A 60,948-nucleotide genomic window follows, 5' to 3' on the forward strand; every position below is an offset into this window, starting at 1 on the left:
AGGCCAGAAGTCCATGGGGTTTCCTAAGGCACCCAAACAAAACAAAAAGACAGGAAACAGAATGGGGGAGATTTTCCTTTTCATGGTAAATACAACAAGTGAGATGCTTCCAAAATGGTAAATACAATACATGAGATCCTTACAAAATACAAGGCACCGCCAGGTGGTGGTGGCATACCAGCAGTTGGAATGCAGACAGGCACATCTCTGAGTTCGAGGCCAGTCTGGCATACAGAGATTTCCAGGATAGGTTCCAAAGCTACACAGAGAAATCCTGTCTTGAAAAACCAATCAACCAACCAACCAACCAACCAAACAAACAAACAAACAAACAAACAAACAAACAAAAAGCCAAAAACCCACAAGGCACATACTTCAAAACTTAACACGCTACTGGTTATATAGAGACACTGGGGACTTATTTGTATAAACTAAGTTAGTAAATCAATAAGAGAAGCAAGATAAGGACAGGATCCAGAAAGGCAACATTTAAAAGCAAGCAGTGGCTAGCAAGATGGCTCAGTGGGTAGAGATGCTTTGGTGCAGGTCTGACAACCCAAGTTCAGTTTCCCTTATCCTTTAAGACAAGGGGAGAGGAAGACTCTGAGCACTCCTCTGATCTCCATACAGTAAAGTGACACACGCGCGCGTGCATGCGCGCGCGCACACACACACACACTCCTAAACTGTTTAAATTATTCCTTTTAAACTAGATGCAGTTTGGTGATATGGTACAGGGGGTATATGTGCTTGCAACCAGGTCTGATATTGCAGTTCTATATCCCTAAGACACACATGGTGCAAGGAAAGAACTGACTCTCACAAGTGTGCACTGTGAGGCGCATGTGTTTTATGTACACATACACAAAAAATAGATAAACTAAATCAGAATGGTGAAATGTTAACACTTTAAGTAAGTTTTATGACAAGCAGAAAACTGAAGAACACATACAGAGAAACAGGCAAGCACAGCCCCTTGTTGTACCTTTAAGTATATAGGTACTACACAGGAATGTGCCAGTGTACACAGAAGCCACCTTAAAAGGTCTCTAGCTTGACAAGAAGTGAGATATTTTGAACATCAGAATGAACAGAATGAGAGAATTCATTCCAGAGCCATTCTGACAAGGGTGCAGATAGATTACAAATATTTTAAAATGGAACAGAAAGTTCGGTACAGAAGAATGCTGTCTAGTTAACTCGGAAGAAACAACAAAAGTGGCCATCTAAAGTGAGTGTAAGATGAGCCGGGCAGTGGTGGCTCACGTCTTTAATCCCAGCACTCAGGAGGCAGAGACAGGCCGATCCTTGTGAGTTTGAGGCCAGTCTAGTCTACAGAGAGTAGAAATGTAACGTATGATTCCTGGCTACAACCATCTTTTTAAATTCTGAGATAATTTGGAAAATATGAGACTACATACTCAATAACACAGTCCATGTGTCAATGTTAAATTTCCTACTCAATTACTAACATTGTGTAGGAAAATGCACTGCCTTTGAGTAGATAAGGGCTAAGTGACAATCCCTATCACCAACTTTCAAATATTTCAGGAAAAAAGTACATATATGGTATATATTTGTAATACAATATGAGGACAAAAGGAATGTGATAAAATTATTAATTAACAACTGAGCTGTTGGAGCTCATTGAACAGTTCAGGTAATTTGTTATATTATTGCAACCTTTTTGGAAGGCATAAAACAAGTGTATTGTTAATGTGGAAAGAGGGTGGTAAGATTAGTAGAATCTCTTATTCTGAAATTCATGGTGAAACAAACAGGAGAGAAAATGAATAAGTCATGACTTTTTTAAAAAAAACTTTCTGTGCTTTCAACTTTCTCTATTTTGCAATGTGAGCTAGAGCCTGGTAGGAGGCATACAGAGACCAATAGAAAGGGACCAGCATGACCTTAGGAGAAGCCAACAGAAGGAAAAAGTAAGGCCATAAAGCTACAAGTGAGACCCCTATATAGGTTATGATCTCAGAAAACATTTCCTTTGGCTTCTTCAGCCAAACTATATAATCACAGCTATTTTCTCTCAGAATGAGGGCACAGGGTGTCAGCTGATTTCTGTTCTGAAAAGCCCAATCATTTCTCCAGCTTTCTTTCTTGCTATTAATTATATTCCAAAGTATATGTTTGGACAATCTTATCATCACTGGAACTTGGTGATAAAAGCTACTTGATATGGATACATGTCAAGACATTAATCTAAACTTTCCAAATCCAAAATCATCATTGCTGTGATAAACTATACTGATCAAAAACAACTCTGAGGTTTATTTGGCTTATAGCACCCTGTTACAGTCCATCACTCTCAGGAAGTCACAGAGACAGGGGCTTAGGGAGGTGGTCACATCACATCCATAGTCAAGAGAAACAAATACATCAATGCTGCCTACTTACTTTGAGCAGCTTTCTCACTCTCACCGTCAGGGTCCACATGCCTACAGAATGGGATCGCCCACAGGGTGTGAGCCTTTTTACATCAACTATCAATTAAGATATTCTTCCGTGAGCCAACTTGGTCAGATAATTGCTCATTAAGACTCACAGATTATTTGTACCAATTTTAATCCATTGTGTTTTTGATGTTAACTTAAGAAAACTTTTTCCATTCATGAGGCCCCAAGTCCCAATACGCAGGCATGCATGCATATTTGCATACATGTATGAACATGTGCAAGCCACACACACCTGTTTCCTTTAAGGTTCTTACAGTTTTGTCCTTCCTTGGGACAAATCAAAGTGACAATAAGCACAGGCCTGCAAAACTCACTTCACTTTCAGCACCATGTTGAAAACTTGCCTGAAATTTGACTGTCACTAAGCAAATTTGCCTCTATGGTGATGTGGCCACTCCACTACTCCGCTGTGGCAACAACATATGTTCAAATTACGCTGTCCTACTTTTAGAATATGCTAGAATGTCTGTTCCTTATACATCCATGTCAAGTTTGTACACATGTCAGAATCATAAAAGAAAAAAAGAAAATCAAACTTGAACTGATTTTTAAATCAGTTTGATGAATGTTCTTTTTAGTGCATTATCTATCAAAACAAGAACTCTGGTACTTTCTGTCTTGCTGTCTATGAAGTATTATAATACACAATACTCTCTTTAAAGGTTTGGTACAAGTTTTTAAAAATTTACCCCCTTGTAGACAGAGAAAGCCCCTCAAACAAGCCCAGGTCCTCTAATCCCTTTAATGGAATGTTTCAAATGTAATTAAGACTAATAATAATTAGGGACTGAAGAGTTGACTCAGTTAAGAGCACTTGTTGCTCTTTCAGAGGACCCAGGTGGATTCTCAGCATCCACATGGTATCACAGCCATCTCTAGTCCCAGTCCCAAGGTGTCTTAGTCACTCTTCTACTGCTGTGACAAAATATCATGACCAAAGGCAACTTATAAAAGAGTTTAATTGGGTTTATGGTTTCAGAAGGTGAGGGTTCATGATGGTGAGCAAAATCATGGCAGCAGCAATAGCTGAGAGCTCATATCTGAATTTACAAACAGGAGGCACACTGGGAATGGCATGAGTCTTTTGAAAACTCAGTGACAGTGACATGCCTCCTCCAAGTCCTCCTCCTAATCTTTCCCAAACACATGAGCCTGTGTGATGTGGAAGTGTCATCTATCTGTTGCTTTCATTGGTTAATTAATAAAGAAACTGCTTAGCCTTTCATAGGCCAGCCCTTAGATGGGTGGAGTAGACAGAACAGAATTCTGGAAGAGAGAAAGCCAATTCAGGCAGTCACCATGACTCTCCTCTCTGAGACAGACGCAGGTTAAGATCTTCCTGGTAAGCTACCACCTCGTGGTGCTACACAGATTATTAGAAATGGGTTAATTAAGATGTGAGAATTAGCCAATAAGAGCCAAATGGGCCAAGCAGTATTTAAAAGAATACAATTTGTGTGTTATTATTTCCGGGGCTAAGCTAGCCGTGTGGGAGCTGAGCGGGAACACAGCATGCTGCTCCACACAACACCTGTCGGGGGTCATTCTCATCCAAATAATCAAAGGGAGTCTGATGCCCTTTTCTCACCTTGATGGGCCCGGGAGACAAGCATGGGGTGCATATATGTACATGTACACACATATATACATACATATGTACACATTTATATACATACCATTATATATTTATAATATACATTATATTTATATAACATACATATAAATATATAAATTATATAAATAATGCAAGTATTAAAAAAAACTTTTAAAAGAGATTACTAATAACCGTACAATAACCATAAACTGGAGATATAGTTGACAAGGTATTTACTTAGCATCCAGACTCAACCCCCACCTCTGTATAGGGCAGGCATGGCAACACAAGCCTCTCCATCACTAAGGAAGTGAAGGTAGAATATGCAGCTACATAGTGAGTTCCAGAACACCCTTGAGGCACTGTCTCAAAAACAGCAGCAGCAAAAAAACAAAACAAACAAAACAAAACAACCCAAAAAAACAAAACCCACCACATCAAAAACTACAAGCAGTTTATTGTGGATTGAGCAGAGTGTTTTCTTTCATATATAGACCCCAGATTGTATACACATGCATTACATCTGGTATGGAAGTAGACAGGACTATTTGGGAATAGGAACAGGGCTAGTATTAGGAGACAGGAGAGTATATGGGGATAGAATAAAGTTGAAGCATATGATACGCTTGAAAAGTGTCATTTGAAACTCATCAACTTGTATAATGGATATATGCTAACTAATAATTTCTAAAATGTTAAAACTTCACAGGATGAATTTAGAGCTATACTAATTTGATTCACTTGAGTGTTGCATTGTCGGATTGCAGGTTACCACATTCCCGATTCGATTCACACTGACTACATTCCAGAAGTACTTATCACAAGGTCTGATTGCAAGGGCAGCATGAGGCTCCTTTAGGCAATTTAGTTCAGTCTCACTCTCTAGTTGACTGTTTTAGCATATAAATCACTCTTTGGGTTAACGTTCCCCCTACCAAATCTGCTGACCTGACTATAATCAAGGGAACAAGCTCCAGCAAGCTGTCCTCAGATCTCCACAAGCAGGCACATGTGTGTGCATGTATGGCTGTGCACGCTCACATGTGGTTTGTCAGCAAATTCATGAGGAAACAATGATGGAAGTAACTCTTAGTACAAGTTGCAAATTCCAACACCTTGTTGAGCCTTTAAGAATGAACAGATACCAGGCTAGTTCACTTGGACATAAATTTGCTTTGTTTCAGCCTTTCAATTTTTTTGTGAGTGGTTATGGACATAAGAAACAGGTTCTTCATGATTTTCAAACTAAAAAAACTAAGTTACTCTTAATAACTGCTTTGAAAAATAAACTTGAAAGATATAACATATCCTTTCCAAGACACTATTTTATCTTTATATCACATTTTCCTTCCTATATACACTGACCCTTATATGTAATTTCTGCATTTACTCCAGGAATTCTGGAAGAGGAGCCAGTATCCTTAAACACTAAGTCATCTCTTCAGCCCCATGAGTTTGTCTTGCACATCAGTTACTACTCAATTGTGTTTGAAACATGTTAGAAAGTTCTGCTAGTTTTCTCCAAATTTCCTAAGGTTTTACACATTGCAGATTTTTTTCTCTATTTCCTTGATAGCAATGTTACCTCAGTCCTTGCCACTTACTTACTTAAGTCCTGGTTACTTACTGCCTCTTCTCCATGGCTAAGGTTAGGCTATCTTCCTGTTGTCACGTGGATTTTGAGAACATGCATCACCAAGCCTACAAACTTGGTGCCAGTAAAATCGAAAATATCAAATACAGCACACTAAGGTACCAACTCGGTACCTTAACTGTAAGACATGGCTTCGTCTTCTACCTGAGAATCTCCAAGTGGCTGAAGCAGTCTATATTTTTCCTATCTCACAATCAAAATCAGCTAACATGAACAAGTTTTGTTTGAAGCCCTTGAGAATTGGATGCATTCTTTAATTCATAGATTTATTTTTCCAAACAAGACATTGCTCCAAAACCTACACTGGACATGAATGCTCTCCCTACCTCGGCTTTGATATTGCTAGGATTACAGATGCATAGCACCTCATCTATCTGGGGGATAATTAAGTCAAGGATCGTGCTGGAGACTGGCTTGTCTTTATTTGCTGCATCTCTTAACTTCAGTGTGAATGTCCACTTAATCCTTCCCTGAGATGGTATTATTTAAAAATAATGTTTAAGCAGGACTAATCAATACCTTTCCTTTTGTTTCTAATCATCATTTTAATTCCTAATTAAAACTTGCTTTAAAGTTCACTATAGGTCAAGAAGCCATGGATGGGACCTGACAGATGGCTCAGTGGTTAGCAGTGAAACCTGCTCCTACAAAGGATCCAAGTTTGATTCCCTAAACTCACCTTGGGAAACTCAAAACATAAACATAGCCATATACACATTCATACTTTGGAAAAAATAAAGTCTCAGGCACAAAACTGTCTCTATATTATTTTTATTGCATGATTAATCACTTTGACAATGGATTTGTTCTGTGAACCTTTTCATTTATCCAAAACATTTTTATTAAATATAATGAATTATGTTACATATTTTTTGATGAATTTCAACTTAAATTTACACTAATGGGGATTGAACCAAGGGCCTGGAACACACTAGGCAGGTAAGTGCATGACCACCAAGCTTGTCCCCGACCCTAACTTGCCCTCTGCCACTGCAACAGGGTATTTCCAGCACAAGCAATGCTTTGTGTCTCCAAGTTACTTCTGAGTACATTCTGATTGATCTTAAATTTTCTTTTGGTGATATTTATTTGTGAAGAGACTTTTACATTTTAATTTGAAAACCATGTAAAGCTTACCATCTTAACTATTCGTGTGCACTTTATTACTGTTAAGAATAGAGACATTGTTATAACATTTCTAATATTCACTTAATAGCAATTTATAATTCTCTTCTCTCAGCTTTAACAGATGTCCATCTCTAGCTACATGCTCCACATCAATGGAATCATGCAGTATTTATTCTCTTTTGTAGATGAGTATTTCTCATAGCATGCATCTATGTTTTATCTTGTAGCTAACTGAATAGAGCACTATCTTATGGGTTTATTTACATTTATATGCTTGATGAAAATGCTGAACAGATTTATAAATATTTATAAACCACTTTACAACATCTTTAGGAAGTTATCTATACAAGTCCTTTGACCATTTTGAAAATTAAATTATACTCTAGAGTTGTAGGTGTTCTTCATATATACAAAACAATTCCTTATCATGTTTTATACATGTGATATACAAGAAACTACTGATTAGTGGAATGTCACAAAACTCTTCACTTACGGCCGGCCTTCTTCAAAATTAGCACCATCTTGATGCTGTGCCCCTTAAATACTGTTCCTCATGTTGTGGTGAACCCAACCATAAAAACATTTTATGTAATAAAATGTAACTGTAAGTACATAGCTGTAATTTTGTAATGCTATAAATCATAAATTATCTGATATGCAGAATACCTAGTACTCAACTCCTGTGAAAGGGCTGCTCCCCCCCCCCCCGCCAAGTGCTGCAATACGCAGTCTAAGAACTGCTTCCCTAAGTGTTCTATAGTTATGGGTGTTATATTTAAGCATTTCATCCGATTTCAACTTTTTAAAAAATGTATTGTTTTTACATTTAGATTCATAGTTTTTTCAATACCATTTGAGGAGATTTTGTCTCCATTGACTGTCCTTGGTACACAAAAAAGTTATTTGAGGTCCAGCAAGATGGTTCAGTGGAGGAAAGACACTTGTTTATGCCTGACGTCTATTCAACCTTTGAAACCCAGGCGGTTACGCGAGAAAATGGACTCCTGCACGTTTTCCTCATGTCATAAGCTGTCACAGAAGTATTCACACAACACCTAACATCAACCTCTGGCTACCATGCATGCACGTGCACACACACACGCATGCATGTACACATACATGTACACATTCACACACAGGATTCTTTAAAATCATTTGGTACATCCATGGAGGTCTCTTTCAAAGCTCTCCCCAGAATTTTGTAGCACATTTGGAGTGTCCTTCTTTCTCTGCCATTAATAGTTGGGTTTTTAAGTGTGAGTGCCTGCAAGTATGTCTAAGCACTGAGTGCATGCTTAGGGCTCAGAGCCCAGAAAACGGTCATGGATACACAGGGAGTTGTGAGCTGCCAAGCACAGGTGCTGGGGATGAACTCAGGCCCTCTGCAAGACCAGGCTGCACCCCCAACTGTTGAGCCATCTCACTAATCTCCCCTCCCTTTTAGACCATTCTCACTAGCAGCCTCACTTTCTTCTTGCTCAGTCTGAGTGCTGGTGTTACAAGCTTGCGCCACATTCAGTTATTTCAACTTTATTCTTTTTTGAGAATGTTTTACAGAAGGCAGTAAGTTTTTGGTCAAATATTTCAATGTCTGAAAGAAAAAAGTGCTGTTAAGATTTTGACAGGGACTGGAGATTCTAGATTAATTTGAATAGATTAATTTGATGCTAACAGGGTTACATCATCCATCAACATGAATGTTGGATTTGTTGACGCTCTGGCTGAGACAAGGTCTTGCCAGGTGTATGCTGCTGAGGTTGGCCTCAAACAATCCTGATGTAAACTGGGACTACAGGCACATGCCACTCCACCCCCTCTGCTATCATTTAACATGTATAATTCACATGTACAATTCAATCAGTTTTACACTTAGCTCTTAGATTCCCAAAGATGGCCAGCACTCATCAGCATTCACTCCACATTTCTTACATGCCCCCACAGCCTGCATCCAAGGAAACTGTAAAGTACACTCTACCCATGGATATCCTGTATAAAGAGGCTCAAAACCTATGGCCCATAATCTTTCGTGCTGTGCCCCTTACAACGATTACCAAATGTTCTACTCTAGGTATACATCACATCTACCAGCTGCAGAGATTAGTACTACTGTCTTGGTAATTATAGTTTTATTAAGAACAAAGCTAAACACTTTACTATATTTTCCTTCTTTCATTCTTTGGCTGTGCTAAGAACACAATACAGAGTTGCTAGAATTCAAGGTAAGCATTCTCCCAGTGAGTAGCATCCACAGTCTAACTTTGTTCTCTGTAAAGTTTGTTTTGACTATCCCAAATTATTTAAAATTTCACATGAATTTCAGATCACTTTGTTAACTGTTGCATGAACACGCAACACATACTAACACACACAAAGCCATCTGGATGCTGATGGAGATTGTGCTGATCTGATGATGTACACTTCTCCTGTTCATCTCGCTTGTCTCCTCAACGTCTCACATGTAAATGACTGGTTGTACTTTCATAAACTCATGACAACCTGCTTACATCAGCTACTTAAATATTTGTACTAAACAAACCACCCCAGTAGCCTTTTTTATTTTTCTTTCTTTCTTTCTTTCTTTCTTTCTTTCTTTCTTTCTTTCTTTCTTTCTCTCTTTTTCCTTTCCTTCCTTACTTATTTTCTTTATTTCTTTCTGGGTTGTAGTTTGCAAGTTTTTTTTGGGGGGGGGGGAGCTGGAGAGATGGCTCAGAGGTTAAGAGCATTAACTGCTCTTCCTGAGGTCCTGAGTTCAATTCCTAGCAACCGCATGGTGGTTCACAACCATCTATAAAGAGATCTGGTACCCTCTTGCACCTGCTTTTCATGTTGCTTCCGATTCCCAATCTCCCATGTTCAGTTTTCATGTTTTCTTCTGAATCTAATTTACTGCTAATCCCATCAATTGATTTTTATGCTTATTATTTGTATTTTTTTAATTTCAAAGAGATCTGCCTGCCTCTGCTTCCCAAATGCTAGGATTGTGTGCCATCATACTCTGCTCTTGAGTAAGTATAGAAAAACACAGGCAATCCACATTTGCTTAGTAATTCCACCAGCAGTTACTTTAGGGATGGTCCTCCTGCGCTCATTCTCACACGTGGCAATTATTAACTTTGTGCTATTCTTTCCTTATAAAACAACTTTAAGTAAATACCTTGTGTTCCAGAAATAAAGCTGATTCAATGTGATCTAAATTTGCTTACAGTGGGCACCTGTGAAATTGACAGGTTCTCATTAACTTTTTAAAGCGTATTTAATAATTAATATTTATGTGTTTGTGTGTGTACATGTGTACACACATGCATGAGGAAGCTCTCCACCTATTTTTTCTAACTTTTATTTACTTTTATTCTATGTATATGAGTTTTTTGACTGAATATATAAATGCTCACCATGTGTGCAGAAGACAGTTTTGGGAACTGAACCGAAGTTCTTTGGAAGATCAGCTAGTACATCTAACTGCTGAACCATTTCTTACCCCCAATCACTTCAGTCATTCAAACAATATACTTGGGCTACAGGAATGTGACTCTAGTGTAATTTTTTTCCTTCCCTATTCTGCTTAAAACAATCAAAAAAATGTTCTATTCCCTAATGGAAAAGAAGAAAAGGCAAATTAAGTTCTTTCACTGAGAATGTATTTAATGTTTGTTTTTGTTTTTGAATTTAGGGAAGAGCATAAATACAGTCCCCCACAGCCAAACTTAAAAAATTTCAGGGGTCAGCACATCACAAATACAATGGATAAGTCTTGCTCTAGTAACCCTACATTCTTGACCATGGCCTTTTCCCTGCCAGAGAAGTGTAGAATATTTCATTAAAAGATACCACTGGGAGGTGAAAGAACTCTCATTAGAATCCCCAACTCTGGTTTCCTGTTTTGAGCAGCTTCAGCAAAGTTGACTTCCTCAACCCTTGCCCATCATCACCAATAAAACTCAGCCACAATCTTCAGGAAAACAAGCTCCTGCATTTCACTCACATGCCTTATAGACCTTTGGAGATTTTAAGATGTGTCATCGTCTATTATGTGGCTACTTCACTGGTCTTTATCAATAAAGATATATGCACCTGCCCCTATCACACCCGTTCAACACAGCTTCTGGAACCACAATACTTCTTCATTAACACATCCGGGCATACTCTGCATACCTACAGAATCAACCGTCCAGTTTCTGACACACCTGATTCTTCTCTCTTATCCATCAAGGCTCAGATGTAATTCATATTTCCTGTGCTACCAGTTTAACTAAGATTATCATTCTCCATCTCTTAGACGGAAAACCTGTTAATAGCCTCCTGCCATTTTTGTCCCCATATAACCTATTTTCTGTGCTATGGACAACAGCGATCTCTTAAAAAAATAAAAACAGGATTATGTCGTAGTGTATCTGTAAACCTGCACTTGAGCTTTTGATAATTCCACACTATTTAACGTGGTCCACAAATTCTAATCCAGTCTGACTCTGCCTTCACGACCTTACTTACCATTGTACACAGCTGTGGGCAAACTGGTTTCTCAGTCTTCACAGCTGCCCCTCTTCAGATCACTGACACTTCAGTGACTCCTCTTCCTGAAATAATTTTTCCTGCTTTTTGCTCATTTCATTCTTACATATCTGATTTCACTCTAACTTGACTCTTTCCAGAGGCCCATTCTATCTAATCCAACACCAACCTGTTTATTCTTTTAGAAACAAGGACAGTGATTTCGTCATGGAAATAGCCTCAAACACGCTAATCATTTATCACTGAGCTATATCCGCGCTCAGGCTACCCTTGAACTTATACTGCTCCTACTGGTTTCTTTGTGACTGATTATACAGGCCTGCGTCCCAGCCCAGTAATTACTAGAATATATTTATGCTTCTGTTACAAAAATGATTTCACACAGACATCACTTCTAAAAACAAGCATCAGAAACAAAATTAAGAGGGTGGGAAAGATGGATGGCTCAACAAGTAAGGGTGCTCCCTGCCAGGCCTGAGGATCTGAGTTCCATTTCCAGGACCTACGCAGAAGGAGAAAATTAACTTCTTCAAGTTGTCCTCAGACCTCCACACTTGCAATGAGACATGAGTGAATTTGCCCACCTTTGCAAGCATGTGTATACACACACAAATGAATTTCTATGAATAAAACCCTACTATCTAAACCTCATAAAAACATACATACAAGATGGGCAGTGGTGGTGCATGCCTCTAATTCTATCACTCCGAGGCAGAGGCAGGTGGATCTCTGTGAGTTCGAGGCCAGCCAGGTCTATAGAGCTAGTTCCAGGACAGCCAGAGCTGTTGCAGAAAAACCCTGACTCAAAAAAAACAAAACAAAAAAAAAAAACAAAAAAAACCCACAAACAAAAAACAAAAACAATCCCCCCCCCCAAAAAAAAACGAATGAAAACAAAAAACTTCCTTTCCCACAGTAGCAAGACTGGCAGAAAACTGTATAGGCTTTAAAACATTTGACATGACCTACCTGAGGCGGTTTCTCTGAAAAGGCAGTGGCCATAAGCAGTAATGGTGATTCCAAGGAGATCATGTCTCTTATTCACAAGCCCAGGATAGGCAGTCCCTCTGTTCAAGCTGGCAGCCCTTCTTTCTACAGCTGCCTGATTTCCCTCCTATTTGAGGTCACCTTCCCTCATTGTTTCAACACTCACTCTCATGTTTACCTTTGGAAGCCTCTCTGAAAAGTTTAACAGCAGAAAAAGACCTGCTCATACTCCTACAAGTTAAAGAGATCTGGAGCCCAGACAGCTATTCTGGCTCTCTCTTCTACCTTAGCTTAACATTTAGGCAAGAGAATGGAATGAACATATCAAGTAGGCCTGTCTATAGCAACTTTTTTATTCCTTCATGAGAAATTACATTTTTTAGTCAGAAAATTCTATTTTTTGATGCTGACAGTATTCATATATCACTTAAAATTACTCCTCCGGTTGTGACTATTTCCAAGAATTTTCAAATTTGTATATAATTTTATACAACAAATCTTATGAAATAAGTAAGTTTAAGAAAACGTGTAATACCATGCAATCAAAGCAAACTATCAGCAGAAAGATGCTCACCAGAAATCGTTACCTTTATGGCTGTGCGTGCATTTTCACTTTCCGTCCATAGGTCCTGTTCATAGTAATACAAGCCATCGTTAATCACTTCAGCAAGTTCTGATGTAATGTTTGCTTGTGATGTATGGGTGCCTGTTCGATCGCCTCCATGGTGTTTTCTCATATAATGCGGTGTCTGAGTCACAATCAAAATCTTGTTTAAATCTTGGTCATCAATTTCAAAATCTGAGTCATCATCAGACCAAACATTGACTGTCATTTTCCTTCTTTCTGTATGTTCCATCTCTTCATCAAACAAAAAGTCACATTCTTCTTGTTCTGGGTCTGGAAAGGTTAGTTGATTTGATGTCTCTTCAAGTACAGATATTGATTCCTAAAGAAACAAGGTAGCTTGATATACATATATATATCAGATATGCGTGTATATCAGATATATATATATGCACACATAATACATATATGCACGTACATATATACTTTGAAAAAAACTTTTTTCTTTTAGGACAAATGTATACAAGTAGGCAAATTCTAATAGAAAGCTAAGCAGCATTGTTTTGGATTAACTGGAGAAAACACGAGGTTGAGTAAAAGGATTGATGCAGACTCCCTGGAATGGTCCCTAGATCATCTACAACATAGCACTGGCTCACTAAGCCATGAGGAAGCAAGTCCTAGATATGGAAATTACTTCCACTGTATTTAGAAATACAAGGAAACAAAGCCCTTTAGGGTTAGAACTAGTACGCTCTCCATGTCTTAGCCCTTGCGTCTCACCATGCACGTACATATCTGACAAGGTATGTATGCCTACTACCCACACATGTCAACTGCTCTGCTGTTCCTATCTCCTATGGAGCCCTTTTCATATTATATCTGCTTTAATGCTAAAATGTACACTCATGTAAAGTAGCTTTGGGTCTAGACATCCTTCTGGCAGTGTCTAACATCTAGCCTAGTCTAAATCTCAGCAGCCAAACACTTCTTTGCTCCACATGCCACTTTGATCCAATTTCATCTTCCAGCTCAAGTTGATTTTTTTATGTGTATGAGTGCTTTTTCTGCCTTTATATGTGTACACTACATGTGTGCAGTGCCTGCAGAGGTCAGAAAAGGGTGTCGTGTCCCCAGGAACTGGAGTGGAGTTACAGCTGACTGTGAGACACTATGTGGTGTTGGAAATCAAACTTGGGTATTTTTAACTGTTGAGCCATGGCTCCAGCTCTTTCACTTTACTTTTGAGACAGAGTCTCTCATTTAACCTAGGCTGAGGTTCTGGGTAAACTGAACCTTTGTTTCCATCTCCCCAGAACTAGGGTTACAGGTACAGAACATTATACCTTAACTTTTTGTTGTTATTTATATATATATACACACACATTTGTTTAATATGTATGTTTTGCCTACAGTGTCCGAGGAGGCTAACAGAGGGCATCAGGTCCCCTGGAATTGAAGGAAAACCACCTACAAAGCTGTCAGTCTTGTCCTTTATTTGATAATTTGAAGCTTTATAACATCTGTTCTCAGCTAGCCAAAGCAGGGGCAGAAGGACAAAATATAATCTCATCAGCAAATGTGAAAAACTTTTCCTCTCTGAGAAAAATATTTCTTATTTTTGCAATGGCTGAGATCCAGAGTCACCATGCCTCTTCTCTGCCAAGGTGCAGGACAGAAGTCCAAATATGTGGAAACTTTCATTTAATCAAGAGTATGGGTTGACATTCAACAAAATTGCCAAGGGTGAGCAGGCTGTATTCACAGTCATGAGGAAATATCTTACAATTCACTAATACCACAAGTCAGGGGAGAACTGACTTCTGAAGCTCTTGTCTGACACTCTACATGTACAGACACAATAAAAATTGTTTTATGTATTCATGAGTATCGTGACTATAATCTCATATACTACTGGAAAAGTGGGTGTTGAAATGCAGACATTTTAGCATCCCGCACAAGTACCAAGGAAGGTTGTGAGACAACAGAGATGACCTGGCTTTTCCAAAGGCGCTCTAGCCATCTGGAAACACATGCTTTGGACGGTGGTGATTTTCTGACATTTAAATACTCTGTGTCTAATTGTTTTGGAGGCTGGGATGTAGCTCAGTGGAAGAGCACTTGTCTAGCTAGCATACTTGAGGCTCTGAGTTGTATTTTTAGTATTAGAATAAAAAAGAAAAAGAAAACAAAGCTACCTTTTTTTATTAAAGTTTCTTAAACTTAGCAAAACTGACACTGGACTTGGGGTCCTTAGGGAACTGTGGGTCAGCGGCAGCATGCCTGGCATCTACTAGACAAAGCAGTACCCTCCCAGTTACAACAAAAAAAGTGTTTGCTGACATGGGCAGGTGTACAGTGAAGAGTCTGTGGAATCCCAGCTTCCTCTCTGTACCTCTGGTCTCCAGGAGAAAGAACCTTGTTTATAAGCCTTTGACATCCCGACATTCTCCTCTTCCATAGTTCAGCCCTTATAGAGCTTACCTTCAATGAGCACCCAAGAAACACTTATTCTAAATTTTGGCAAGCTTCTTATTTTGCAGCATCTGTACATGCACAAGTTGTAAGAAAAGAGATCTCACCCATCCCTTGCCCACTAATCCATAAAACCATTGCAACTATCACAAGACAAATTATACCCACATAAGCAAACAATTTTACTTGTTTAATTAGTTGTTTTAAGTCACAACGTTTTATAGTAAGTTATGACAGTCACCAGTCAAAACTGCAAGGTAGTTTCATCTGGCCCTTTTGCAAATTTTTCCTCTTTTTACATTGATTCATCCTAATATGCTGAAGCCTGCAATGTGCTTTAAGAGCCTTCAAAATCTGAACGTTTTTCAACTTCACAAAAACTTAAGTATTATTCAAATTACAACTAGTCACATAAAAAAACTAACCTTAAGTAAGTCAAAGTATTCTCAAATTATGTTAAAAATGAAAGAAAAATCTTTACAAAGAGAAAATATAATTTACTTTTCCCAAAAGTAAACCACATTTCTCTTGAAGGACACAACTTCAATTTTTATAAAACCTTTGGGGGAAAAAATCCATGTATGATAAACAGAAAACTCTTTATACTCAAGGCACACATTTCATTGGGTTTGTAACCTTACCTTTAATGTGACTGGGGATGGAGGATGTCTCTCTTTCACGTCTACCCATGGTTCTGAGTCCAGGTCAGGCAGGCTGGCAGACAAACCTCTAGACATCACTTGGAGAGTACTCGTTTCAGTATTGTTCTTTGGGTTCAGTGGACTTCCAATTCTTGGAGAGTTTCTGACAGACTCTAAAATTTTAAATCAGTTCTGCAATTAAAATACTGGTTCCTCTTTCCTATTAACTCAATTTCATTTTGCCTTAATTTGGATTTTCCTGCACAAAAACATAATAACCAATTTCAAAACCTTCCCATGGTTTTCAAATATAAAAGGCTTGCAAGATCTACTCCAAATATTCAAAAGGAAAATCATCAAATGAAAGAATGTTACCAACACTTATACAGAACATCACATTTGTTATAGCTTCAAGAGCACCAGTGAGTCGCCAATTAAAAGCCTGCACATTCAACTACAGAATGTCAGCTGCTAGTAAGCCACAGGTAATCTAAATACACACATTTCCTGACAGTCGCCAGTACTCCTATGCCCACATTGCCTCCATTAAAGACAGTGTGTCCACTTACTTCATGCCTCATGTTAAACACTGCCACACACATGCCACCACAGTAATGCACACAAATCCACAATAACATTTCAAAGAGTCAGAATTTAAAAGACCTTTTTTGGGGGTTGAAAAATGGTTCAATTGGTAAGAGTTGCTCTTTTCAGGTCTCAGTATCTACATGACACCTCATAACAAACTGTAACTCCAGTTTTAGGGTTTAGGGTGCCTGACTCCCTCTTCTGACCTCCACAAGCACCAGATATACACATGGCATACATGCATACATGCAAGCAAATAAAAACAGTAAAATCTTTACCTTTCTTTGTCAGTTATTTTTAATCAAAATAAACTCTATTGAATCTAAATTGTTTCCTCTAAAATGTTTTTCAAAAGTTTAAAAACTACTTAAGTGCCTTTTTTTTCAAGACAGAGTTTTCACTTGGAGCCTGACTTAGAACTTAGACTCTATAGACCAGGCTGGGCTCAAAGTCAGAGATCCACCTGTCTCTGCCTCCCAAGTGCTGGGATTAAAGGCACGCACTACCACAGCTATTTAAGTTACAATTTCATTCCTAGGTCAGAAGAAAACCTGGAATATCTTAATAGAGGGAGCCATTATGGGATTAAGGAGAAGCCTGGTGCTACAAAAATTTCCAGGAATCCAAAGGATGATATGCCTCCACCCCGATTAAGACTCCTAGCAATAGTGGAGAGGGTGGCTAAACTGCCCTTCCCCTGTAATCAGCTAGGCAAATACCCTGTCATAGAACCTACATCCAGTAACTGATGGAAGCAGATACTGGGATCCACAACCAAGCACTGGACTGAGCTCCTGGCTTCAGATGAATAGGGAGGAGGCGTCATATGAGTAAAGATCATGATGGGGAAAATCAGAGAAGGCTGGCCTCAACAGGTAGTTCACGGACTCTGAACTGACTGCTGGGGAAACGGCATGGAACAGAATTAGGTCTTCTGAATGTGACAGTTATGTGCCTTGATCTGTTGGGGGAGAGGTGCCTGAACTGGCTTCTTGGAGCCCATTAACTATGGTGGGACACCTTGCTCAGTCTTGATATGGGGAGGAGGTGCTTAGTCCTAACTCAACTTGGTATTCCAGACTTTGCTGACTCCCCAAGGGAGGCCTTACTCCCTCTGAGGAGTGGATAGGGGCCGGGGAAGATGAAGGGCCAAGAGAAGGGCAGGAAGGGGAACTGGGGCTAGTTTGTAAAATTAAAATAATTTTAAATAAAAAGATTAAAAAAAACTTTAAGGGTGAATGTTACATGAAAGCTGAAACAGATGAACAGTGAGCCTTTTACTTACTAAAGTAAAGGCACAAAGCAGGAATACGTGTGATGAGGGTTGCAACATTTATTTCCATAAGCATGCTAGAGTTGGATTTGGTATCCTCCCCCTATGACACACAGATGCAATAATCACCAGATCGCTGTTATTTTTAAAGAAGCAATTTGATTTAGAATAGAAAAGTCTCCAGAATCTCCCAACCAATACAGTAGGCATGGGCATGCAAGCACAGATAAAGGGAGGCCTTTGCATTTGATACCCAAAACCACAAAAAAGTTTGTTCAATATAATACACTCTAGTTATAAGGAGCCAAGAACTGGAAATGGAGCTAATAGGCTAAATGAGCCAAGATTTATGTTAGCCATGTTAATAATGTCACTATATTAAATAAAAATATCTATGACAATATTACTGAAATTAAATTAAACTGCAAAGTTGGTGTTTTTGTTCTGTTTCATTCTTAGACAGTCTCACTGTGTAGCCCTGCTGGCCTAGGACTTTTACTAAGTAGACCTGGAACTCACAGTCATCGGTCTCCCTCTGCTTGTCTTAGGACTATAAAGGTGTATGTTAACAACCTGACAAATAATTTCAAGGCTACTAAAAACTTTGAACTTATATGTAGGATTCATATATCCTTCCTGGGACATTGTTGCTTTATAACATTCTCCATAAACAGCTCATTTATCACCAATTCACTGATAAAACCAGTACAAATGAAACAAAGAGGTTATACTCTTTCACACTGTTATTCTAATACTCAGAAATATCTACACAATGACTGCAGTTTTAAAAGAACACAAAGAACCACTATCTTGTTAACTATGGGGATGATTTAGTTCCTCACTGAACTGCATATATAGCTAAGGTGTAAATGTCAGAACAGTACTGGAGCCATACATAGTAGGAAAATCAAAAGTGTGGCCTTTAATGTTTATTTTTATTTGGGTATGGGTACCACCTGTGTGTGGGTACCTGACAAGACCAGAAGACGGTGCTGGATGCCCTGGAGCTGGAGTAATAAGAAGCTGTGAGCTGTACTACATGAGTCTTCTGGCCGCCTACTCCAGCCCCAGTAGTTTTAATACACAAGGTTTGTCTTCTTACACTCACCTCAGGGTTTATTATACAATCACATCTTCAGGTCTCCTAAGCTTGAATTATGAGTGTACCATGGAGTGTTCTAGCATAGTAAACACTATGTATTGAGAAATGCAATGATAGTAAAATATTTGCCAAAGGAAAAGTTAGTATTAGAATGAAAGCTTCAAGGTGTTCACTTTGTGCTTAAATTTACACTGAAGCCCTGTCGTGTTTTCTGGAACCTTAATTTTTTATAATTAAAGTATTTCAGAGTACCTATTTTTAAAAAGCTAAAAATCAAAAATTTGAGTAAGCTTTGGAGTTTCTGACATTACATAGATAAAAGTGGTTTAGACACATACATACCTTGGCTACAATTGGTGAAACTACAGACAATTTACCTTTGCTGATTTTTGTATTAAATGAAAAATATCAGCCTGGCTCTCCAAAGACAAACGTATGTTTTGATCTAGTGTGGTCTTTTTTTCCTACTGTGGGAAGACTGCAGTTCTGAGTAATGAGGATTTAAGAACTTTGACAAAAGTTTTCAGGAAAAGCCCCCCAGCCTATTCAGTAGCCATTAGGCCCTCAAAGGTCACAAGCTGACAGTACACCGCACCCACAGCAAACCCTGCATTCCAGAAGTCATCTTACCAGTCTCATAATCAACCTTTTGTGGTGATTAAGATCTTCTGCTCAGTGGCAATGCCAACCCATGTTACACAATTCAACCTCCAAAGAGGAAAAAGTAGATATTTAAATTTCTGTGATGAAAAGGATCAATTATGTTAATATTTTACCATACAAATGGCACAGAAAATATAATCAAAAGTTATCAAGATACTATAATTTGGAATTAAGGGGCATTAGATAAAAGCTTCACTCCTTTACTCCACCTAGTTACATAAGGCGATCTATACACCCTATCTTATTTCTTCTCCTGTACATAGCAGCCTACAAGTAGACTAATGAGGTCATAACGTGACAATTCAGAGGAAATGGTGGTGGACAGAATTACTCCTATCAGCTAATGTGGGTCAGCATGTTTCTATCAACATCCCATATTCCCTTATCTACCATCTATCAGCTCTTTGTATAACCTAAGGAATCTGATATTAATGTGACATCTATATTGACTTATTTGTATGAATATGAAAACATGTCAAAAAGTAAAATGTACCAAACATTCTTTATTCTTGCAATTTTATTAATAATACACAAATGGTTAATGGAAAGGTAACTTGACTGACCACCTTAGCTATCTTGTGGAAAAAATACTTTGTATAATGCCAACATTCCCAATAACTGTTCATAAGGTAGTTAAAATATCATCTTAAATCCCAAGAATACAGCTATCTTGTGGAAGAAGTAGTTTCTATATTATACAACTTCCCAACTAATTGTTCACAGGCTGGTTAAAAAGGACCCCAAGTTTACACAACAAATCTTTCATAGTTATTTGTTAAATCATTAAGTATAAAGATCTAAATTTCACTTTTCTTTAAAAACATACCCTAGTTATTGCAGAGAGAAAAAATTATGAGCATAAAAGATCTGAACAGAGATATAACTTTGGGGCACAAAACATCTGAAACTTTCAGATTGTACAGAAACTAGTTCTTTGTAACAATGAGTAATAAATTCTATGCACTGTGTGCAATTATAATTAAAATATCTTTATAATAGAATTAAGTCATATGGTGTTTTAAAGGAAAAAAAGGGATTATTTTGATTTGACCATTACTCTTCACTGATAGGCAGTGTATTAGCTACCTTTTTATCACTGCAACAAAACATCTGACAAGAAGCAACTTAAGGGAAGAAGGATTTATTTTGGCTCACAGTTTGAGGGGTTGAGTCCATGATGGCAGGGAAGACATGGTGATTGATGGGAACATGAGGTGGCTGGTCACACTGCGTCTACAGTCAGGAAGCACAGAGAGATGAATGCTGGTACAGGCTAAGCATCCAGCCCATGTTTAGGATGGCTCTTCCCTCTTCAGTTAAACCTCTCTGGAAATGCCCTCACAGACATATCCAGTCAGGCTGTCAATGAAGGTTAATCACCACAAGTACATTCCTTTGTCACCTTGAATCTCAAACAAACCACTTTTAAACCATTACATTTAATCTCTGATCCCCATACGCTCATAAAGCAAAATGAATTCAGTCTCACTTCAAAAGTCTCAATAGTCTTTAGCTGTCCCAACAGTGTTCAAAAGTCCAACATCTCTTCTGAGATGCAAGGCAAACTCTTAATTGTGAGTCTCTATAATTTCAGAAAACAAGTTACATAGTTCCAATGTACAATGGCACAGAGTAAACATTCCCATTCCATTGGAGAGGAATGGGGTATAGCAAAGGAAGATCGGACCAAAGCAAGACCCAAATCTAGCAGGCAAACACTAAACGCTACAGCTCCATGCCCATCATCTGGGGCCTGTGATACTATCATCTGGGCTCCAGTGACCACGGGCAGCTCCACTCCTTCAACTTTGTCGCTTGAAGCATAAACAGCCTCTCTCATGGGATGACTCTACTCTTCTAGTTTTCCTTGGCAGATGTCCCACAATTCTGGAGTTTCCAATAGCTAGGAAGTCTACTTTGTAACTTAACCCTCACAGCTTCAAACAATGGTGTCTCAGAATCTCTTTAGCCACACAGTGGGCTTCCGGTGTACATCTCCATGACCCTGTATCTTAGATTTTAAATGCATACTAAACTAGCATGAAGTGGATGAAGCATTCAAGTGCTACTGGCAGATTGGGGAGTTATCTGGACCTCTCCTAACACTGCTGTAAGTGGCCTTTGTACAACTTTGTTACCAAACCAGGTGAACATTTCATTTCGGAGTTTACATAGCAAGGAACCCCACTGGCTCTTCTTTCAAATCAATGTCCATTTCCACAACTTAGAAACTTCCAGGTTTTACCCACACTGGTACAGACTTAGTGAAGACTGTAAGATACCTCACTTTGGACTAACAATTAAGCTTTGTGTACATCCTGCTTGATGGCAACTTCAGATGACACACCCCCTACCTATTTCCCCAACCGCACATTTCCCAAACTTTCTGCTTTCTCCTGTTATAGATCTCAAAAGGACAGTGATGCTATCTTAAAACTGCCTTTGCCAAACAAATTGCAAATCACTCTATGACATTTTCAGGAATGGACATTCTTCATCAGAAGAAAACACAAACAGCCTTTGGCTTAGCTTCCCCCAAAGTCCTTGACCCTCGCTGAAAACTCCTTAGCACAATGTTTACTTTCCACTTTTTCATTGACACACTGGTCTCCCACAAGCCCAGAATGGTCCACTGAGCTCTACTTACAGTGTTCTAAGGGTTCTCTACAGTTTAGAAGTCTTTCATATCCCTTCTAAAAGCCAGTTTCAAATGCCTACAAACCACATGGTCAGGATTTTCAAGTGACAGTTCTACTCCTTGGTACCAATCTTCTTTATTAGTTACTTTTCTCATTGCTGTGACCAAATTCCTGACAAAAAGGATTTATTCTGACTTATGATGAGATGTATAGGCAGGCAGTGCTTTCATGTCAATGTATGAAATACAGTTTTGAGACCAGCCACATGGCTCAGAAAGCAAGGGCACTTGCTGTGCAAATCTGACCACCTGAATTTAATGCCTGAATCCCACAGTGGAAATAAAGAACTCTCAAAAGTTGTCCTCTTACCTCCACACACACACACACATACACACACACCATGGCACACATGTGCCCACACTCATATCATATACACACATATCATATATACACAATAGTAATAAATAAAACAATAAGAAAAGCCCTTAAATAACAATCTTAAAGCATAAAATGCCCTCATTTATTTAACTTAAATTTTTTACCCCTTAAGTATTCACATTAATACATCTTATAGTACATGTGAAATATGACAACATGTGAGTTATGCAAAGTATACTATATTAAAGAGCAAGTCAAATAGCAAAGGACCTAACAATTTTGGAAATGCTACTCAATCCTCTCTTTTTCTGCTTTATTGATCTGGGCAAAGTAATAAATGCCTGGAAACAAAAGATAGAATTTGCAGTATTTCCCCAATGATAACAATGAACTTTCCCACCATGAATGAAGTAGCCCGTGCAGCCTAAGCTAATGACATAGAAAGGAGAAGCTCCTACAGTAACGACAGCAGTCCTCTGGTCTGTCATCATTATCGTAAAGGTGGTTATCTCCACTGCAGGCTGGCCCAACCTTCTCCACAAGGGGGTGGGCGTGGACATTCTTGCACAGAAGACAGTATGGTCACTCTCGCTTCTGCAGTACGATTTGCTCTCATATTTACATGGTATTTCAGGGAGTCACCTACTCCACTGTACATTCCGATCATATGACATCCAAGAGTATCAGTAGATCATCACCCTGACTGAAAAAAGGTTAAGCACACATATTTTTCCCAAGAGCAATTATCTTAAAATGAACCAGGCAAAAAAAAAAAAAAAAAAGGCTTAACACAAATGTAGTTTTTGGAAACTCAAAAGAATCAGGTTAAAGAAAAATCCCAATTCTATTTTAGAATATGGGTTATTTTCTATTTTCAAGACAAGATTCAAGTACATTACTGACAAAAGTAAAGGAAGGCTAGCCCACTCTTGATCATAAACTTTGGCTCTTTTGGTTTTACATAGAGAAAAGTGGCACTATATATAGTCATTTAGTAGAACTAAAAGAAGATAGAAAGAAAGCCCAAAAGATAACACAGACAAAATCTATGATCAAGAAACATCAATAGAACTTTACCTATGTTCTGAATAATTACAGTCTAGCTGGGAGATAACATAAGTAGAATTGGGAGGACCAGCAGTCATTTGCTTAGCTTTAGTTTCCCCATGAAAGCTCAATAAACTACAAATAGATAGGCAAACTCAAGCAGCCCACTGTTACACTGTTTGCACTAGAAGAAAAGCAGTTACCTGTATGGGAGCCAAAGGCCTGCCCTGGTATGAACTCCGGACAATCAATCAACTGAGAAAAGTCTGTTTGTGGCACATTTCGTGGAGGAGGGCCTGGGATTGGCCATTTTTCTGGTTCTATCTTTTTCCTCATTTTCTCATCCACAATTTCTACTTCTGTGCTATCCTTCAGTGCCTGAAATAGACAATTTAAGCTGTTAAAGTGGCATTCAGAAGGTTTTAGTTATATGCCTTATACTTCTAAACTGAAAATTAAAAAGCTTCAAGTTAGTAGACTGTAATACAGTTAATGAGTTTAAAAATAACCATGAATTTGTGACAGGAATAGAACAATTTTTTTAGGGATATTGGCCCAAGACTATAATCCCAGTGGTCAGGTGGCAGAAGCAAGGATTGTGCCAAGTTTGAGGCCTTTTGGTCTACACAGCAAGCTCTGGGCCAGCCCCAGTTTCAAAAATCAAAACCAAGGCTGGGAGGTGGTAGAGCACACCAGTACTCAGGAGGCAGAGATAGGCAGATCCCTGTGAGTTTGAGGCCAGCCTGGTCTACAGAGCTAGTTCCAGGACAGGCTCCAAAGCTACAGAAAAACCCTGTCTTGAAAAACAAAAACAAACAAAAAAGTAAGTAAATAAATAAAAAAAAAAAACTCAGGAAGTGGGGATAGGGGCTAAACAGAGGTAGATGAAGTTCTCCTAGTCATTCTAGGCTACACAGTGTGCTTGAGGCTAGGCTGGGCTATATTGTAGCTGCCCAATTGCAGCTGTCAAAAAAAGTAAGTGAACAAAGGAGGCTTAAGATGTAGCTCACTTGATAAAGTACTTCCTAAAAAGACAGATGTCACCATGTCTGGTGACTCATGCTTATAATTCCAGCACTCAGGAGGTAGGGGCAAGAGGATGAGGCATTGAAAAAGTATCCAAAGTTACATATTCTGATATGAGCTCAAGACAAGACCCCACCTAAAGAGGAATGTACAAAAAAGAAATCTCACAGACTGTCAAGAAAATAGGTGACTAGTGCTGGTGAGATGACTCAGGGGTTAAAAGTACTGGCTGCTCTTCCAGAGGAATTGGGCTGGATTCCTAGCACCCACATGGTAGCTCAAAACTGTCTGTAACTCAGGAGATATAAGACATTCACACCAGTGTACATAAAATAAAATTTAAATAGTGATTGATTATTGGTCAAAGATGAGACAAAAACTGTTTGTTACTGATCCTGTGGAATTTATTCCCGATGTAGAAAACAACCTGTGGTTTTCACAATAAGGCTTTACATACTGTCCTTAGCAAATCAACAGGTGGAAATCAAATTTAAATTATTCACAATTGATGCCTTCTTTAAAAAAAAAGGTACAGAATATATATACACCAAGGGCCAGGCATGATGATTCATGCCCATAATCTCAGCACTAAGGAAGATGAGTAGGAGGATTATTTACTACCTTATGTCAAAGAAACAAGCAAACAAACTAAGTATATGAAAACAGTTCAAGTAAAAATCTAAAGCTGGCTGGGCGGTGGTGGTGCACGCCTTTAATCCAGCACTTGGAAGGCAGAGGCTTCGAGGCCAGCCTGGTCTGCAAGAGCTAGTTCCAGGACAGGCTCCAAAGACAGAAATCCTGTCTCGGAAAAAAAAGAAAGAAAGGAAAAAAAAAAAGATCCAGAACTGATATTTTATAAAACTCAAAGCATGACAAATTGACCTAAACAAGATCCCGTACACAATAATTTGGGACATCCAACATTCTCATTAGCTGACCAACTGGCTATTCTTCTTCATGATAGAGTTATTAAGAAAAAATTCATGGTGGTGCACACCTCAAGGAGGCAGAGGCAGGCAAATAGATCTCTGTGAGTTCAAATCAGCTAGGACTACAGAGACCTTGTCTCAGAAGAAGAAAGGAGAAGAACGAAGAAAGAAGAGGAGGGGGAAGGAAGGAGGAGGAAAGAGAAGGCAGCACTGGGCTAATGAGGCATCTTAGCTGGTAAGGACACCTACCAGCAAGACAGAGGACCTGAATTAAGTCCATAAAGCCCAAATGGTAGGAGAGCACCAACTCCTAGAAACTGTCTTCTGACACACATACACACCACGGCTAACCTAGCCCATTCATCTACATGCAAATAGATGTCTGGGGCTGGAGAGATGGCTCAGCAGTTAAGAGCACTGGCTGCTCTTCCAGAGGTCCTGAGTTCAATTCCCAGCAACCACATGGTGGCTCACAACCATCTCTAGTGGGATCTGAAACCCTCTTCCGGGATATAGTTGTACATGCAGATAAAGCATTCAAATGCATAGAATCAAACAAAAAAATTCTTTAGTACTGGGATATGTACCTATGAGAACCTGAGAAGAAAGGATTGAGCAGCTGCAAATTAAGTAGATACAGAAAACAGGATTTAAGATTAAACAACATAAAGTTAAATTGCTGGTAAACAACAGATCCAGGCAGGATTAATTGTATCTAAGGCATATACCAATAGCAAGAAAGTTATGGGTCAAAAAACAAAATGAAAATTGAGTGTAGGATTTCACATCTGTAATCCCAGTACTCAGGAGACTTGACGCAGGATTTCTGTGAGTTTAAGGCCAGTCTGGGCTACGTTTTTAAGGGAAAAAAACCTGATTCATCATGTTTAGCTATGTAGACAATACTAAATCAGAGCAACTCACTAAATTTTCTAGGAACTACAGACCATCATAAATCAAAACACGTTCACATGAAGACCACAGTTTTTATTCATCATTTTCAAATTGTCAGAGGACAACTTGCATGAGTAGGTAGTGGCCCACTTCTCTTTTACCTGTTTTATCCTGGCATGAACCTAGGACCTCATGTACATTGGCCAAATGCTCCTACCATTCATCTCTTTAACACTATTTTTCAGGGCAGTTTTTGATTCCCAGGAAAAGTGAATATAACTTAGATTCTTTTTAAATGAATATTTACCTCCAAGATGAGATTAAGGTTTGTGGTGAGAGCTCGCACACGGTGAAAACCAGCAATCAGGGAAATAGGCAGGAATCCCTGCTCATCCATCTTCCTGCGAAGAAAGAAGTCCCGCTCCAAGTTCTCTGTGCTGAAGTAATACTCACTAAGAAAGAAGAGGACATGAGTTCATTCACTCATCTGGCAACATAGAGATATACCCACTGCTTACAACAACTGCTACCAAAATGTTTTCCTATGCTTAATAATACCTACTATCTTACAGGTTAGGCAAAATATACATATATAATAACACAACACAGGACAAATATGAGACCAAGCAAAAACCTGGTTAATTGACAGTTTCTCTTATACACAAGCATAAACAGAATATTAATTAAAATTTAACACTATCTAGAATAACTTCACTTAAGTCTAACAAATTAAAAGCTAATTTTAAAATCCATTTGTTGATGTTGTTGTTTGGAATCCAGCCCTATACATGCTAGATAAGAGGAAAATCTACCTGGATTTTTTTTTTTTTTTTTTTTTTTTTTTTTTTGGTTTTTCGAGACAGGGTTTCTCTGTGGTTTTGGAGCCTGTCCTGGAACTAGCTCTTGTAGACCAGGCTGGTCTCGAACTCACAGAGATCCGCCTGCCTCTGCCTCCCGAGTGCTGGGATTAAAGGCGTGCGCCACCACCGCCCGGCCACCTGGATTTTTCAAATTAGTCAATCACTGAAAGATTCCATCACAAAGACATCTCCATCTGCTTCATTTAAACACTAAATAACAAAAGATAAACACCAGTTTTTACTGCCTCTCAATTTATTCCCAATCACTGGGGAAAACAGTGCACTTGAGAGTGTCTTTAGTTCATACTCAAACATAAGGAACTTGAGTTTGTCTTTTTAACCTAAACTGACAACACGATGACTTTTGGACCTTTTGCAACCAGCACACAGTTAAGTAAAAAAAAAAAAAAAAAACCACAGTTCCATTTATATATCCATAAATATGCATAGCTCCTAGAAGCCCAGGATTTGGTCCTCAGCACTTTGAAAACAAAGGGAAGAATGAATATAAAATAGCTAAGAAAGAAATATCAAAGACTTCATGAAGTCCATAGAGTAAAAATGCAGACAATGCTTAGATAACTCAGGGTTAGAAAAGTAGACCAACTTAACCAATCCCTAGACAGAAAGTAAGCAGAAACTGTCAATATGACCAAAGACCATAAACCTCGATATAAAGATAAGAGAACCAAGAGAAAATATATTTAATAAAAGAATTTGGAAATCATACATTTAATGTACAGTGGCCACATAATAAAATGAGAGTAAGATTCTAAAGACAAAGACCAGAATCCCAGGCAGGAGAAAGTGAAACCCAAGGTGACATAGCGTAGCTGGCAATCCTACAGCTTCTCAAGACCTGAGGAAGTTCAAGAGGCAGCAAGTTAAGAAAACACAAAATTTCACATTTTTTTTTTAGTGTAAAACTCCATTACTAAGTACCTTTGGGTACTTAAGACAAATTCTAACTTGAAAGAACTAAGCACCTCTAAATAACAACTAGTTTGGGGCTATTACACTTGTGGGAGAGGAAAAGTTATCCTACCATTAAAACATAGGACATCTATCCCACAGGGCAGGGAAACCTGCTTGATCTTTGGGCTGAGGAGGGAGGAAGACTTGATTGGGGGAGGGGGAGGGAATGGGAGGTGGTGGCGGGGAAGAGGCAGAAATCTTTAATAATTAAATTAATTAATAAAAAAACAAAAAAAACATAGGACATCTAAATTTGTCTTGTGTGATATTCAGTCAAAGTGCATCTCAGCAACATTAATAAATCATTTGCTCTAAATAATGAAAAAACAAACAAAGTTGTACATTCTGAGTTTTTTGTTTGTTTTTTGAGACAGGGTTTCTCCGTAGCTTTGGAGCTTGTCCTGGAACTAGCTCTTGTAGACCAGGCTGGCCTCAAACTCACAGAGATCCACCTGCCTCCTCCTGAGTGCTAGATTAAAGGTGTGTACCAGCACCGCCCGACACATTCTGATTTTTATTGCACTTCAAATATCTAATCACAGTGCTTTGGAAGCTTGAAATGACTGAGATTACTAAACCTGGGACAGTATACCAGGCATTCACGCAGTCACAAGTTAAAATTGTACTTAGATGCAAATTCCTTAAATGAATAATAAGCTTCCCTTTAAATGCAATCCACTGAAGACCAAACTACATAAGTAAATCTACAAATCATTATTAGCTATAGTCTATGCTGGGTTACAAACATACAAATCCCTAGATTGGAATGACCAAAGATTCCATCCGCCCGCACCCCAAAAATTATCAGTATTAAAATTTAACCCAGTGTGATGACGAGATAGCACTTGGGAAGTTGAGGCAGAGTTTGAAGCAAGCCTCAACTCCATTAATGTCTATCACAAAAGGAAAAATAAAATAAAAACTTTAAATGTATTATTGATATAAAATTTCCATTTAAAGTGATTGAGACTATCCATTAGGAAAAGTGAAACATATTAATTTAAAATTTATTTCAGCTACCTATTTATTAAGCTTTGTTGGTTAGGGTGTGGTACTAATAAAACATACTTAACACTAAAGAACAATGAAAACTTAAAAAAACAAAAAGCGAACCCAAACTCAAACAGATCACTTCTCTAAGTACTAGACTAGAAACACAGTCTACAGCATGACTCCTCAAAGCCACAGCTCCACTGAGCAGAGTAAGAACAAGCTTCCCTGGGACTCCACAGATGTTTGCCAAATCCCTGCCTGAAATCCCTGAAACAAAAAGAGAGGTCAAGACTAACGTCTGACATTTTTTGCTCAGTGTCTTTGGGGACATAAAAGTCCTACCTTAGCAGCTCTGCATTCTACACTGCATGCCCAGAAACTCCTCCCTCACTCGCATGAGCACAGTGGAGGCCGATATCCTGACATGGAGTTGCATGTTTGTTCACTGTCAGGTCTCAGAAGGGACCTAGCAGTAAGAGTCACAAAAAAGACAGGAATAATGGGGTGAAGCTGACTGACACTTCCTGGCCATAAAAAGGCCCTTTCCTGATCAGTTTTGTGTCAGCCCTAACAAAGGAAGAAGCAAGTTGCTCTGCACTCAGAGTCCATCTCATCTACCACCACGGCTACCAAAGGTGCCTGGCCGGTGTCAATGAAGAAATTAATTTCTAGTTACAGAGGAGGATCCTGTTTCTTTTTTAAAAATGACTATTTTTTAGATGCTCATGCCCTTTCAGAAATAGTCCTTTTCCTTTACCATTCCAGATTTAAAAAAAAATAAGATTTTATCCAGTTTTGTTACACAAGTCATGTGGTTTTTCTTTTATCATTATAAAGATATCATCCAAATACACAAAATGTATATTTGAAACAAGCAGAGGGCTGGACAACAACTGTTATGGAGATGTCAGGTCTGAACTAAAACATTCATTTAATAGATGTCACAAAGAAATAACAACAAAGGATAAAGAGCTTAAAAGATTAAAAAAACAGACAATATAGAAATCAATTGCTATGAAAAACTAAGACATTGGAAGTGCTTTTATTATTGTTATTTTTCTATGAGACAGAGTTTTGTTCTGCATCTCAAGCTGGCTTTGAACTCATAGCAATTCTGCTTCAGTTCCCCAGTGCAGGAGTTACAGGCATGCACTACCACACCTAGCTCGTTTACAAATGTTAATATAAACATCTATTTGCAAATGAGATAAATTTTACTTAATTTCAAATAATATGTAGACATTAGAGTCTTTTTATGATATTTACTCATTATGTAATGATATTTTAACTATTCTTAGGAAAATGACGAGAACATGGAAAAAATCTGTAGATACTTATTTTGTCACTGTTTTCTAGGAAACAAAAAACTCACTCTTCTAACTTTTATTATTACACTTTTGGAACTGTGATAAAATAGTCAAAGGCATAAGTCTGCTACAGAGACAGACATCACTGCCACCCTAGCGTATACCAACTTACATCTGGCGCTTAATGTACTCTTTCAGCAGTGTCTCTTCCACAGGGTATACCTGCACACCTGTGCCGTCGTCGTAGTAATACATCATGCTGGTGTTAAGCTCTGTGGGAAATGGCTGATCAGTTCTTTCCCCTGGCTCTCGATAACCATAGGAATAATCAAAGTTCACTGGACACAAAGTAAAAGAAAGGTGATCACAAGTTAAAAAATAAGTAACTCATAAATGTAAAGAGAAATCCAAAATGAACAAGTTCAAACACAAAACCAAATTTATTGGGAAACCAAAATAATTAGTAGAAACATTATCCTGAGTACAGTTCCTGGGTCCCATGTGGTAGAGAGGATCAACTCTGCATTTGTCCTGATTTCCACATGCACACCACGGTGCACTCACCTAAATACTCACACACTCACATATGCGCGTGCACGCACACAAAAAACTAGCATAATACAGGGTAATATGAAAAAATGAGAAAATTTGCTAACTTTTTTCAAAGAACATCTAATTTTAACAGAAAAAAAAAATCTCATATCATACATCTAGGGTTTCCTCGACCCCGGCCTCTTCCGCGGCCCCGGCCTCTTCCGCGACCTCTTGCAGAACCTCGGATGGTGCCACCTTCACTTCTCACACTCGATACTTCATCTTGATCATCTCTCTTTTCTCTATCCCGTCTCCAACCTTAAAATAAGATATTTTTTAACACTTAAATTTGCAATAAAATAATACAATCATCTCTATGAAAACATAGTAATTACCTTCCACCATTTTTTCCTCTTTGGATTTTATAGTATCTTTTATTTATTCTTTGATAATTTCATGTGTTTACAATGTATTTTGATTGTAGTCATCCTCTACTCACCTCTTTTGGATTTTTTTTTTCACACAAGGCCTCACTATGTAGCTGGGACTGGTATTGAATTCATAGATTTGACTCCCAATGGGGATTAAAGCTGTTAACCACCAGACCTGGCTTCCCATGGTGGGTTCTCAGATAGTGTCTGACTATTCATTCAGTCCAGGCTGGCCTTGAACATTAAGAGCTTCCTGCCTATGACTTCTATGATACAGAGATTAACAGGCAGGGTTTCTCTGTATCTCTGAAGCCTGTCCTGGAACTTGTAGACCAGGCTGGTCTCGAATCACAGAGATCCACCTGTCTCTACCTCCTGAATGCTGGGATTAAAGGTGTGCCTGCCTTAAATATTCTGTAGTAAGTAAATGAAACATTATAAAGACAAAGAGGTCCTCTGCTAAGAATGAACTGATATACACATGTTCAGCTCCAAGGCTATTGAATTCACATGTAAAACTCCTCCTGTAAGAAAGAAATGCTACCATTTAAGTAAAAAGCTTTTGTTCTAAACAAGAGAAACAGAAAGCACACACACACAAATCCAGATAAGAAACATGAAGAACAAGAGGAATTGGATCCATAATACACATTCTATGTGTCCTGTCCATATCTGGCCCCCTCTGCCTCATTCTCCCTATATTTTTTGTCTGTTTGTTTGTTTCTTTTGAGACAGGGTTTCCCTGTGTAGCTCTGGCTGTTCTGGATATTGCTCTGTGGTCTCTGCCTCCCAAGTGCTGGGATTAAAGGTGTACACCACCACTGCCCAGCCCATTGTCTCATATGTACCACAAAATTAGAAAATAGCTAAAAGGTCAAACAAGAATATACAAGTAACCAATGAACATAAAAAATGATGCTCCAGCTGATCAGCCCTGAGGAATATAAGCCACCTATCTAGAATGATAGGCATTCTAAAGTCCTATGATAGCAAGTTCTTTTTTTTTTTGGTAATATAGAGCATTAATTAACAGTGCTAGCTTAGCATTCTACAACCAAGGCATATCATAAACCCAAAAATGCTGACCAAAACAGAAGATAGTACATTGTGTACTATTAGTTAGAGTGAAAACATCAACTTTAAATTGGAATAATCCAATTAAATTATAAAAACAACCAAATTATAGATAAGGTTTTTCAACCCCATCCTTTAGACACTGGTGAAAAGAGGGTTAAATGGAGTTACCGTGTGTGCTATTTAGATGTTTTACATCCCCCGTCACTTTCACTATTAGACATCAGCCCTCAGTAAAGACATCCAACATTATCTGCCCCACTGAGAACAAACTGCCCTAGACCCTAAAACTTCATCCTCGGTGCCAATTTAAAACTCCTTGTAACTTATGTGTATGTGGATGTCTACCACATCTGAAGAGCCCACAGAAGTTAGAAGGCCCCCCTGGTTCCCTTGGAACTGGCATTACAGGGGTTTGTGTGCTGCTGCTACCATGTGGGTACTGTAACCTTCACTGACCTTATACAAGAGCACTGAGCGTTTTTAACCCCTGAGCTATTTCTCCAAATATTCTTGCTAAAAATGGTTGCACACACCTACAACCCCAGTTATTGGTATGGTGAGGTAGGGGAATTCTGAGTTCAAGACCAATCTGGGCAACAATACCCAGTGAGATCTCATCCAAAATAGATATTTCTTTCTTAACCCAAAGTAGGCCTTATTTTACAACACACCATAATAAACTCACAAAAAGTTTAATATTTAAACATTTTATAGAGTATTTGATGACAGCCATTGTTTGTGGTACACTTTTATTAAAGCATTTGGGAAACAGGCAGGTTGATCTCTGGTCTATATAGAGAGACCCTGGACCCGCAAAAAAGTAATCGAAGATTCCTACTATTTTTAAGTTCAAATCCAATCATAAAAAAATTACAAAATCCAAACTAAAGAACAGCTGCTTAAAATAATCTTATTATTTTGCCGGAAATAGTAATGCATGTCTTTATCCCAGGACTCAGAGGCAGAGGCAGGCCAATCTCTGAGTTCAAAGTCTACAAAGAATTCCAGGATAGCAATAATAATACTATTATCCTTTTAAAAAGATCAATGTCAGGAAAAACAAGGCAAAAGAACTGTTAAAACAATGATGGAGACTAAAGAGAAAGACAACTAAAGCAAAGTGTAATACCAAACCAAAAAGGGAGACATAGGACTACGAGCCCAGAGTGATGACATCTTTCTGTCATCCTAGCATGGAGGAGGCTGAGGCAGGACTATCACAAGTCTGAGGTCAGGCACATAAAAAGTGCCCAGCTAGTCTCATAGTGAGATCCTGTCTCAATATAAAATAAGATATAGAATTAAAATGAAACCAAAACTGAACAACAAGTTATTGACAGTTACACTGCTAAAATTCAGCTTTGTTAAGTGCCATAATTACATTAAGGTATGCAGGGTTAGAGATGTGTCTGCAGTTTACTCTATACAGCTCCAATGACAAGCCCTGAAACTGTGTTCATTCGAATATCATGGCACTCTTGAAACGACACTTACTTCGTGTATCACTTTTCCTATTACTGTGAGCTGGCTTATTTGCTTCAGGTTGACATCTTGAGCTGTTCCGGGACCCAGGTCTTTCCTGGCTTTCTGGTCTCACATCATCTAAGTGTAGTGGTACCCATTTGTGTTTATTAGCTTGAAGAAATAAAACAAAATAATTTCATGACAATGTACAATTTTTATTAAAGCTCTGCAATTTTGAAAGCACTCTAAATTTTAACTAAAGATTCAGTTGTCTTTAAATGGATTATCTGTAGACTACCAAAACCTTTTTCATTCTTATAGACTGATCCTTGATAAGTTTGTGTAGATACTTCAAGTAAAATAATAGCAAGTGAAAAGCCAGTAATTAAAAACAAATCAAACAAACAAATATGCGAGGGTCTTGGAAGGTAAGTTAGTAAAACACTTGCTGGCCAAGCACCAGGACCTAAGTTTTACCCCCAGCACCCACCTCAGATCAAGGCCTATGCCACTAACACTCAGGGATGGGGAGGCTGAGACAGGAAGATCTCTGGGGCTTGCTGGTCAGCAAGTTTCAGGTTCAGTAAGAGAACCCATCTCACACAAGACAGAGAGCACTGGCCTCCATACACATATGCATCCACATCCACATATACACAAACACACAAAAACCATAAACAAAACTTTTGGCTTTAGAACACTGTCTGAAGCAACCATTTGTTCAGTCTTACTACTAAGTGGTTTCTCAAAGTTTGTGAGGAATAAGATGCTATTCGCTGACACTATATTTTTACAGTTATTACAGCTGTTACAGATACAATGAAGATGAGAGAATATGGGCAAAGTAGATCTTGCATCTGAGAGGCTGAGGCAGGAGGAGGATTAAGTTCCAATCTATCCTGAGATAGATGCCAAAAATCTAAAGAAAAACCAAAGTGGTTGTGATGTTAATTCTTTTTCCCTAGGACAGGGTCTCATTATGTAGTTCTGGCTGTCCTGGAACTCTCTCTGTAGTCCATGGTAGCCTTGAACTCAAAGAGGTCCACCTGCCTCTATCTAACTCCAAGTGCTGAGATTAAAGGCATGCGACTCTACTGCACAGCAATGCTGTTAATTTCAATTGTCAACACAAAGGGATTTGGAATCACCAAGGGAAAGAGACTCTGGGCTTCTCTATAAGGGATTTTTCTCGATTCTGTTAATCAAGGTATGCCTCAATTAACAGAGGCCAGCATGATTTTATGGGCTAGAGCATGGGAGGAAGCAGAACAAAAGTTTCATGGCCTACTGCTTCATGACTGTGGTGAAATATAGACAGCTGCCTCAAGATCTTGTCTCCACCACGAAAGAAAATATCCTTTAATCATTATCCTAAATAAATCATAGCATCAGGAAAGGGAGCTAATCAGGGGTGGTAGCTGGTTCAAGCCTGTAATTCTAGCATGTTGGGTGTAGAGGCAAGAGAATTAACAGTTCAAAGTCAAACTGGATCCATAGAAAGACCCTATCTGCATAAAAAGACAGAAGACAGGCATAGGTAGAAAGAGGAGGGGGCAGGAAAGGAGGAAGAAAAAAAGAGATACAATCAATTGGCTTCTGTTGGGACTGGCAATATAAAAATTGTTTTGGCTGCCAGGCATGGTGGTGTAATTCTTTATTCCCAGCATTTAGGATGCAAAGGTAGAGGGAATCTCTGAGTTTAAGTCCAGCCTGGACTACATAATGAGTCCTATGATGACCAGTGTTAGACAGACCTATTCTCAAAAGAGAAAAAAATTGTTACACTATAGTAAATTTCTGAAAATCTTTTTTTTTTTTTTTTACTGATTCGTATCAAAATGCTTAGCATTTGGCCCAATGTCTATTTTTCTACCAAATTAAACAATATGTAGGACGAAGAAAAGATGACCAAAGTACTGATAGGAAAAAGAATACTATGGCTGGCAAGATGTCCAAGAAGATAAAGGCACCTACCAAAAAGCCTGATGTGGAACAATATTTGTTTACGAGATGCCTAACTACTGGCCATTTAGCTCAATTAAACCAATTGAGGTGCCTTGGCAAAGACACATCTTCACAGTGTAAACAAATATGTGTGACTTCTCAGGACAGAGAGAGCGCTGGGAAGAAAGGTAGAGTCTGGAAGACACGGAAGATAGGATAGGCAGTAAACAACAGAATGTAGACTAAAATAAAGAGCTAGTGAGACAAGCTAAGGCTGAGCTTTCTTTTTTTTTTTTTTTAAAGATTTATTTATTATGTGTACAACATTCTGCCTCCATGTGTGTCCACATGCCAGAAGAGGGCGCCAGATCTCATTACAGATGGTTGTGAGCCACCATGTGGTTGGTGGGAATTGAACTCATGACCTCTGGAAGAGCAGCCAGCGCTCTTAACCACTGAGCCATCTCTCCAGCCCCAAGGCTGAGCTTTCATAATTAATAATTAGTCTCTATATCGTTATTTGTGAGATGTCGGCACAAAGGAAAGTCTAATTACAGCCCGGCTGAGTTTGAGCCTTAAAACCCACATAGAAGGAGAAAACTGACTCCTGCGAGTTGCCTTCAACCTCTACATGCATACTGTGGATGCGCAGACTCATATATGTGATAATGGTGCATGCCTTTGATCCTTGTAGAGGCAGACGTAGGCAGACTTCTGAGTTAGAGGCCAGTCTAATCTATGAATCAAGTTCTAGGATAGCCAGGGCTACATAGAGAAACCCTGTCTCCAAAACTAACCAACCAAACAAAACCTTAAATAGTATAAAAAGTCTGCATCATGCTATGTACCTTCCCATCCTTGTCTACTTTATCTTTTTGGTTTTTCAAGACAGGGTCTTAATGTATAACCTTGGTCAACTTAGTACTCACTAAATAACACAGGTTGGCCTCAAACTTGCGTTTTTCTTCCTGTCTCTGGTTCCCAGGTTCTTTATGTATGCATGTATGCATGCACATGTGTCATAGCTGCATGTTGTACATGGAGATCAGAGAACAACCTTTGGAGTCATCCCCAGGGAAACCATTCATCCATCTCCTTTGAGACTAAGTTCTTCACTGACTTTCAGCTCACTAATTATGCTGGACTTGCTGGACAGTAATCCCTACAGAACCTCCTGACCCCAACTCACAAGTTCTGCCCTTGTGCCCCATTTTACACGTGGGTTCTGGAATCAAATTCATATATTCATGGGTGGATATCAAATACTTTCTGGCATGAGCTAACTTTTCAGTCACATAACCCTTCTTTAAAATAACAAAAAACAAACCAGACACGGTGGTGTATGCCTTAAATCCCCTAACTAAAGAGGCAGTGACAGTAAGTTTCAGGCCAGTCAGAATTATGCAGAGAGACCATGTATCAAAAATAAATAAATGAATAAAGTAAAAACATACAAACAAATAACAACAAAACCCAGCATGTGCTCGATTTGATGTGCTGGCTTTGAATTAAAAAAAAAAAAAAACTACTCCGGTTGGTCAGTGGTGGCGCATGCCTTTAATCACAGCACTCAGAAGGCAGAGGCAGGCAGATCTTTGTTTTTCCTAGGTCAGCCTGGTCTACGTACAGAGCTAATTCCAGGACAATCAGGGCTACATAGAAAAACCCTGTCTTGAAAAACTAACAAAAAAACCCAAAACTGCTTTCAAGCCTTTCAACCATTGTTAAATAGCTCAGACTTACATGGTAGGAGAGAAACAATTCCGGCAAACTATTTTTTCCCTCCACATGTATGCTGTGGCATGTGCATGCCCTATAAGTAAAATATTAAGTTTGTCAATATTATCTTCATTAAAAAAAAAAAAGCACACACATACAGGCTAGAGAGAAGGCTCAGCAGTTAAGAACTCTGTTCTTCCAGAGGACCCGGGTTCAATTCCCAGCAATCACATGGCAGCTTACAACTGTATGAAAATCCAGTTCCAGGGGAATCTGACACCTTCACACCGATTCACATAAAATGAAGTTAAATAAATTATAAAATTTATTTAAAAAATTAAAAAAAATACATACACATTAGGTGCACAATTCATGGCTCAAACATGATCTAAACTCTTTTTTTTGGGGGGGTTGTTTTTCAAGACAGGGTTTTACTGTAGCTATCAAATCTGTCCTGGACCTAGCTCTTGTGGACCAGGCCTGTCTCTGCCTCCCGAGAGCTGGGATTAAATGCATATGCCACCACCATGACCTAAATTTACTTAGCTATATATAAAGTACCAGACATACATATTGGCCAATTGATTTCAATTGAAGCAACAAAGACAAAGTTTAGAGCGAAGTGACAGGTCTTTCATAAGTATGAATTCTAGACAGCCATGAAGACAATTATATTAGAAGCAGGAAAAAAAAATGTTGAGTGGTAAAGCAATTAATGAACAGGGAGAAACTTTTCAATTCTTGCTTATTCTGCTCTACTACTTGAAAGTAGTCAAGCTTTGCTCATTAGATCAAAGAAGTCTAGCCCTTAACTCAACAGCTAATATTCTTTAATAAAAGACAATGATTCAGCCAGGAGGGACTGTTCATGCCTTTAATCCCAGAGTCAGAGGATCTCTGAGAGGCCAGCCTGGTCTGCATAAAGAACTCTAGGAAAGCCTGACTACATAAAGAAACTCTACCTTAAAAATACATTATATAGATTCTGTAGTCGTGACCCAGACACAGAGGAAGCAAGATGTGATAGCCTCCCCGAGAAAGGTACCAAACCACGTGGCTAACATAGACATGAAATATGGGCTAATATAAGTTATAAGAATTAGTTAGGGGCTGGAGAGATGGCTCAGAGGTTAAGAGCATTGCCTGCTTTTCCAAAGGTCCTGAGTTCAATTCCCAGCAACCACATGGTGGCTCACAACCATCTGTAATGGGGTCTGGTGCCCTCTTCTGGCCTGCAGGCATACACACAGACAGATTTTTACATAATAAATAAATAAATAAATAAATAAATAAATAAATAAATAAATAAATATTAAAAAAAGAATTAGTTAATAAAAAGAGCCTGAGATACTGTGCCAATCAGTTTATAATTAATGCAGACTTCTGTGTGATTTCATTGGGGCTGAATGGCTGCAGGACCAGGTGGGACAGAAACCACAGACAACAAATGGTGCCCACATGGACAATTGCATCCACATAAAGCCTGAGAGAGCTTGGGAGTAATTCTAGACAGAATAGAGTTAAGCACGGCTTATTGAAAGCAGCATTTTCTCAGGTGAGCTCTTCTTGCTAGAGGCAAGTGCTCTCATTTAAGAGGTTTCCTGACTCAGCATTAGCTGCAGAACCTTGAAACTCTTTTAAGAGGTCTTGCCACGAAATACTTAAATGGTGTTGATGAAAAGCTGACTACATGCTTTTTGATGGTGGCTGGGACCTTGAAACGCCATAGAGTTGTGGCAATCTCAGAAAGCTAAAGAATGTGCTGGATCCAGCCATCAAAGCCATGGCTTTAATCCTAGCCATACTGCTTAACAAATTAAAGACTCGTGTGGTCAGAAAGAGAGATATACAGTAAAGATAGATTCAAAGATGAAGAAAACCTCTAAATGGTTTACTGTGTGTTTAAAAATATATGTAGGCTTGGGAGGGGAAAATGCATAAAGTCCTTAAAAGAAAAAAGGAGCAGTTGGGTGTGGTGGCACACCTTTAAGTAAAAATAAAAGAAATAGAATTTAAAGTAAAGCCACATAAAGATGGAAAATACACAGAGTCTAGATACTGTATTTTATTATGTTGTCTTTGAATTTCTTGATAGCTGAGTAAGTAGCAACAGCTGCTAAGACATTTGCATATAAATGCTTCTGGATTAATAAAACAAATATTTTGAAAATACCTTGACTTCAAAATTGAAGTCAAAAGGTATGTTACTTTGAAGAGGCTTTGTTTCCACAAGAAATGAGAGACTGTGGATTCATTCCAGATTAAGAAAAATCAGGTTTAATCAAGGAAGACCCCCTGAGAAATCTCCAATAGGAGCAGATGGCCCAGATGTCTGAGTTCTACATCCAGAACAGATTCAAGATTGCTGCCCGAGATGATCCAGTCTCACAGGATACTTCAGTGACGACTTGATCATAATCCTAAATTTTCTTTAGGTCCCCATATACCAGCACCCTCAATGAGCAGCCTGAAAAACTACACTCACATTCCCCAAAAATGGACTATGGATATTTTCCTTTGTTTAGAATGTTGGTTACAAGTTGTTGTGGATAATGGTCAGGAGAAAAGCTAAACAAAAGATATTAGATTCGGAGTTCTTGCTTTAAAAAAAAAAATGGGAGGGGATGCTGTGGGACAATGGTTTACACCGTCAATTGTATTTTAATGAAAAGCTGATTGGCCAGTAGCCAGAGAGGAAATATAGAAGGAACAAACCAGGCAGGAAGTAGAGGTGGGGCTATGAGAACAGGAGAATTCTGGGAAGAGAAAAGCTCATTCTGCAGTCATGACCTACACACAGAGGAAGCAAAATGTGATTGCCTTATCAAGAAAGGTACCAAGCCATGTGGCTAACATAGACAAGAAATATGGGGCTAATATAGGTTGCAAGAATTAATCAAGAAGAGCCTGAGATACTGGGCCAATCAGTTTATAATTTAAAAAAATACAATAAATAATTAAATGAAAGACAGACAATGACTTGAGTAAGTACTTAGTATATGATAATTTGGTATTGACAACAAAGAAGTTAATGGACAAGTGCTATACCATCAAATGTACCTTGGTGTGTAATTTCACCTCTGCAGAGTAAATGCTTTAGTGCCTGCTGTAGAATAACCCTTTAGAACACTGTGAATATGTATTAATCTCATTGGTTTAAGAAAGAGCTGACTGGCCAAAAGCTAGGAAGGAAGAGGTCAGGTAGGAGAGTCAAACTAAGAAAATAAAGGGTAGAGCCATGGGAGTCACCAGCCAGATACAGAGGAAGCATATGAACATGCAGTACTGAAGAAAGGTACTGTCACATGGTAGAGCATAGATAAGAAATATGGGTCAGCCAGGCGGTGGTGGCGCATGCCTTGGGAGGCAGAGGCAGGTGGATCTTTGTGAGTTCGAGGCCAGCCTGGTCTAAGAGCTAGTTCCAGGCCACTCAGATTGTTACACAGAGAAACCCTGTCTCAAAAAATAAAACAAAACAAAATATAAATTAATTTAGGATGTAAGAGCTAGTTAGTAACAAGGCAAAGGTATCCGCCGAGCATATGATTAACGAGTTTCTCCATGGTTATTTGTGAGCCAGCTGGTGGAACACAGCTGACTGGCAGGACAGAGAAAGTGACTTCCCAAAGAACTCAAAATCTTAATTTTAAATTACATGAACCTTGCCTATATCTCCTGCTGCTCATCCTAGGCTCAGAACCCTGAATGAGTATAGGCTTTCATTAAGACAGTCCCTAAACACATGAAGAGTCCAGGAAAAGAAAGAAAGAAAAGAATTTAAGGCAGTAAGTTTTTCCTTCATAACGTAATTTTTTCAGGGAAAATCTTGACTAAGATGAGGGCTGGAGAGATGTCCATACAGGTTATGTGCATAAGCTGTTCTTCTGGAAGACCTATTTTGAGTTCTAGCACCCATGTTGGGGGACTTAGAACTGTCTACAACTTCAGAGACTCAAACACCCTCTTCTGGATTCCATGGATATCTGTGCCTACACACACATACCCATACACCAACACACATGCACACACACACCACATACATACTTGCAAATAATTTAAGATCAATCTTTAAAAAACTGTCAGGTATGAACTATAGAGACAAAAAGTAGGGAAGTTCCAGGTAACCTAGAGATTGGAACTTATTATATTGAGACTTATATAGTGTATATGTCTTTATATACAATATCTAAAATATATATTTTATATACAACATATATATAGTTTATATACAATTATATATACTTATATATATACTTTATATTGTATATAAGACTTGATATTATATATAAGACTTTATATTATATATAAACTTATATATTGAGACTGTCTCAAACAAACAAAAATCCTTAAAATATTGACTAAAATTGTTCTCATTTTTTTCTCTTAGAAAACCAGGGGCTACCTGTGCAGTAATCCCAGCCCTCATGAGGCAGAGGCAAGTGGATTTGACAGTCTGGTCTAGAGTGAATTCCAGTACAGTCAACGAATCTTGTCTTGAAAAGCAAAGAAAAGAAAAGAAAAGAGACAGAGAGAGAGAGAGAAAAAAAAAAAGAAAGAAAAACAGGGGCTGGAGAGATGGCTCAGAGGTTAAGAGCACTGACTGCTCTTCCAGAGGTCCTGAGTTCAATTCCCAGCAACCACATGGTGGCTCACAGCCATCTATGGTGAGATCTGGTGCCCTCTTCTGGCAAGCATACATGGAAGGAATGTTGTATACATAATAAATAAATAAATTTAAATAAAAAAAAAAAAGAAAGAAAAACAAGAGCTGGAGAGATAGTTCCGTGGTTAAGAGCACTAACTGCTGTTCTAGAGGACCTGGGTTCAATTTCCAGCACCCACATGGCAGCTCACAACTATCTGTAACTCAAGTTCCTGGGGACCCAACTCCCTCACACAAGGCATATGTGCAGGCAAAACACCAATGCACATAAAGCAAGCTTTAAAAAAAAGTCTTTCATTATCTCAGTATTTTCTAAGAATGAAGCAATTTCAATGTAAATTTAAAATAACAATGGCATTACACTGCTTTCCAAGAAAATATACAAGAATAAAACCTGTAAGGAATTTCACTCTATTTTGTACAGTTTAAGCAGGGTTGTTACACAGAGAAACAGTCTCAAAAAATCAAAAAAGAAAGAAAGAAAGAAAGAAAGAAAGAAAGAAAGAAAGAAAGAAAGAAAGAAAGAAAGAAAGCTGGGCGATGGTGGCACACGCATTTAATCCCAGCACTTGGGAAGCAGGAGCAGGTAGAGATACAGCAGAGAAACCCTGTCTTAAAAAACAAAAACCAACAAAAAAAATGTGTGTGTGTATGTGTGTGTATAGTTTGAATGCTAAATAAATAAATAAAAGAAAGAGGTCAGAACAGAAGGCCAAACAAGCCAAAACCATTACTGCTGCAGGTGGGTTAACGTGACATCCACATGTGATGACAGAGATGGCACTAACTAATACGATTCATCCCCATGCAGTCTTCAAAACCTTCAACGTAAAATGAAGACACAGGCCAGCTGACCTCTCTTCCGCTGGCTGCTTGACTGAGCCTCATCTTCGCTGACATTCTCAACAGGACCATCTAGTTTTGCTTCCCGGTTCTCTTTGCTTTCACAGTTGCTTTTTTTTTCAATCTTCTCTTTTTCTTTTCTAATTTGTGGTTTCTTATTTCCTTGGCCGATAACACTTTGAGACTGAAAAAAAAAAGTGTTCTGAATAGAATCATTTCTATTAACATTTCACTTAAAAAAAAAAAATCAACATCTATTCTAAATATTGCTAGGAAAATAACTCACCGAAAATAAAAACCTGGAAGGGTAGAGCACTTGTCTAGTATGCATGAGGTACTGGTTTAGATTGCTAATTTGACCAATACACATGACTACATTGCCATCAATAGTCTAAGAAATGCAAATTAACTACACTTACTACAATGGCTACTGTTTTAAAAACTGACCAAATTAATCAGCACCAGTGGGAGTGAAATTTTGGCAGTTTCTTCTTCTTTTTTTTATTTATTTGGCTTTTTTTTTTTGTGGTTTCTTTTTTGTTGTTGTTGTTGTTTTGTTTTTTTTTTTTTTTTGAGACATGGTTTCTTTGTGTAGCCCTTGCTATTCTGGAATTCACTTTGTAGACCAGGCTGGCCTCAAACTCTGAGATCTGCCTGCCTCTGCCTCAGTGCTGGTATAGCGACATGGGCCACCACTGCCCAGTCCTTAGCAGGTTCTTTAAAAAAAAAAAAAAAAACTAAACTAAATAGCTAGTATATGATCTTGCCACTCTTCTCCTAGTTATTAACTATGAGTGGAAAAAAGGAAATATCCATTCAAAATTTTATATTGAGAGTTTCATTTATAATAACTCAATGTCCATTACATTACATTACAACCATAAATTGGAAAAATCTACTGAGTAGTCAAAGTAACAGGTGAATATATGGATGCCAGGGGCTAAGTGAAGCTTCCAACTAAACAGAAACAATAGTGCCCCCTACACTATTCTACATACACAGGAAATATAGCAACATTGCAGGCAGGAGCCAAGTGTTTGTTCTCAGTGATAAGTTTACTGCACAATCTGATAAAAACCAGGTGGTGGTGATGATGGTGCACACCTTTGATCCCAGCACTAGGCAGGTAAGAGGCAGGCAGATCTAGGTGAGTTCAAGGCCAGCCAGGTCTACACAGCAGGTTCCAGTTCTAGGACACCTAGAGCTACAGAAAAACCTATGTGGACAACAAACGAAAAACCACCCACTCCAAAAACAAAACAAAACAAAAACAATCGAGTGAGGTAACCCAGACACAGAAAGACAATTATATGTACTCACTCATAGGTGGTTTTTAAACATAAAGCAAAGAAAGCCAGCCTGCAAACCACAATCCCAGAGAATTTAGACAACAATGAGGACACTAAGAGACTTACATAGATATAATCTACATGGGAAGTAGAAAGTAGAAAAAGACAAGATCTCCTGAGTAAAATGGGAGCATGGGGACTTTGGGGAAGGATTGAAGGGGGAAGGGGAGAGGCAGGGAGGGAAGCAGAGAAAAATGTAGAGCTCAATAAATATCAATAAAAAAATGTATTTAAAAAAATGCCAGGTGGTGGTGGAGCACACTTTTAATACCATCACTAGGGAGGCTGACACAGGCGAATCTTTGTGAGTTTGAGGCCAGCCTGGTCTATAGAGAGAGTTCCAAACAGGCTCCAAAGCTACAGAGAAATCCTATCTTGAAAAAACAAAAAACAAAACTAAAAGATTGTCAGGTTTAGGTTGGGCATGGTGATGCACTCCTTTAAACCCAGCACTGCAACACAGGCAGGCAGACTTCCTTGAGTTTGCGGCCTGTCTAGTCAGTCTACAGAGTGAGTTCCAGGACAACAAGGGCTATGTAGAGAAACCTTGTATCAAAAAACAAAAGCAACCCCACACACACAAATAATAATAAGCAGTAGAGAGACAGCTCAGCAGATAAGAGCACATGTTGCTCTTCCAAAGGACCTGAGCCAATTTCCAGCACTCAGTTTCTCACAACCAGATGAAATTAGGGATGCAGGCAGTCCTTCTGACCTCCACAGGCATCAAGCATGCACATGGTGCCCGTACAGATAAAACACTTGCACACATTAAATAATACTAACCTTTTTTTTTTAAGTTAAAATGAAATGTAATCCTTTTTGTTAAAAAAAAAAAATAAACAAACAACAAGAGTGATACAAATACCTTACCCCAACTCCTGGGGATATAGCCAGGTAGGGAAATATAAATGAAAGTAATATCTTATAACTAGGTAAAACAAACAAACAAACAAACAAAAAGGATAGCTGTCAAGTTTTTAATTATCTTATCAAGGCATATAAACATAAAAATGTAACCGACTTTTTACAACTTATATTTGATCATTATTTAAAAATAAAAAGTAAAATTACTCTGGGTAAATGTTAAGCCACTAAATTCATTACTAATATAAATGTTTCAAGTCAAAATAATCATACTGCTGAGCTATATCTTTAAATACACCCAATACAACAAATAATGCTGAGATAAGAATTCTTTTTAAAAGACTTAAATACATACTCACCCCCGTGTTCGCTAATTCACCTGGTGTTGGCCAATTTGCCATATCACTGAAGTCACTAGTCTAAAATGTAATAAAATAATTGTTACAACCAAAAATGATTTTTAGAATTTTTAGATAGAAAAAAATATTCTAAATGTAATTTTTGTTGCCAGTCACAATGAGACGTGCCAGAAATCCTGAGCACTTAGAAGTAGGAGAAATAATAATTCAGGGTCAACCATGGGCACAAGACTAACCTGAGCTTCAATGAGACACCCCACCCTCCCCAACTAGCACTCTGGAAACAGATGTAGGCAGATCTATGTGAGCTCTAGGAGAGCCTAGTCTACATAGTGAGACCCTGTCTCAATCAAAGCGGGGGGGGGGGGGGGGGGGAAGCAACAGCAAAATCAAATAAAGTAAGAGTATTTTTTTCAAAATCACCTCTATTTACTTATATGTGGATTTGGCAAGCTAATTCAAATATTTCTTAAATATTTTGAAGTAAAAATTCAATGATATTAGGATCAAACTTAAATCAGAATTGTTTTAAATGACTTTCAATCAATACATTTAAAAAGTACATCCTATCTATAAAAGCATACCTTGTTGGATTTCTTTGTCTTGAATTTTCCCGCTTTTATAATTTTTGGGGAACTGAGCTCTAAAGAAAATATATAAAATTATTTTTCAACCATTTCATTTCTTAAGTTTAGCAAAACAAGTATATTTCAATTTTGGCAAGTTAGCAGTCATAACTCACAATAAAAGCCAAGTTTCTGGTACTCAAATTCCTTGAAAGACACCAACTATAATATGCAAATTCAAATGTTATCTGCATTTAAAAAGTAGAAAATACTAGCAGGCAAGTGGGGGCTCAAACACTTAATCCCAGCCTTTGGGAGGCAGAGGCAAGCATATCTTACACCCAGGGCTACACAGAAAAACCCTGTTTTGAAAAACAAAGGAAAATACTAATTTATACTTAACTGGCAGACCAATTCTTTTATTAAGAAAATACACTACACTGCGTGAGGGTGGCTGGCACACACCTTTAATCCCAAAACTCATGAGAAAGAAGCAGGCAGATCTGAGTTCAAGAACAGCCTGGTCTACACGGTGAGTTCTAATACAGCTAGGGCTACACAGAGAAACCCTGTCTCAAAAAGCAAAAACAACAACAAACCAAAGAAGAAAATACACCATAATAAAACTAAAATTGCAACTTCTAAAAAAAAATTCTGCTCTACCCACTCCCTTTTAATTTAATTTTTTGGCATGTCGTGAAAGGGAAGATAAGTGTTCTACGTCCAAGTTACAGCCCCAACCCTCAACTGATTTTGTAATAGGATAAATATTTCTATATAATAGAACGTTTATTTTATATATAATATATATTATATCTTATATAATGTTTATATAAGAAAATAGAAAATGGTTTAAGACTTTAAACTACTTCTAGAAAACAAACAGATTTGGCAACCTTAATAGATTATGCCTAGTATCACTCTTAGGGATGCTGTTGCTGTAAAACACCATTACCAGAGGCACAAATATGAATCAGGTTAAGAGTACATGTTGCTTTTAAAAAAGACCCAGGTTCAGCTCCTAGTACACAGGTGATGACTTACAGCAATACATAAATACAGTTCCAGGGAATCCAACACCCTCTTCTGACCTCTGTGGACACTAGGCACACACATGGTACACATACATACATGTAGGCAACACTCATACACATAAACTAAATAAATCTTTAAAAAATACTTCCAGCCGGGCGGTGGTGGCGCACGCCTTTAATCCCAGCACTCGGGAGGCAGAGGCAGGCGGATCTCTGTGAGTTCAAGGCCAGCCTGGTCTACAAGAGCTAGTTCCAGGACAGGCTCCAAAACCACAGAGAAACCCTGTCTCGAAAAAAACCAAAAGAACAAAACCTCCCCCCCCAAAAAAAAATCCCAGAACTCAGGAGGCAGAGGCAGATGGATCTCTTTGAGTTCGAGGCAAGCCTGGTCTACAACAGCTAGCTAGTTCCAGGCTCTAAAACTACAGTGAAACCCTGACTCGAAAAACCACACACACACATACACACACATACACAAAACACTCCCAGTATAACAATTCATCAGAGAGGGAAGCCAGGATTTAAGGCCATTAATGAGTGCTGCTTACTGGCTTGCTCAGCCTTCTTTCTTACAACACCCAGGACTGCCAGCCTAGGGGTGGCACCACAGCCTGGTGGTGGTGGACCACAATGTGTTAGGTCCTCCAACAAGCATTCATTAAAAAGGTCCAAAGGTTTGCCTACAGGCCAATTTTATGGAGGAATTTTCTAAATTGTGGTTCTGTCTTAGATAATGCTACTTAGTGTTAAATTGGCAAAAAAAAAATAAATAAAAATAAAAGATAAAACAGAGGGCTGGAGAGATAGCTCAGAGGTTAAGAGCACTGGCTGCTCTTCCAGGTCTTGAGTTCAATTCCCAGCAACCACATTGTGGCTCACAACCATCTATATTGAGATCTGGTGCCCCCTTCTGGCCTGCAGGCAAAGCATTATATACATAATAAATGAGAGAGAGAGAGAGAGAGAGAGAGAGAGAGAGAGAGAGAGGGAGAGGGAGAGAGAGAGAGAGAGAGACAGCGCGAGCGGGAGGGAGAGAGAGAGAGAGCGCGAGCGGGAGGGAGGGAGAGAGGGAGAAAGAGAGAGAGAGAGAGAGAGAGAGAGAGAGAGAGAGAGAGAGAGAGAGAGAGAGGTCTTTGTGGGCTGGGGCTGCAGTTCAACGGCAGGTAAAGAGCTTACTCAACACGCACAAGGTCAGTGCCACAAACAAGCAAAACAGACCACTGCATCATCGCTCCTTATCTTGAAAGAAAACACAATGGCTGATCATAAAAACTGTCTTTAAATTAAGGCTTTTAAAGCAGCATCTGTTTTTATATTCATTCACTACTTATTATCGGTCTATCTACCTATCATCTATCTATTTGGAGAGTCTTCTTATGAAGCAGGGTCTGGATGTACAGCCCTGGCTATCATGAACTGGTTATGCAGACCAGTTAACCTCAAACTTGAAGTGATTCTGTCTCTGCTTTCCTCCCTAGTATTGGGATTAGAGGTGTGAGTCACCACAACTGTCATACCAGCCTGGGACTGAGAGTCTACCAACAATATGAGCTACTCTCTCTTTCTCATTCATATGCACAGGGCTTTAAACCCAGCACTCAGGAGGCAGAGAGGCAGGCACATTTGTAGGCTAACCTGATCTACACTGAGTTTCAGCATACCCAGGACTACGTAGAGATTCAGTTACAAATAGATTAATTAAATGACTATATATGTGTGTGTGTGTGTGTGTGTGTGTGTGTGTGTGTGTGTATGTGTATATCAAGTCACTGATCCTGGAGAACCTACAACCAGCACTTTACTAAACCAGCATAGTCCCTAACCACACTCTAGTCATGTCCTTGTATCCAAGTGTAGTGCTCCCTATACATCAAGGAAACGTGAAACTTCTCTTTAAGAAAACCACAATCAATCAAAATGCAGAGTTGTGGAGCCTAGTCCCACTGGATTTAACTGACTCACCTATGACTCAGGGAACATTGCAGAAGGAGGGCAGAAGACAGAAAGAACTAGAGATCAGGGAGTAAGTATGCCAGACGCTTCACCCATAGTCTTACCAATATAAATACATAAACACTACCTGATTGAAGACAACACCTTGGATAGACATGCCAAAGTGGACAGGGGAATTACCATAAAGCCTGAATCCTACACAAAAAGTCACAAGTTACAAAGGAATGCTGAAAGAGGGAGAAACAGGGAAAAATACAATTGGTTAAACAATAGGTCAGCCCTGAAAACACATACACATGTATGTATGTATGTATGTATGTATGTATGTATGTATGTATATGTCATTACAAACAGAGCAGGTTGTTTATATATAGGAATCTGAATATATATAGGAATAAAAATGAAAGGGGTCATAAATTTGAAAAAGAGCAAGAAGAGGTATATAGGAGGATTTGGAGGGAGGAAAGTAAAGGAAGAAATGATGTAATTAACATTATAATTTCAAAAAATAAATATTTTCCAAAAAAAATCCATGCAATTAAAAAAAAAATACAGGCATATGGGGGGGGCAGTGTGGGTGATCAAGAGGATATAAACCTAAATCTACAGCAAAAATATTTGGGGGCTGGAGAGGTGGCTGTCCCAGCACTCACACGGTGGCTCACACTATTTGGAATTCCAGTTAAACAAATCTTTAAAGAAATATACCCAACAACTCAAGTTGGCGGTGCAAGCCTATATTTCTAGTACTGGGAAGGCTGAGAAGAAAACAAAACAACCACCACAAACAAAAAAACCAAGGCCAGTCTGAGCTATACAGCAAGACTCATCTGAAAAAAAGTAGAAAATTCCCCAAACTCAAAACACAATAAAGACTTAATTCTCTCCTATGCTAACAAAGAAAATATATAGTCACTAGAAGGCAATGTATCAAAGAGGCAATAACTGTGGTATAACACTTCATTTCTACATTTACCCTAAGGTATAAACAAATACAAAAATATAAAATATAGCTTTGTCAAGATAAGGGAAGAAAACAAGCAAGGCTCAATAGGTGAGCCCTAAATTAGCTATGTGAGTTCTATCTATGGATTACTCCACAATAATAATGTGCATAATAATAATAATGTACGTCTAGATTATAAAAGATTAGCTAAATCGGACAGCGGTGGTGCCCACCTTTAATCCCAGTACTTGGGGAGGCAGAGGCAGGCAGATCTCTGTGAGTTTGAGGCCAGTCTGATCTACAAGCGAGTTCTAGGACAGACAGAGACGCACAGAGAAACCCTGTCTCGAAAAACCGAAATAAATAAATAAATATTGTTTAAAAGATTTTATAAAATAAAAGATTAGAGCCGGGCGGTGGTGGCGCACACCTTTAATCCTAGCACCTGGGAGGAAGAGGCAGGTGAATCTCTGTGAGTTCGAGACCAGCCTGGTCTACAAGAGCTAGTTCCAGGACAGGCTCCAAAGCCACTGAGAAACCCTGTCTCGAAAAACCAAAAAAAAAAAAAAAAAAAAAAAAAAAGATTAGCCAGACAGCTGGGCATCGCTATGGGATGAGGTGGCACAGGCCTTGAATCATAATACTTAGGAAGTGGAGACAGGAAGATCAGAAATTCAGAAATTCAAGGTCAGTCTGAAGAACACAAAGCCCAGTCTCAAAAAAAAAAATCAAATTAAATTTAAAAATCAGCCATTACTTTAAATGAAAACTGGTGGATGAAATTTTATGTTCCAAGCACACCTATAGAATACACTTTTTTTTCCTTCTTTTTGTTTTTTGAGACACAGTTTCTCTGTAGCTTTGGAGCTGTCCTGAAACTAGCTCTTGTAGACCAGGCTGGCCTTGAACTCATAAACATCTGCCTGATTCAGCTTCCCAAGTGCTGGGATTAAAGGCATGCGTCACCACCACCAGCTAGAATACACTTTTTGAAAGTAATTGCTAGAAAAAAAAAAAAATCAGTAACATGATTATTTAAAACTTTAAAAAAAAAATCAAAAGATCAAGAATTATGGGTCTTCTCTGTGGTATGTGATGAAATGCACAGGCTCCGCTACGTGAGTGCACAAGCAGTCTACCAACTGAGCCCCAGTAGTTTTATTTTTATAAGGATATAAAAATAATACTATGTGTAAATAAATAACAAAATAGGAATAAATAATATATATGAAATTTGCTTAAGATGAATTTCACGAATGTACTACTGACAGCAAACTTACTTGCAGTTCCCTACCCTCCCCAAAAAAGAAAAGCGGGTTGATAAATAGTAACAAAGTCAAGCACTTTTTAGCACAAGCCTTTAGCACCAGCACTAGGGAAGCAAAGGCATGTCCATCTGAGGTCAACCTAGCCTACATAGTAAATTCCAGGCAAGCCAGGGATATATAGGAAGATCCTTTCTCAAAACATACGGTCAAAGAATAAATATGAAAAAAATGGACAAAATAAGTATTTTAATATTGAGTTTTTATGAAATTACACTACAAGACTGAGTTTTACTATACAACTACAAGCAAGTGATGAACAAGCCATAGACTGTTACTTAATGAAGGCGCTGTTAAATTACAACCATTTAACACAACCTTAGGATAGTTCGAGATCTTAGATCATAAGTCTCCATACTGAATTCAAGACATTGCAAGGGGGGCCTGGCTTTAGCTGAATTGTTTTATCTGGTTTCCCAGAAGCAGCAAAACACCAGAGACGTCCTAAAAGTGTAGGAGTGTCTCAAAACATGGGACCATCAAGAATCTGGCTTGCTTTTGTCCAGAGAAGGTTAGGCCGCCCATATGGCTAGCTAAATAGGTAAAGGAGCTTGCTGCCACACCTAACCTAAGCTTGATCCCCAAAACACACATGATCTAAGGAGAAAAACACTCTTCTCTGATCTTCACATAAACCATTGTGGCATGCATGTACACACACACACACACACATTAATTAATTAATTAATTAAGTTCATGATCATATCCTAAAGACTCCAAATGCTTCCTATAATTTATCTAACTCTGATAATAGTTTATGGCAAAAGTTTGTGGATGTAATTTCTTCACTACATGAAGACTGACAGTTTGGCTGGGATTGATATGCTTTTCTCTTTCAAGAGTATCCTATTTGGGGGCAGTGGCGGCACATTCTTTAATCCTGGCACTCGGGAGGCAGAGGTAGGTGGACACTGTGAGTTCGAAGTCAGCCTGGTCTACAGAGCAAGTTCCAGGATAGACTCCAAAGCTACACAAAGAAACCCTATCTCGAAAAACAAAAAACAAAGAGTATCCTATCAATGGACTTAATATAACTTAATCTACATCCTTTAAACCCTACATGATCTCTGGACATACTTGATTTTTTTTTTTTAATCATTACCATTATTCTCTTTCTGAGTTAGGGCCTTACCTTTTTTCACTTTAATTATGTATTTATCCGTGTGCATGTGCATGTAAGTGTAGGTGCCCAAGGAGTAAGAAGAGGGTGCTGAGAGTCTCTAGAACTGAGTTACAGGCAGCTATTTGCTGCTACACAATGTGGGTTCTGGGAACCAAACTCAGATCCTCTGAAAAAGCATTATATGCTCTTAACCTCTGAGCCACCTATCTCTCCAGCTCTGCCTCATTATATTGCTCTGGCTGGTTGCAAACTCCAAGGTGAAGTTGATTCTGTAGCCTCAGCCTCTGAGTAGCTGGGGCTATAGGTATGTGCAATTACACATCTCATTCTTTTTTTTCTTAATATTTCTTACTTTTATTTGTGTCACCCATGTGCAGACACACTCAGGGATTAGAAGGCAATAGATGCTCTATATAACTGGGGTGAGCGCTCTTGATGTAGGTGCTAGAAGTTAAAGAATGCTTTGAAAGAACAGTAAGCACTGAGCAATCTGCCCCAACCCCTATATCATCCTAGTCATTTTTCTTAGGAAAATGAGAAGCCACAGCCCTAAGCTTGTATGTAGAAATAACTCTACCGGCAGTTTTGGCCGCACGCCTTTAATCCCAGCACTCGGGAGGCAGAGGCAGGCGGATCTCTATGAGTTTGAGGCCAGCATGGTCTACAGAGTGAGTTCCAGGACAGGCACCAAAGTTACAGAGAAACCCTGTCTTGGGGGGGGGGGGGAGTCAAGAATTACCTGGGCTGGAGAGATGGCTCAGTGGTTAAGAGAACTGACTGCTCTTCCAGAGGAACTGAGTTCAATTCCCAGCAACCTCATGGTGGCTCACAACCATCTGTGATAAGATCTGGCACCCTCTTCTGGCGTATGGGCACACATGGAGGAGTATGTTGTATACTTAATAAATAAATAATTTTTTTTTTTTTTTAAAAGAAATCACTCTAGTGTTAAGAACTGGCTCCGACAGGAACTCAGTGGAGTGTGTAGTCTGAGGGTTCAAGGAGACAGGATCTCACCCTTTCTGTCTGAAGTTTTGGTAAAGTTGAGGTAAAAGGTCTCTCCAGTAGCTGACTGCTCTGCTTTTCTGATCTTCAGCTTTAACCCCTATATTTGTCTCTGGGTTTTTATTATTTGTGCCACACATAGGTTATTTCTCTATTGCCCTAAATCCCTGTACCAGCCTTAAAATAAAAGTAACCTTGAAGTGGGGAAAAAAAAAAAGACCTGGCTCCAATAGACCTGGTGGTGGCGCACGCCTTTAATCCTAGCAAAGATCTGCCGAAGCAGAGTTAGGCTGATCTTTGAATTTGAAGTCAGCCTGGTCTACAAAGTGAATTCCAGGAAAGCCAGGGCTGTGACAGAGATACCCTGTATTGAAAAACAAATCAATCAAACAAACAAACAAACAAACAAATTGGCTCCTTAATGACCATCATCCCGCTACTGGGAAGACAGATGAGGTTTGGATAACTTAGAAAATGTCATCTCAAAACAAAAAAACAAATAGAAGACATGAACCCACCCATGTCATTAATTTACAAGACCAAAAATCTTGCCAAAAGCCAACTATCCATTTAGTAGCAACTAAACTATCACTCATTGCTTTCAGCAGTTCAATGACAATCTCTTATTTATGTTACATATTACTGGAGGAACAGCTTAGAGTCAGGATTGCTACCCTGACATGGATTTGAAAAAAGGCATTGCTAATATTGCAGAATGACCCCAAGAATTAAGAGTTGTCAATAAAAAAAAAAAATTGATACAACTGAAACTCCTTTTGATTTTGTCTTTGGTTTTTGAGACCAGGTCTCCATATGTAGCCAAGGCTTTCCTGTAACTCAATGGTTAGATCAGGCTGGCCTTGAACTCAGATATCAGCTTGTCACTCCCTCAAGAAGAGTGCTGGGCTTGGAGGCTGGAGAGATGGCTCAGTGGTTAAGTGCACTGACTGTTCTTCTGGAGGACCCAGGTTCAATTCCCAGCACCCATGTCTCACAACTGTCTATAATTTCAGTTCCAGGGGACTTGACACCCATGGCAAAACACAAGTGCACATAAAATAAATATTAAAAAAAAGAGTGCTGGACTTAAAAGAGTGAGCCACCAGGCCACTCTTGATTTTCTGAGATCCTGGTCTTGAGGCTGGACTCAAACCCATGATCTTTCTGCTGGAATTACTGGTATGGGCCATATTCCCAGTTAAGGACACTCTATTCCTAATGTAAGAAAGACAAAATATTCAAGGCATAAGTAGGTTAAACTGTGAAATATTTTCCCAATTAATTTGCAAATTAAAATTCCTGAGGGGGTACAGAAAAAAAAAAGCACATACATACAGCTTGATGATAAAGTACAGGGCCCTGGGCTCATTCCCAACATAGGAGAAAAAAAAAGTTGATGTGGGAGTCCCCTCTGTGTGCTGATAACCTTAATGAATAAAGAAACTGCTCTGGACCTATAGCAAGGCAGAATTTAGGTAGGCAGGGAAAGCTAGACTGAATGCTGGGAGAAAAAAGGGCAGAGTCAGAGAGAAGCCATGGAAGCCGCCATTGGAGACAGAAGCTAGGAACTTCACCAGGTAAGCCACAGCCACATGGAGATATACAGACTAATAGTAATGGGTTAAATTAATATGTAAGAGTTAGCCAATAAGAAGCTAGAGCTATGGGCCAAGCAATGATTTAAATAATATAGTTTCTGTGTGATTATTTTGTGGCTAAGCAGCCTGGAACAAACTGGTGGCCTCCTTCCAACAGAATGCCAAGTCTCACTTTGAAATAAACTGTGTTTAGTTTATTTATTTATTTTTCGAGACAAGGTTTCCCTGTAGCTATCAAGCCTGTCCTGGAACGACCAAGCTGGCCTCAAACAAAGTCACAGAGATCTGCTTGCCTCTGCTGGGATTAAAGGTGTGCACCACCACCGCCTGGCTAAACTGTGTTTATAAAAACTGGTTTCAGCTGGGCGGTGGTGGCTCAGAGGCAGGCAGCTCTTTGAGAGTTCAAGGCCAGCCTGGTTTACAAAGCCAGGACAGTTTCACAGAGAAACCCTGTCTAAATAAACAAAACAACAACAAAGACACAAAAGCTAAAACAAACAAAAAACTGGCTTCATATCCGTTAGTTCAATAAAAAGTCTAGACGTGGAGAGGTAACTGTCAATAAAGCAGTCAACAAGGGCTTTCTTTTCTTACTAAATGTTAGAGAGAATTGGCATAGCATGTTTTCTTCACTTAGCAATGGTAGTAAACAGCTCTTTTCAGCTAGGCAGGAATTATGCCAATACTAACGGGGAGCAAAATTTAGTGTTTCTTTTTTTCTTAAAGTGTCAAAATTTAGTAAAAATTGAGGAGAGCCAAATGCCTATAATCGGAAGGAGGAATTGGAAGGAGGTAGTGGCAGGAGGATCAAGGGCTCCAGACCAGCCTGGGCTACACACATAGGTCGTGTTTCAAAAGCAAACAAAATAACAAACAAAATTAATGAGGATTTTCGTGCAAAAGCTAAGAAACTAAGTTGGTTCAACATTTATCTCCCTCTACAGGACAGATTCAACTATGACATTTGCACAGGATCCCTTCACCGCGTTTGACCCCCACAACCCCGTAAACGTACTCAAACTTTGGCTGTTCCACTGACTTCTCCACAGAACAGCGAAAACTTTCCAACAAAACAGCCTCAATTTCTATAGAAAAAGCCCAGTTATTTTAGTACAGTTTAATTTTAAAAACAAATGGGGAGTTTCAATCAGCCACCCCCCTCCCTTTTTTTTTTTAACTTTAGGTTTTGAAAGACTTTAGTAAATTGCTCAGTCTGGCTTCGAACGCCTAATCTTTCACATCAATGGGGTAACAGACGTGCACCACCAAGTACAGGCCAGCCTTAATCTTATTTTCCAAACTGCAGCTGCTGCAACCCAAATAAAGCCCCAAGGGCCATATTGCATTGGTCAGCATTCGAACGCGATGGCACAGCCCAATCACTAACCAGGAGAGCAGACTCCGAATCAACTGCCCTATGGCAGGACTCTGAAACTCGACCGAAAATCGCCTTCGTGCCAGCTGCGCTCAGAGCCACCTCTACCTAGCAGCCAGTTCCTTCCCGAGCGAGCCCCAACTCACACACGGATCCGCTTATTCTGACTCGCTTACACTCTGGCAAGTTCCCGGAAACTTTCCCACAGTCTTCACCGCGTCCAGGTCGCCGACACGTGAAGGCACAAGCCGAGCCGGGCCGCGCTGCCCCGTCACCCACGCCGTGCCCCGAGCCGTCAAGGAGAACCTGAGGTCCCACCTCTTCCTGTCGCTCCCGCTCCCAGATGTCCATTTATGTAAATCGGCACGTTGAATGACACCTAGGAACCCAACACCTCCCGCGGACTGCACTCACCGGCCTCCGGGGCGTCCTGAGCGGGCGGTGGCGCGCCGGTGCCCACGGGGGACAGGTGCTGCGGCAGCTTCTTGGTCCACGGGTTCCCCTTTGGCGGCGGTGGCGGCGGCTTGTCCTCGGGGCCGGCGGCCGCAGGGTCCTCTCGGGCGTCCTCGGGAGGGTCCCGCGGGGCTGGTGGCAGAGGAGGCGGCGGCGGCGGTGGAGCCTCCCCGCCGAAGGGACCCCCGGACGCGCGCGCCTTGTGTGCCAGGTGCAGCGCCAGCGGCCTCACGGGCACGGCCGCTTGCGGCACGCTGTGTCCCAGCACGAGCGCCGGCGACGGCTCTCCCCGCGCCCCCGCGCTGGTGGCGGCCGCGGCCCGCTCCTCCCTCGCCTCCTTGCCCTCCCGCTCGCCGGGCGCCGGCTGCTCCGCCCGCCGGCTCGCCACTGCCAACAGCGCGTCCCGGTCGCCGGCCACGGCGGGCGGGTCCTCCCGGGGGGCAGCGGCGGGCACCGGGGCGCGAGCGGACATGGCCGGCCCCTGGCCCCAGCCTCCTGCCCAGCCGGGGGCCGCCCGGGTCCAGGGAGCCCGGCCGCCCCTCTCTCCACACGGGGGCACCGACCCGCTTCGGTCCTGGGACGCGGAACCCGCCCGCCGAGGCGTGCAGCGCTCGGCGTGCCGCTCCTCCCCGCCCGCCGAGCGGAGCGCTAACCGCCCGCCGCCCGGCCTCGTCGCAGCGCACGGCCGGAGCTCGCCACACGCGCCGGGCGCGCCCGAGCCGCGAGCCCTCGGCGGGCGCGGGCGGCAACGCGGGGCTCCGGCCAGGCTGAGGGCTCTCTAGGCGAGCCGCGGAGACGCGCGCGGACTGAGCCGGTAACTGCCCCAGGGGGCGGGGCGTGCGGAGGGCGAGGCAGCTGGGGGCGTGGCGCGGAGGGCGAGGCGGGCCAGAGGGCGTGGCGATCTGTGGCCGAGCGGGTCAGTGGGCGGGGCGTGCGGAGGGCGAGGCCGGGGGGGCGGAGCGCGCAGAGGGCAGGGCCGCCAGGAGGAGCGGCGTTCGGTAGGCGGAGGTGCCCAAGGATCCCGGCGAGAACCGGAGGGCGAGGCACGGTGAGGGGCGGGGCCAGTGGAGGGCGTGTGGAGGGCGGGGCACCCTGGAGAGTGACGTGGCTACACACCGGCTCCCCGAGTCGCCTAGCTGCGTGCGGCCGCGGCCTGACGGGTCTCCCCGAGCGAGGGGGGCGTGGTTTGATGTGGGCCCCTCCCCAGCGGAGGCCGACGGTGAACCTGCTACTCTTCTGGGCGGGCGCCTCCCGGTTCCTGCCTCTGTGACCAGGGGACGAGGACTTTCCCCGGGGACCGGAGGACCAGGCGGTCCATTTCCGCTAAAGTGAAGCGCTTCAGGCCCTGCACGGGAGCAGAGCCTCGGGACCCGGGGAAATTCCAGGGAGCCTCCTCATCTGAGTCCCGGTGAGGACCCAGCCCAGTAATTCCAAGGAGTGCACTTGGATTCCACCCCGCAGACACCGACATGCTTCCTGAGTGGTCATGCGTAAAATAAAACACTTAACATTTCCCCCCTTTTTTCTTTTTTACTTTTTTCGTGGGTTCTGATGTTTTCAGACAGGGTCTCCCGCAGCCAAGTTGATTTTGAACTCAAAGCTGGCCTGGAATTTTATTTTTCGCTTGTTTTTTTTTTTTCACTCAAGTCCAGGCTGACCTGGAAGCCATCAGCTAGACCATTCTGGTTCTGAACTCAACGGAATGCGCCTACCTCAGCCCTTTACTGGGATGACTTCAGGCCTGAGTACCACACATCAGCTAACCTTGAAATTTTTTTTTTTTTTAATACTTTCTTCTTTTAGGTTTTCCTGGCTCTGCGTCCCTAGGGCTGGTATTAAAGGCATAAGAACCACACCCGGCAGGCTTTGGATACTCATACTCTCTCCATTTCTAGGATTTATTCTTTTTTTAGAACCACCTGCCTCTGCCTCACAAATGCTTGGATTAAAGGCGTGCACAGCCAACATGAATTATTCTATTTTTAATGATGTGCGTGTGCGCGCGCACGCGTGTGTGCACAAGTGTGCGGGTGTCCTGAGTCCCCAGAGGTATTGGATCTTCCTTAAGCTAGAGATACAAGCTGTTGTGAACTGCCCAACATGGTTCTGGGAAGCCAAGCAGCGAGTGCTCTTAATCTTCCAGGCGGCTCTCCAGCCCCTAACCTTGAACAACTGACCTTGACTCCAACCCCAGGTGCTGAGATTAGGGAGGTGAGCCATCACTTCCGGTTTATTATCCAGTCCTTCATTTATGGAAATAGCACTTGATCACAACTTGACTATAGTCCCATTTTTTCTTCCCTACAATGGATATTAAAATAGTAAAGATTTTCTTTGTTTGTTTGTTTTCAAGACAAGGTATCTCTATGTTACAGCCCTAACTGTCCTGGAACTAGCTCTTGTTGATCAGGCTGGCCTCAGACTTAAAGAGCTCTGCCTGCCTCTGCCTCCTGAATGCTGGGATTAAAGGCCTGCACCACCACTGCCCGGCAATACTACAGATTTTGGTAAACCTAGTAAGCCCTTTCCGCTTAGCATTGAAATTTGATTTAAAGTGATATTGGCTGTACATACTGTACTTTATGATTTAACAAAGTTATATTTTGGTGCAAGGTCATCATTAGGAACATGTTCCTATTGGTGAAAGGTTTTTCTGCCGCCAACCACATTAAATACTCACCATTTCACACATTACATCAGCTGTAAACAGTAAGGCTTTTCTTGTTTTCTCCACAGAAATCTCCAGTTTACCTGACCCTAAGCAACCTCCTGAAACTGGCTGCTATTCAGTGCGGACTGTACTCCATTTCTGTTGCCCAATACCAACTGCAAGAGCTCTGTTCCTAGTGATACTTTGAATTTTAACATCCAGCTAGCTAGCTGTTCTTATAATGAATTTTTGTTTGTTTGTTTTTTTTTTCTCGAGACAGGGTTTCTCTGTGTAGCTTTGGTGCCTGCTTTGGAACTCGTTCTGTAGTCCAGGCTGTCCTCGAACTCACAGAGGTACGTCTGCCTGTTTTTGCCTCCCGAGTACTGGGATTAAAGGCGTGCACCACCAGCGCCCAGCCAGTTTAAAAAAAAAAAAAAATTAGGAAATGCAACCGGGCGGTGGTGGCACAGGTCTTTAATCCCAGCACTTGGGAGGCAGAGGCAGTCATATCTGGTGAGTTCGAAGCCAGCCTGGTCTACAAGAGCTAGTTCCAGGACAGGCTCCAAAGCAACACAGAGAAACCCTGTCTCAAAAGAAAAAATAAATAAATAAATACTTAACTCTTGTACAGATTGTACCAACAAATGCCAGTGAATATGATTCCGAACACATTCTATTCATTTTTGCCATCAGCTTATTTAAATACACAGAGTCCGTGGAGGAAAAGGAAATGTGATGGTGTCTCTCCAAAGTTCCACTTACTTGTGCTGCTGTGGATATTTGTCATGACTGTGTGTGGGGGGGGGGTGCGCACACACAGCTGCATGTATGAAGGTCGGAGAAGTATCAGGCAACATCTACTGCTTGCTTGCTTGCTTGCTTGCTTTCTTCCTTCCTTCCTTCCTTCCTTCCTTCCTTCCTTCCTTCCTTCCTTCCTTTCTTTCTTTCTTTCTTTCTCTCACTGACTTAAACTCA

At 40.1% G+C, this 60,948-nt stretch overlaps 1 protein-coding gene across 3 annotated transcripts; it reads right to left on the reverse strand.

The window, feature by feature from the left end:
* Positions 1–12,761: 12,761 nt before the first annotated feature.
* On the reverse strand, positions 12,762–57,906 carry LOC130865910 (la-related protein 1B-like). Of its 3 annotated transcripts, XR_009056289.1 has the most exons (12): positions 57,285–57,906; positions 46,530–46,588; positions 45,946–46,005; positions 43,383–43,554; positions 34,232–34,372; positions 31,404–31,547; positions 30,868–31,033; positions 26,868–27,012; positions 23,915–24,089; positions 20,803–23,367; positions 19,615–19,692; positions 16,120–16,194 (listed from the first exon to the last, which is right to left on the reverse strand). XR_009056289.1 is itself a non-coding variant. In XM_057757052.1 (11 exons), the coding sequence occupies exons 1-11, from the start codon at positions 57,793–57,795 to the stop codon at positions 12,883–12,885; spliced, it is 2,151 nt and encodes a 716-aa protein (XP_057613035.1). In that variant the 5' UTR covers positions 57,796–57,906; the 3' UTR covers positions 12,762–12,882. The 3 variants fall into 3 exon arrangements, 2 of the variants coding, with proteins under 2 accessions (XP_057613035.1, XP_057613036.1); XM_057757052.1 differs by lacking the exons at positions 19,615–19,692; positions 20,803–23,367 and adding an exon at positions 12,762–13,287 and having other exon boundaries at positions 16,022–16,194; XM_057757053.1 differs by lacking the exons at positions 16,120–16,194; positions 19,615–19,692 and having other exon boundaries at positions 20,236–23,367.
* Between the last annotated feature and the right edge of the window lie 3,042 nt (positions 57,907–60,948).

Source organism: Chionomys nivalis, chromosome 24 (genome assembly GCF_950005125.1).
Source record: "Chionomys nivalis chromosome 24, mChiNiv1.1, whole genome shotgun sequence".
Lineage (NCBI taxonomy): Eukaryota > Metazoa > Chordata > Mammalia > Rodentia > Cricetidae > Chionomys > Chionomys nivalis.

Excerpts from the sequence above, each read along its gene's own strand:
- LOC130865910 (XM_057757052.1), bottom strand. The coding sequence starts at position 57,795 with ATGTCCGCTCGCGCCCCGGTGCCCGCCGCTGCCCCCCGGGAGGACCCG. Across the intron at positions 46,006-46,529 it reads AGACAAAGAAATCCAACAAG|ACTAGTGACTTCAGTGATAT; the intron begins GTATGCTTTTAT and ends ATTACATTTTAG. Across the intron at positions 27,013-30,867 it reads GAGTACATTAAGCGCCAGAT|TGAGTATTACTTCAGCACAG; the intron begins GTAAGTTGGTAT and ends CTTCTTTCTTAG.